The sequence below is a fragment of the Amborella trichopoda genome, chromosome 10, assembly GCF_054954075.1.
Source record: "Amborella trichopoda isolate Santa Cruz 75 chromosome 10, AtrichopodaSantaCruz75HAP2 v2.0, whole genome shotgun sequence".
In the NCBI taxonomy this organism is placed as follows: Eukaryota; Viridiplantae; Streptophyta; class Magnoliopsida; order Amborellales; family Amborellaceae; genus Amborella; species Amborella trichopoda.
Window position 1 is genome coordinate 44,251,985 of NC_142345.1, and position 60,948 is coordinate 44,312,932.

A 60,948-nucleotide genomic window follows, 5' to 3' on the forward strand; every position below is an offset into this window, starting at 1 on the left:
GAAGGAAAAAGTTTATATAGGGGTGAGGCTCTAAACAATCAATTTAGAGTGCACCTCAAGAATTCACTAAAAGAGGTTGTTTTGAAGCCAGAAAATCCTCAAATTAATCATCTCGACCTCAAGATGTATGGACACAAGAAAGAAAAAATGAATTTCAAGTCTTAGAAATAGTGCATCTTGTAATGCATTTTCGGACCGTCAATTTTCAAGATTTTCAAGTGTTCATAGATCTGCTTGATCTACACTACTTTTGAGGTTTTAAATTTTATAATTAGGTATGAAAACAAATTTTCAGGCCATCACAAGGATTTCCAATATTGAAACAGCATCTTTCGACACTATTTGAAGGTGCGCCCTACTTTGATTGTTTAGAACCTCGGCTCTATACAAACCACACCCACAAAAGAAAAGATACTGCGGTGAAAGAATGTGAGAGTGGGGAGTACAAAATCACCTAGTCCCCTTGATGGGATTAAAATGGGTTCCCTCCCTAGCCAAAGTATCTGCTGCAGAATTGGCTTCCCAATAGATGTGGTTTCATGAAACTCTTAAAATCCTACAAATATGCGATATCGTGTAGCATACTTGGTCGGGTCTCCATGGGCAGGAAGTGGGATTGGAGGCCCAAGCAATCACATTCCTAGAATCCCCTTCGACCACTAGCTCTGGACTCCAAGTAGGGTTAAACTTGCGACTGCCCTCGAAAAGAGTTGAGTCAGCTATGCCTATTGGTCAAGAGAAAGATAAAAACATGTTGTCGTCGCTGGTGCTGAAGAGACCCCTTATGCCAGAGGGAGGGTTGCCAAGAGAGCAACCATCAAAGTTCAGCTTGGTATAGTCCACATCCGGAAGTCTCCAAAGAGAGGATCATGGATTCCTTGAGGTTCTCAAGACCAACATAGTTTGCCAACTGTCGTGCAGGTCCGAATAGGAGAAATCCTTAAAGGATTTGGGTTTTTGGCCCAAAAGGAGACCAAAGTTCTAACCTTATCTATCATGGTGGCAACATTGTTCTCTCACCTCTAAAAGTTCTGTTCTTTCTTTCAGTCCAAATTACCCAAATTATGGTGGCCACTGAGGCTCTCCAAAGGAGTCAAGATGCCTTGGGCCAAGCAGCGGAGAGAAGGCCTCAAACAGGCGGGGACCCAATCGTGGGGTCACCCAAAACCACTGAAATAGTTGAAGCAGGTCACTCTGTAAGGATCTTGCCACTTTGCAATGGATAAACAGGTGTTTGTTGGTTTCTTGGGCCAATATGCACATGACACCCCTATTAGGACAAGGGAGGCCCCTTCTTTGGATGTGGTCAATAGTCAAGACTCTCTCATAGAGAGCAATCCAGCAGAAAACTTGTACACTCACTGGCATGAAAGCGAACCAGACATTGGATGCAAAGACAAGGGGGGAGACGCAGGGACAGGTGGGTAAGAGAAGGTTCGAAAAAAGCAGGACACAGAAAATTCTGGAGGCTGCAAGTGCCCAGATGATATTGTCTTCCCAATTAGGAGGGAGAAAACCAGAGTGCAGAAGTTCGACCAAAGCCATATACTCCTCTATTTCATGATTGGCTAAGATCCTTCTGAAGTCAGGCATCCAGGGTCTAACAGACCCTGAGGTACTGAAGTTCTCGGCCACTGAAGATTGAGCGTCACAAGCAAGGAGAAATAAGTTAGGGAACTAGTCCCGAAGGGGGGTGTGGCCAATCCAAGTGTCTGACCAGTCTATTTCCTTCCCTCAGAAGAAAGAGAATGTGTTGGAAGGGAGAGGCTGCGGCAGTGAAGCACTTCCTCCAATAACCCGAGATGTTGCTGCTGACTCTGCACTCAGGGGTCCAACTATCAACACCGAAACAATATTTGTGACGAATGACTTCCCTCCAAAGGTGTTGGGGTCAGGTGGCAAACCTCCATCACCATTTGCCAAGAAGGGCAATGTTGTGAGATCTGAGGTTGTGAATGCCTAATCCACCTTGAGTTTTCGGCAAGCAACGCTTAGGCCACGATATAAGGTGGTACATTCAGCCGTTGTCCCCTGACCAGAAAAACTCTTGCATCATCCTATCCAGCATGGCCACCACCAAGGAGTGGAGGTGAAACAAGGACATCTGGAATACAAGAGTAGTGGCAAGGGTGGCCTTGATTAGAGTGAACCTGCCCGCCTTGGATGGGAATCTGCCTTTCCAACCTGCCAATCTCCTATCGAATTTATCTATCATGTAACTCCAGTGAGAGAGGGGGGGCATGCCAAGGAACAGGGGAAGGCCTAGATAGGCGATGGTAGTTCATCAACTTAGCAGCCCCATCTATCAGCTAGGGACTGCACTAAAAGCGGGTCTGTTCAAACCCCAGTCATCTTGGAGGCCATTATGAAACACTAAAGGAAAAGTAGGAGAGTATCGACCTGTTGAACCGATGAATAGCAAAAGACAAGTGTGTTGTCTGCATATTGGAGGTGGGATATGTTGGGACCTTCGTTACTAGATTGGAAGCAACTCAGAAGTCCAGCTTGGTACAACAAGAGATAAAGGAGCTCAAGATTTCAGCCACAATAGCAAAGAGGATTGGCAGCAAAGGGTCGCCTTGGCGAAGGCCTCTGGTGGCGAGAAAGAATCCTTTGGAGGATCCATTTATCAACACAAAGAAGAAAGGATTTGAGAAGCACCCCCAGATACAGTTCCTCCGTTTGGACCCAAAAGCCATTCCGCTGAGAATGTCATCAAGAAGCAAACAGTCAATGTGGCCGTATGCTTTCTCCCAATCTAGTTTTATGACTATGCCAGGGATCTTGAAGGTGTGTCTAGTATGGATACACTCATGGCTATGAGTTCCCCATCTAAAATCTGTCAGTCTTTGACAAAGGTCACCTGAGTAAGGGAGAGCACCCAATTGAGGACAGCCCTAAGTCTGGTAGCCAAGACTTTGGAAAGCATTTTGTAGGAGCTAGTAACTAGGCTGATGGGCTAAAGTCCCTAAGTTCCTCGACCCCTTCAATCTTCGGAATAAAAGCAATGAAAGTGACATTCATGGCTTTGTTGGCAAGCCTTCTGGAGTGGAACTCGGAGAAAAAAATCAAGAATATCAAGATGGAGAGTGTCTCAAAAGGTCTTAAACAGAGCGATGGCTACCCCATCTGGACCTGGCGCTCGATTAGGGCTCGGTTCGTTTATGGCACTGAGGATTTCATCTTCAAGGAAGGGGCGTTCCAGCCAACTAGATTTTTCAAGGGGAAGGAAAAGAAAGAAAGGTCATCCATCATGGGTCTCACTCCTGTCAGGGAGGAGAAGAGGAGGGAAAAGAATTGGACAGCTGCTTGTTCGATAAGCAAAGGTTGGTCGAGAATGATGTTATCCACCATGAGATGGATAATCGGGGACTGTATTTGAGGACTATTGATGCTTCTGATTATAGCCATGATGCCCATTACAAATTCCAAGTGATAAATAAGGGAATCAAGGAGGTTGGGGAGCTGAATGTCATACAGGTTGTCACAAATAATGCTACTCCTAATGTTGTTACTAATTTGTTGCACATAGCTTACCCAAGAATCTTTTGAACACCATGCGCAGCACACTGTATAGACCTCAAGCTTGAGGTTCTTCACGGTTTGAGCGAAATTTCTGGTGCAGTGAAAGACAAAGTCAGTAGACTTTCATTTATGGCCAAACTCTCATCCTCAGCATGATTTGTAGATTTACAAAGAAGAAAGAGATTGTGAGGCCTGGGGTCATGAGATTTGCTACCTGGTACTTATGCCTAGATAGCATACATTCGAGGAGAGTCCAATTGAGGGAGATGTTTACTTCGGATGAGTAGAAAGCAAGGAATGGGAAGAAGGTGAGAGATATTATCCTTTCTAAGGCTTTTTGGTGAAGGGTGAAGGGCGCTCTTAAGGTATTTTTTTTCTCTTGTCAATGTCCTACGCATGGTTGATAATGACAAGCCCTCTATGGGCTACATATATGAGGCTATAGAGAGAGCCCAAAATTTAGATGATGATGTGAGCTGCTATGAGCCTGTTTGGAAGATTATTGATGAGAAGTGGCATAGGCAGCTACATCAGCCATTGCATGCAGCTGTCTATTTTTTTAATCTAGTTTTTTTATGTTGATAGAGGAATATACATACATAAATGACACAATTATGATTGGATTTAATAAGTGTGTAGATGTGCTAATCCCTAACCCAGATATCGAGGATATTATATGCGCTGATGAGTTGATAAGTTACAAGTGCATATTAAAGTCTTTTGGGAGTCCAATGGCGATGAGGCAAAGGACCAAAATTGATCCAAGTCATAATACTCTTAAGTTCCTCAAGTTCAAGTTATATTTCATGTTTGTTGTTTGTTTTCCATAATCTACAATTCTATTAATCGTTATCTTAATATTTCATATATAATTAAATTTGTAATTCAAAATCAATTTGCAGCCAATTGGTGGAGCCAACATAGGTGTAGTAGTGCCCCAAATTTACAAAAATTGGCCATTCAGATCTCAAACCTACCACTACCTCGTCTGACTATGAGTGGAATTGGAGAACTTTTGAGAGGGTAGTTTGTATTATTAGTAATTTAGTGCTTTAGTAGTTATTAGTTAGTTAGTTAGTCTTAAACTCCTAGTTAGTTTACTTATGTCAGTTGTAAATTTGTAGTTTTGTAGTATTACTATTATATATTAATTAGTATTTTTATTAATTAGTTTCACTTGATTTTGTCAGATTCATACAAAGAAAAGGAACATGCTTGAATCAAAGAGGCTCAGTGACCTAATCTATGTCAAGTATAGTCGATACTTGAAAGACATGTTTGCTAAGAGAGACTCCCTCGTATCAATAAATTTGGATAATGCTATGGAGCGGTTGGTTGATGATGATGAGGTCAAGGGGCATGAAGGATTGACATGAGATATAGTCATGGAAGCCTCATTGACATCAGCCGACCCTCCTAAGGCCACTAGATCTTCTTCCCAGAGGAAGAGGTGAAAGCAGAGGCAGATTCAAAAGAGACATAGGAGGACGACCGTTCTGTCGAGGAAAGAGATGATTCTGATGATGAAGGCTTCGACTCCAATGCATATGATGCAAATGCAGATGCAGCTGACCCTGCTTTTCTTATGATGAGTGATGACTGACTATTTTGAGTTGTGGAGTATGGAGGAGTGTATGTGCAATGTGGACTTGTGGACTATAGACATTTGATGTGCCCTAAGTCCCTAACTCTTAGGTGTTATACAGTTATTTCTTACTTTCTTTCATTTTCTTGATAATGAATTGATGTGTTATCTTAGATTATGGACTGAATATGCCTCAATATGTATTTTTAAATTATTTACACAAAATCTGACCCTTAAAACAGCTTTTCTTTCCATTGGGCCGCCCAGGATCTATGCGTCCACCTATGCGCCGCCCATCGTTTTTTGAAACACTGGTATTGGATACTTCAAAATTTCCAGGAAAGATGACCGCAAATCACCACTTGACATGCATTGCACGTCATACCCAAATAATTACATAGAGGTAGTTTTTATTTTAGTTTTTTGCTTTATTTCTTCTAGCTTCAAAAACTGGAATGACAACTTGTGCAATGTGATCACATTGAGGGATGTGCCTCAATAATTAGAGACTTAGCTGTGAATAAATCTTGTTGACATTAAGAAGTGCTCAGGCTCTTACTTAGCTAATCGCTAAACCACGATAGATCTCTTGGCAACAAAGTTAGCATTAGTTCAGTTTTGGTTGAGAAAATGTAGTAAATGGCCCACTAATTATGGAGAGCTAGAAAAACTTCATGAGAAAAGGACATTACCTCACAATTGCCTCAAAAAATCAAATGTAAAAAACGACCATATATGTCCATGTTTTTAACTGAATTTCTTTGGGGAGGGTTAGTAAAACATTACTAAGTAAAACAACAAAAATTTCTTTGCAGAGGGTTGAAATGGCAGACCAAATTCCATAATAGGGCTTTGGAAGATAAGGCGCAAGACAGAGTAAAGTGTTGAGAGAGAGAGAGAGAGAGAGAGAGAGAGAGAGAGAGAAAGAGAGAGACAGACAGACAGACAGAGAGAGTTAAATGGGAATTGGTCCAAGAGCCAAACGAGAGAAGTAATAGAGAATAATTTGGAGGTAATAGAGAGAGTTAAATGGGGATTGGTCCAAAAGCCAAAAGAGAGAAGTAACAGAAAATAAATTGGAGGTAATTTTCAGGAACTGTTCCCAATGAAAAATGTTTTAAGGAAGTTCTTTAAGAACATCACTTGAATAATGGTATAATACAGCTGTATTTCTTTTCTGTCAAGGAAGTAAGTTGCATTGAAAAAAATCATCTTTCAAACTACTTTTAAAAAATTGAGTCTTTTGGGGAGGAAAAAACAAGTTTGAAACAAAGTGTTGCTAACTATGCCAGGGCTTCAATCTCCGAATTCGACGAGTCAAAAATCTCAAGGGGCCAAAGCAGGTTATAGTAATGAGCCATCATGCACCCTAAGGAGTCCACTATTTCCAAGTAGGGTGCGGTACTGGTTGAGCTACCATAAAAAATAAGTCGGACTACTCCTGGCACTAGATACCTCCATCACACTGTATTTCTAGGTTAGCAAGCTCTCTAGGCAAACGTGCTCCAGTTCTCAACTGAGTTCCTTTCCAACCAGTATAAAACAATGTTAGAATATTCTCTAGGACATTGGCACAGGTAGCTAGATCTGAAGATTTTGCCTATCTTTTTTTTTAATAGATATGTTATTCTATAAGTCATGCAACATTGAGTTAGCAGCAAATACCAAATTGATTCATTCAGATTATTACTTGGAACAATCAAAATAGTTCTGATAAAAAAAATTGTATTTTTGACATCTACACTCAAGTTTAGATGCAAAGGATGGTGATATCAGCACCTGTAGATGATGCATAAATGCCCTTAGGATCATTCTGACAACTTACTCCAAATTATTCAGATTCTTTGTATATGACCAGTTCATGGCAGATCGATCTGCAAGTTGCATGCGAGGTTTTAGAACCCACATTTAATGTAACCTGAATTTTTTTATGCAATTTTTGTAAAACTTCAATTGGATAAAATCTGCATATCATGACAGGCACAATATAATGGGACCAGCTATACCACCCAAAATAGTATAGGCATATGATGAAAAATAAAAGAGAAGGGGGGGAAGATAGAGAGAGAGAGAGAGAGATTTGGTGTCACTGATTGAGAAATTGACATGTGTAAGAGAAAAGGACTTATCACTTCCCAACATTCACAAATATAATGTTCCCATGATGAGAGATGGATAACGGTACCCTTTACAAATCATTTCTATGATGAGATAATGATAACCTTTACAAACAATTCCTATAATGTGCCAGCTTCACCCCTTGATATTTAATGGAACATAGGGCGGGGGGGGGCAATGCTCTGTCACTAAGTAAACAACCAGTGCAAAACCTTTCCTACACAAAAGAAAGAACGAGACAAGAAAAATAGAGGAGGAATCTGATACCTGCAAGCCAAGCAATCATGTAGGGTGACTTTCACTGGTTCTGATGGCGATTGACTCAAATTAGGTGTTGCTTTATCTTGATTCTGGAAAATAGAAAACCCCAGCCAAATGAGTAAAATTATAGAGACTAAAAAAGAAAAGCATCTTTCATTAAGAAATGGCTTTCACAAACTTCCAAATAATATTTGATTGAAGCTAAGCACCAGAATCATGGATATGAGCAGGGTGGAGGATACCACAACGTGACATCTAGAGTTCCCTTCCCCCTAGATTGCAAGTTAACATTAAAAAAAAAAAAAAAACAAACAAACAAAAAGAACCATGGTCTGAGAAGAACCATTGAAATCACAATAATTTCATTATCTACAATACAACTCATAAAAAACAGATCCAACAAACCAACAGCATTTCTTTTTCCCTTTCTTTGGGTCGTCTCCTTTTTCACTCTCATTTTGAGATTTCACATGCACGCGCGTGCACACACACACACATATATACAGAGACAGCCAGGCATACATGTATACATCCATAATGTATATATACATTCATACATATACATACATGCATCATGCATGTGTGGGTGTCTTATGTGCGTGTGTGTTGGAACCAATACAAAACTAACTAAAATGCCCATGATCTGATTGGTCTAGTTCGTATAGATAGCACATTGAACCTGAAAACCAATGGCTGAAGGACACAAGCCCCCTCACTAAACGAGAGCATTACAACCATGATCACTTTTACGCCAAAAAACAAGAACTTTAGTAAATACCTTATTTGCTCTTTTATTTTATATACAGACCACCAGCCATCTCTTCTTCCTCTCTAGGAGACCACCGGAATAAGGAATCATCAAACTCAACATAGATGGGTGCTTGCTTAGGGCACACCAAGGACAAATCCTACTTTCATTCTTAGGCACCATTGGTTCCGCCAACTCCACTCTTGAAGAAATATAGCTCTCGTAAAAGGCATTAAGCGATTCGACCCAACTTGGGGCACCTCTCTCATGGTTGAGGGTGACTCCAAAGAATGTAATCTAGGCCACTAAATCCTCCCCATCATTGGTGACTCAAGCACCTGTTTGATCAGATTTTCAATCTATGCAGGCCTATTCATATCTCCTTTTAGCTAAACCTACAATTGATGTGCGTGGTAGATGATGGAGACAATAAATAGCCACAAGTATCTTCTTTGGGAGCGATAGATTCTTCCTAATTTTCGCTCATATTTGGAAGATGAAAATCCTATGAGGGCTTCCAAGAAGAACAAGAAGAGCAAGAAATAGTTTGGATGCTTTTTTTAGTTCTTTTAAGCTATTTCAGATTTTTATTTTTTATTTATTTCATTGCTGGACCAGTTAGGGACCTTTTAGATATTTTAATTAAAGTACCTTTTGGTCAAAAGTTGATTGTATAGACATATATTGTCCAAAACAATAATTTTCCAATATAAATATGGGCATGGATGGGCTGGAGAGGCATTCAAGCATTCCTCTTTAAGAAAAGATAAAACTTTTTCTTGAGAAAAGAAGCCTAAGATTTGAGCCCTAAGTGGGAGAAAGCCTTAGGGTTTCTCCAAAATTTCCTTTGGCTAGGTGCTTTCTTGCCGATTTTCAAAGTTTCTTCAAGTTCTCTACATCACTAAAGAAGGCACGGCGTCAAGGAACATAGATAGGACTGCCACGACACATTTTAGAAGTGGCGATCCCAGTTTTTCCTTTTCAGTTCATGAATGTATTTTTTGGATCAAGCTTCTCTATTAAAATGGGGTGTCTAGCTTCTCTGTTAATATGGGATGTTCCACCCCTCATTTTTTGATTCTCTCAGTTTCACTCTAATGTATAGAGCTCCCAACTTGTGAGATGCCATTTTTTGACAATTATGCATACAAGTAATAGAAATATTAAGATTCTCTTAGAAAAGAACTCCATGCCTCCAAATATTAGGACACTTGAACAATCCAACCACTCCATCGAAGATTATTATGACACAATATCCACAAAAATATACTCCGTCAAAAAACCTAGCCAATCATGCACAGACAAGCACTTACCAGATATTCTGATAAGAAGCAAAGGCCGTAGCAACTAACAAGGAGAAGCCACATTTTCAAGGAAATCCTTGTTTATACTTTTGAAGGAAAACCAAGATGCCAGGCTTGGAATGCAATATGTTAGAGACTCAACCATGGGACCTTAATGCAATAATGTAAAAAACCTGACCAAAGCATACCCACCAGATTCCTATTTTCATTATGATGAAACCATGCATCAAATTAGTTACGTGTACAACTTTGAAGAGGAAAATATTAGACTCCCAAAGGACAAGTTTCAAGTCCAAATTCTTTCTCGATACAATTTGAAGACCATATACTTATCAAATACTAAGTAATGACACCCTTTGAGCAAGGTGCAGATACAGAAGAACCATAAACGGATTAACGCCATTGGAGCAAGAAGCTGGTGAACTGGATATATCCTAAACCTGAGGGGAAAACTCTGGGCATGGATTGTGCAATAATAGAAATAATCAATACTTAACAATTTATCAAATTAGGAAACTTTTTCCTTCCAAATGGCAACAATAAAATAAACATCTAATCTCACAAAAGAGAGTTACGTCACAATTCAGTTCAGTGGTCGTATTCAAAGTTGGACTTAGCTGGAATCATCGACAACTACCGAATCAAGCCCAAGCCCAAAAACCCATTTGGTAAATTAAATACAAATAACAAACGTCAACAATAAGTTATAAATAAATAAAAATGAGAGTTTTTCTTTTTGTCTTTTTTTTCTTTTTTCCCAATTAGCTTTGAGTGGTTCAGAATAAAAAGGTATAAGAGGTTAACTGAGTTAATGGAGTTTCTACCTCTCTGATAGAAACTCGACGTACTTCTTTACCAAAATAAATCCTTGATTTTTCATTTATCAACCACAATACAATATTTTATCCCCTCATTAACTGTTCACTTGAATTACCCGTTGGGTTCATTCCACAGATGCCAGAGGAAACAAATAAAGAAAGAATATTTCAGGATTACTAAATCAGAGAAAAACCTGCAACTTACTTTTCAGATTCATAAGGGAAAAGCAAAATGAATTTGGTAATATATGATGCAAACTTGGATTCCGGATTCAAGATAGAAAACAAACCAGTACGAATCAGAAAATAGAAAAGTAAACTATCGAAGAGATCAAATGAATTGAACGAATTCGTATGAATTCGCTTACCCTATCAGAAACTCTCTCTGGTTTAGGGGCCGGTTTGTAGCCCTTCAAAGAGACTATGCAGGACTGGGAAGGGGCAATAAAATCGTTGAGATCGCCAACCCTCAACGTGGCCGAGAACTTTTTTGACATCTTCTCCGGCACCTTCCCCTCCTACACAACTCACAACGAGCAGAGAGAGAGAGAGAGAGAGAGAGAGGGCTCGCTGGAAGAGAGAAGAAATAATTCCAGGAACCGAGAGAGAAAGATGTCGGTCCAGGTTTAAGACCGAAAGAAAACGACGTCGTCCCTCTTTGTAATTTGTGGTCCACAAAAACAACTCGGCCGGTGGTGACAACGCCCGGACATGGGTTGGGTTCGGTCTAGGTTTCGGACCCGTACCCAACCCGGGTCGGGTCCAAAACTTGAACCTAAAACCGTATCCAACCGGTTCAAAGTCTGGTTTGGTCCATTGCTATACACAGCTATTTTATTTATTTATTTTTTTTTATTTTTTTTTTTGTCACAATTACTCACAATTAGATTTTAAATTATTTGATTTGTCGTTTAATAGCTAAATGACTACGAATTTTTATTATATACGATCTTTAATACACCCAAACGAATAGAGCTTGAAATCTAATAATGAATAATAATCATACCTGAATAGCATTTGGGTTTGGATTTTAGACCCAAACCCAACTCGCCGGATCTAAATATTGTACCTATATCATACTCGTGTCAAAGTTTGCTACCTTGACCCCATAGACGCCCTCACGTTTTGAAAACAGGGATCGGTTCCCCCCTCCCCACATTTTATAGTATAAAAGATACGAAAGTGCTCCATTTTCCTCTCTAAAATGCCATTATGTAATACGAACTCTCACCATCGCTCTCTCTCTCTCTCTCTCTCTCGTTGCATTCAAGGGCGAATTATTTTAGAAAGGCAAGGAGTGGGATACCTATGTAATAGTGGGATGACTAATTGAACCCTTCACCCAAATTTTTTTATTGGAAAAAGTTTATATGAGGTTGCAACTTTATAATGTACAGATGCACCTCAAAAATCCATTCAAAAAGATAGTTTTAATGTTGAAAAACCCTTGATTGATCATCTCGACATCGAGATGTATGACCATAAAAAATAAAAAGATTTTAAACCTTAGAAATAGTACATTCTACAACATATTATCTACACCGTCTATTTTCAAGATTTTTATATGTTTATAGATCTACTTGATTTTAACTATTTTTTAAATTACAAATTTTATAATTAGATATAAAAATAGATTTTGAGATAATCCTAAACATATTTTACATCAAAATTATATATCATAATAAAATTTGAAGCCGCACCTTACCTCTACAGCTACAGATGCATCCGTATGCCAACAACACCTTTTTTTATTTAATTTCGAAATACTCATAAAAGGGCACATGGTTCAATTCCTATACAACCTCGTCCAAAAAAAATTACAAATGGACAAAATGCTAAATACTTCATTTATTGTGGTATTTTAATAAATTTCTCAAAATAAATTAAATTACATGATTTCCTTATCTTGGGATAGGTGAGAGATTCAAGCCCATGATATTTTGAGTGGATCTACTTTATATTTCATACTATTTCAATGGTCCATTTCAATTATTTAAAATTATAAAAATGATACACTCAACCTATGGCTGGTTAAACTCATCGAACCCTAAAGAGAGAAAGTGAAGAGAGCACCTTCATTCGTTTCAAACTCATCGTTTACACTTCTGATATATTACAGTGGACAAAGTTGCTTTTGAGGGTAAATAATAAAATAATGACTAAGCCCCATACAATATTACAAAAAATAATATCTCTCTCTCTAACATGACTCAAATAGAGTGAGAAAATGAGAGACTTAACAAAATACACGGAATAGATCAATTATAATGGGATTGTCTACAAATAGATCATTTATTTTTTATACATGGAGGTCACCGTCATTATTGTCTCTTCAATTTCAAAATGTGTTGTCGTAAGAGCGTTATTAAATAGACGCAAAGTTTGAAAAACAAATTCTCAAACTTTGTAACTCACTCCAAGCCATCAAATTTGACATCTAATGATCGTGACCTCTATGTATAAAAGATAAATGGTCTCTTTATAAACAATTCTATATAATATTCTACCCATATCTTTTTATTTAAAAATTACCAAGATGCACATTACCATAAGTGGGAATGGAAATGGTTGAAAAATAGCAAAATATTAAATTGTTAAAAATTCAAGCACATTTTAATAAATTTCCCTGAAAAAATTGATACTCTCAACAAGTCAACATAAATACGTGTTAAGCCCTTTGCTTAAAAGCTAATGTGCTAGTTGAGCTGCTCCAAATTTCTAAAAGTGGCACTGAAGGATCAAGGTCAATGTTCACTACATATATATATATATATATAAATAATACACCTTATAAATCAATCATGAATAGAGAGGCCCTTGAATTTCTATTCATGAGCAAATTATATCCAATGTTATCTATAAAGGAACATGTGCTTGTACAAAAGTTCCTTTAACATATAAGCATGTCATTGTGTTCCTTAATCCCACTACTCCCACAAAGGTATGTTCTAAAAGAGAGTTCCACATCTCCATTACAAACAGATATTTACAAATATGATTAATTAACATTAATATGTTCGTGCATGGGCATATCATATGTATATTACATATGTTTGTCAAAGGCAGTATACAAGTTATGCATATGGGAATGTTTGCACTGAGACCATATATTTTTAGTACAAGAAGGCCAGAGTCATCTCTGGATTAGATTTGATTTTCGAATGCTAGGAAAAAAAGTGCACAAAGTTCAAGAAAAAATTATTGAGTATTTTGCATAATCAATGAAACACCATTAGCCATTTGATTCCACATTTGATGAGTAAAAATAAGAGTGACATCGTTGTATTAAAAATAAAAATATTGCATTTGGGTGTGCGTGGCCTTTAAAAGACTTAAGAGATACTGTATAAACATTTGAATAAATGAATTATAAACTCAGCGGGAGTGTGTGTCCTCTTGTAGACCATATTAGGCAAATGCAATTTGTCGATAATTAGGCGTGACGTGCTAGACCAGCTAAGTCGGAAAACCCAATATACATGGGCATAGAGATGAAACTGATGAGTGTTTTGTGGGTTAGTTCTTAATGATGTCAGAGGATGCATGGATGAATGTCGAGAGATTGTGTGACTCTTGTGTGTGATGAATAGTCTATAGAGAAATGACTAAAACCTCATCATTGCATCATCATATAGTATTCACATAGATATCCATACTAAGATAGTAATCTACCATTTAGGGTGAAACATATATATGTGCAAGAGATTACCCATATGCACCATAGAGTCATGGTTGTATCATGGTCTGTCGAATCATGGTTTGTCTTTAGGGGAGAACCTGAAATCCATATATTGGGATTACGTCCTCTAGCTCATTGATTGACTTTGGAGGTCCAAACATGAACATTTGCAGTGGATTGTGGGTTATGGAAACTGCTGGTTCACTTTGAGAAAGCTAGTATTGATTGTGATCCACAATTGAAGGTGGAGTGCTCCTATGCATTGATTAAATTCTATATCTATTCGAATATGATTCTCATCAAAATTAATTTAATTTAATTAATTTTATATTATTTGATTTTTATAATATTTATTTTAAATTTTTAAAAATCTTCTGATATTTTAATTTTGTCATTTGGATTTATAAATCAAGATAAATTCATTTCTAAAGTTTAAAATAAACTAAGAGCTTTAAAAAATCTAAAAATCAAATTTTATTGTTTTTAAAATATGTGGGACCCTTCATAATTGTTGAAGACCCATTTAAATCATGTAGGACAATTGGATGGGGCTCATGAGTGGTTGGGACAATTGGGTGGGGCCTGTGAGTGGGCACTAAAGAGTGGCACACCCCACCCATAGGGGATTGCATTTTCTTGCTAAATTTGGTGAGAGACATCTATACTAATTAACTTTCCATTTTGCGGAGAAACCCATTTGAATTAAGGAATTATAATATTGAGTTTTAGAATATCTTGTTAATCAAGAAGGTTTGATTTGAAAAATAAAGAATGAATATTTACTAATAAAGAAAGTAAAGAGATGATTTTTTTATTTAACTTATTTGATGGAAATATGATTAGGAAGGGGATGATAAGGTTCTAGTACAATCACTAGCATCTTGGATGGTGGATATAAAAAATGGATGGCTCGCATCTCTCATCCCACAGATTTCCTTAAATCGATGGTCAATATTTGGTCATATGATTTTACGGCAAACTCTAATGCATGAAAAATCTATAAAAAATATTATCCTCCTCTCTTGTCTCTACACCTCTTACTTATTTTCTCTTCTCTCTCTAAAATAGTATATCTCTCTCTAGGCTCTCTAAGGGGCACACCCTACATAAGTTGTCTCTCTCTCCAAAAAAACTAAGAGGCCATGCTCCACCCTACCCTACCTCTCTCTCACACATGCAAACTATCTTAAGGGCATGATGCAACCTAGCAAGTCTATCACTCTCGTAGGCTCTAAGGAGGTACGCCCAAGCTAGGCTAGGTTAGCTTGACTCGCACTCTCTCTCTCTCTCACACATGGGTTCTAACAAATGGATCACCCCTAGCTAGTAGTTTTCTCTCTCATTTTTTAGCTCTCATCTCTCATAAGCATCAAGTCAAGGGGTTTGAATTAGGCTAAACATTGAAGCTTTAGGTGGGTGGTTCTATATTGGGATCCATGTGCATGGTTTAGGTTTTGCCATAAGAATGAGAAATCAATAGATCGATCAATGATCCCGAGTTGAATACCATCGAAAGGAGGAGTCTCGGCATGCAGTGTACTAAGTTCGGTTGATGTAATATTTGGCATTTTCTTTTGTTTATTCCGTATTTATTTATTGTGTCTTTTATTCTCAACAAGCATAGGTTGTGTTTTTTATTTGTCATTGAAAGAAAGGTTATGATCTAGACCGTGAAAAAAAGAAAAAAAAATGAAAAAAAATATTATATACTCTGACTATATCACATGAGGCCTTATTTCAATTCCATCTTATACTATCTCTAAACATATTCAAGTTGTCTAATGTAAAACCATGTATTTATTATACAAAGAGGTCACTGTCAACTTTAACCATTAATTGTCAAATCCAATAGCTCAGAGTGTCAAGAACACAATAATTTCATCTAAACTCTGAGCATGGTCAATCTCACACCCCCAATCTCCCGATTTCAAATCTAAAAGCCAATAATGACTTGTAACCTCTTTGCACCAGTAATTAAAAAATTTACTGTAAAATTTTCTATATGCAATATGTCAAAAGCATCCATTAACCCTAAGATTAATCCGGCCACTCATTTTTTCTTAATAATCCATCTAAATATTGTGTAATACTAAATCCTACGGTCCCAAATCACAAACATAGGTAGATAAATAAAAGGTGAGTGGCTGAATCTATCACTTATATCTAACTGTTTATTTAAAAGCAGAATCGTTGTCGGTTGTCTCATTAGACTGGTCCTAATTGTTTTTATGCAACCATTGCCCTAAAAGTCGCTGTAACATGTGTTAATGCCTAATATTCATGAATTAATTCAAAGTTCTAGAACCAATGCAGATCTGATGATTTTTTATTCAGAAATAAAACATCGATTTTTTAAATTTTATTTTTCGAATAACCCCGACGGTCTTGAGTAATTGAGTTCCAAATTTTGAATAAAAAATCCATATCCTAAATGTTTTTAGGAGTTGCAAAAGCTGCACATCTAAACGCCACAGTTTTCCAATGGTTTAAAATGTACATAGGTGAACTCATGAGAAAGAAAAGCAGTACTATAAAACTAAGAGGAGGTATTATAAAAATCTTATTTATTATTTAATTTTTTGAATAACCACTATAAAACTTAGAAGCGTGACAAAAGCCACATGGGTGGCACTCTTTCTTCCTTCTATTAATCTATTATTCACTTTTAGATGTTTATTAAAATGTTGGTTATATAACCAATGAGTCTATGTATAAAGCCATCCACCTTAGTTTTTTTGAGGTAAATATTGGAGTAAGAAGCATGAAATATGCACAAAATGATGGCGCTTGAAGGCATTCATATCAAATGAGCAAGAAATCATTTCACACGATTGCATGAATAGCTTGATTTGGGCAATTTCGACTTTTTACACCAAGACTCCCATTATTGGCAGAGGGCCTCTTCCCAATAATAGCCTTGGCTCCAAGCTTTTCTCTGTAAAATGCCCAAAATACCCTTCTTGGAATGGGCCACATCGAGTTCCAATTTGAATTGTGAACCTCCCTCTTTGGTTTGAATTTGGTAGGCAAATGAAGGAGATTACATTCAAAGAGTGACATGGATACATTTGCTCTTGTTATTTGGTTTTCATGAGGATTGGGTTATCTTTGTCGTCTAAATCACATGGGTTATGTTAGGGTGCTCACACTATGGAGTAATTTATCAATGTATTCAACAATTTTTTGACACTTCTACACTCGTGTTTTGTATATGACGTATTTTTTTAATCAAGGTATTTTTGGTCATTAAAAGATATATTACGTCATTCACATAAGGTGTGACATCAGCACACTAGTAGCATTTAATGTTTCATGTGGGTGATATTACACCCCATGTGGATGCCATCACACACTTCCTAATGATAAAAAATACTTTTACTAAAAACAATATCCATTTACAAAACAATAATATATAAGTGTCCAAATTTGTTGAGTACCATGCTAAATTATTTCATAGTGTGAGCACTCTAACATAACCCAGTCACTAGAGTCACCATATATGAAATTTGGTGTTTAAGAGGACTGATTTTTCTACATAACCCCAAAAACCTTTTTTTTTTTATTATTTTGAGTGTGGTTAGTGAGAACCTGAATCACCCACTTTTGTTTCTTATGTGATCGCCACATACTGATGAAATTAAAGGAAAAGTTTTATAGGATGGTTGTAAGACTAGTGGTGTTGTATGAGGGATGTTAGACAATCAAGGAATAACAAGAATCTGAGATGATAATGTTGAGATGGATGAATAACAACGTAGGATAAAATTAAGAATGAATATAGTCGAGGGAACTTTGGGATAGCTCCAATAGGCGATTGGGTGAGGGAAAGTAACTTAGGTGGTTTGGCCATTTGCAGCGTTGACCTGGAACAACACTAATTAGGAAGGGTGATTTGGTTCAAGTGGAAGGCTTTAAAAGGGCAAAAGACAGATCCAAAAGGACATGGATAGATGTAGCAACGAGAAGAGACATTGTGATTTATAGTCTAAGTGAGGGTATGTTTTTTTATAGAGTAGAATGACAAAACATGAGTTATGTAGCCAACTCCAAATAGTTGAAATAATGCTTCAATGATGATGATACTTGTCCATTTCACTTTTAACCTATCAAAAACAAAAAAGAAAGAGAGCTAACAAAGCAAGTTGAGAAAAACAAACTATAAATACTAAGACTTGTAGTGGACAGATATGAATGTATAGTTGGAATCGTTTAAAATGGAGGTGTTTGCATCATTTATTTACATATATATAATGGTCACAAATGAGAGCAATTTTCCCAAAGTCATTTGAATTAATGTCAAGGTTGATGTATCGCGTCTCTTACCCAGTATCCGGACCCCTTGTAGGACTCCCTATAATTAGCCATTTCTTTATGCATTTGAGAGTAGGAAACTAAACTATTACATTTACATTGTTTATACAAAACACATGCACATTGTTGGGCTAAACTAAAAGCCTGGAGTCCCTAGTTAATGACTAAAATAGCCCAAATGTATATCTTGTTTTGTGGCTTATTAGCCTCTTATATTCACAACAAGGGCAGCCGCACCCTAGCTAGGATTTTCCTCATAAATCTAAGAAGATTCATTTGTTGATGCTCCTGAAAATTACATGTAAATAATGTGCAAACCAAAAGAAAATATGGGTTATGTCTCTTGATTCAATGGTTAGGGATAAAAAACTTGTAGCAGTGTAGAACTAAGATCTAAATTGCAAATCCTGATTTAGAAATAGAGAAACTTTTAAAAACAAATGTTTAATTGCTTTTTTTGAGCTATAAGAATACAATCATCATTAGAGCCTTATCTTAACAAGCATAAAAACTTGTAAGCTAAATTATCCTTAGTTATCAAGATAAATCTCCGGAACTAAATATATACTTGTGCGTTACTTGGGTTGCATTTTTTTGCAAAATTCAAGGTGCATTATATTATTTTTGTCCATAATTTTTGCAATTCAGATATTAAATTAAGTTCAAATTTAGAGTGTCACAAAGTTCACAACTGCTTGTTAGTTACTTGGGTTGCATACAATGAGACCATTCACCTATATAGTACAAGGAGGTCATAATTGCTTATAACCATCTCATATGAAATTTGGTAGTTTGATTGTATCACAAAGCTCAATAAAATTCCATTTGAACTTAGTGCTCGGTCAATAGAATAAATGGAACCACCCAAGTACACATCCAAAGGTAAATAATTAATTGTGACCACTTTGTACAAAAGATAAATAATCTCATTATATACTTTTCTTTTCATAAACCCAAACCACGTAAAAAGAGCACCAATTCTCATTGATGAGTTAGAAATAGTGAGTTGTTTTTTATGTTATGTTTTTACAGCAATTAATCTGAAATGAAGTAAATTATTTAAATAGAATATAATCATGAACTCATATTTATATTTCTAGGGATGCAAAAATACACACAACCCCTAAAAAGATAGAGCCTCGGCCACAAGGTGTGGCCAGATGTAGGGCTACCATGACTATCTTCATAACCCGAGATATTACGTGAGAGTGAAAGTCTAAACTTTAATTGGGGCATATGTGCTACCATCACGAACTCGAATCCAACCCCATTATCAGCCTAACCAGGTTTGGAATTGACATTTGCACAAAGCACCGACTTATTCGCACCAAACATAGTTATAAATGCATAAAATTATACAGTAGGATTTTTATTATAATTTTTACTATCTAAGATGATGTTTTTACACCCAAAACACAGTTAATTTTATTAAAAACAGGGTAGAATTTTCACCAAACACCTAGCAAAAAATACAAGAATAAAGAGCAAGAACCCCATGGTTTCCCTATTTGTCATTTTAAAGGGTCAAGTTGAGAAAATGGATTCTTCGAACTTTATAGTGAGTGCCAGTTAATGGCCTCGAGCCCGCTCTTTTTGACTTGAGGAATCCTTTTTCTCTCTCTTCCCAAAAGAAGAGAGAGGATATAAATATATGCGATACAGAGAAAATTGCAGAGAGAGAGAGAGAGAGATTAATTAATAAATTAGAGAGGGAGAGAGAGACAGATTAATTAATAAATTGGAGAGGCTGCGCCCAGGCCCAGCGACTGGAAGAGAGAGTCTTCAGTTTTGCTTGCTTTTCAAAGGGTAGGGAGTCTGTCTTCCCCACTGAATTACCAAAAAAAAAAAGAGAGTTTTTGTAGAGAGAGAGGGAGAGAGATGGCTGAAGAGAAGGTTATTGTTTCTGGTGAGAAGAATGGAAGCCATTCTTCTTGCAGGTTTGGGGACATGGAAGCTGATGGGAACAAAAAAACCCCTGAATGTATTTCCTCGGTCCTCCCTGGTTGGTTCTCTGAGTTCAGCTCCATGTGGCCTGGTTAGTTCATTGTCACTCTCTCCCCTCTCTCTCTCTCTCTTTATGTTTGGGTTTGGATATTTCCTTTTATTCTCTCTATTTCAACTGTTATTCCATGATTTGGGTTTTTCTTCATTTGTGGAAAGTCATGATTTTTTTTTGCTATTGTATCGTTCACTGTGGTATCTATTTGGATTTTGCTTGATGGGTTTCTGTAGTTTCTACATGTTGTTGATTTTGCTGTGGTCCCCAACTGGGCTTTGTAGATGGAAACCACGAGGTCTGTGCTTTCATGGCGACTCAGATTTGGGTTTTCTTTAAATTGGTCCAGTATATGTTCATTGTGAATTTTTTCAGCAAATATGTTGTATCTGATGGTGTTAGTGTGTTTTTTTTGGCTTCTTTGTTCTGCAGATTGTGTTTCTTGTGCTTCAATTTGATTTGTTTCTTTGCTCCGTCCAAGCTTCTGGACCTCCATTTTTTTGCTATCGTTTCGAATTCTGTAGATATCTAAATAGGTTGCATAAGATTGTGTTTAGCTTGAATCAATTTTGGCTTTTTAGAAACTTTCATACAAGAACGGTGTTTGAAAGGAAAGAAAAAAGTTATTTCCTTTCAAACACTATCCTTGTATGAAAGTTTCTAAATTAATATACTTGTGTGGTTTTATGGGTGTGAGTTTCATGGGATTCATGTTTATGTGGTTAACTTTCAATTTTTAAAAATAAAATTGATTCATGTTTCTATGGGTTTCGGGATGCCCTCAATGTAGATATAGGTTGTATTTATTTGGGTTTGCTTCCTAAATGATCCTTTATTTTAGTTTTAAGGGTAATAACTTGTGGGTTGATTAAAGCATTGTGATTTTCACCTTCTATTGGTTTTCCTTTTTGCTATGATAAACAATGGCGACTCCTCATGGTGGCCAGGTTTGTATATAGTGTTTGGGGTTTTATGCTTTTATACTGTTATACTTGTCTTTGATGGTACTATTCATCCTGTTTCAAATTTTCATTTTCATCCCTTAAACATCTCTCTCTCTCTCTCTCTCTCTCTCTCTCTCTCTCTCTCTCTCTCTATTTTGGACATATTAACTGGTAGGAATGGAACCCTTGATGTCTACCTCGCTTATGTCCTTAATGGTCCTTATGTTGGTTTTTCATACTTCCAGTTTTTTTTGTAGATTATCTTTTTCTTGAAATGCTTTTCCTCTAAATTGTTGTTTTCTTCTCATGATTAATCGTTGCTCTACTTATAATAATGAACAAAAAACTGTCCATCTTTTTGCTTGTTTTCCCATAGGTCATGTTTAGACAGTTAGGATGTGTACACTTGGATTTTGACTAATATCCAATTTTACTATTTGTAGGAGAGGCACACTCATTGAAGGTAGAGAAGATCTTATTTCAGGACAAGTCCCAATACCAAGATGTCATGGTGTTTCAGGTATGCGATGCCTCAATAATAACTCATGGTGAAACCATCTTTATTGTTCATGCATGACACTGTTTTTCCTTTTCACTAACAATGATAATATCGGTATTTCCGTATTTAACAAATTTTTGGTATTATTTTTTGTCCCTTTCAGTCATCGACATATGGAAAGGTGCTTGTGTTAGATGGGGTGATTCAGTGTACTGAAAGGGATGAGTGTGCCTATCAAGAAATGATCACTCATCTTCCACTTTGCTCAATCCCTAACCCGAAGAAGGTCTTCTTTCTCTATTAACAATGCATATATTTTTCTACAACTGAATGGTTCATATGCCGCTTCCACCGAACTCCGAAATCTGTGAGGAAGTCTTAGTCATTTGTAATGTTTATTTTCTAAGTGGGAATAATTCGTCCACTTCTTTAGATGTTACCCATCGAAAAGAACATGATATGCAACATAAAAGCAAACATTAACTGACCTATGATCTGAATTCATGTACTTTTCTGGAACTCTGTAAATTTCATGCTAGGCATCATTTCCAAGTGGTAATTATATTGTGATTTGTTATCTTTCTAAGCAATGTGCACAATTAATAGAATTAGACATGTTCTAGCCTTTTCCCTGAGCATATGGACTCACCAAGTGCGGAGAGTCAACTCAGTGAATCTAAGAAAAGAAAAAAAAGGGAAAAACCTTAAAACTTTAGTAAGTTCTTAGACTTATATTTTATTGAAAAATTTAGAGGATGGTTAAGCCAATTTGATAAATTGATGTAGGAGAAATTTGAAAAACAACAGAAGAACACAATTCAAGCCAAACACAAGCAATAACTTGGAGAAACCTAGGATTTCCTCCTCACCCCAAGCTAGGGTCCCAAAAACCGAAGCTTTTCGTTCTCTTTCAATTTTTTAAAATCATGTGGCATGACCATTTCAAGGCCTCACACACCTCTTATATATAATAATTCAATGTTCATGGACATTAAATGTCCATAGAATAATTAAATGAAAAGAAAAAAAAAAAACAAACTTAAGCACAAAAATTATTAGGACAAACTTATCCCACTGAGCAGTAACCTGTGAATAGTATCTATGACCAGTACATGTGAGTAGTAACTAGTGAATGGTAAATAAAGAATATAAAATAACCCTATAATCCCTAAAGAAACTTAAAAACACTAAAAATAAACCCTAAAACTAAAATTAAGATATATATCCTTTGAAATTGAACAAAAATTGAAAATAAGAATAAATTTTTCCTGCATCAGGGGTTCCATGTTCTTGCCAGAACATGTAAACCATGGATTTGCGTTTCGCCAAATTGCATTGAGAAAATAAGGTGGGTCACTGGTTCTTGAGAGGAACTTGTGGCTGTTTATTGGCTTTGCTATGAGATTGTTGTATTTGGAGAGCTTGGACATCAGTGAACATGTTAGATTCTCTATTTTTCCCTTATATTCATAACCTTTACAATTTATTGTCGATTGTCTTGCTCAAAATATATTTATAGTACATTGTGAACGTTATAAAAATATATGTTATATACATAGTTCATTACTTCTTTTCATGAGCATGTTAAATTGGTGTCATGTATTTTTGGAACAGAAGTTTCAATGCTGAAAGTGACATCTTTTTCCTACATTACAAAGGGTATGGATATTTGCTAGCCATGCATAGGATTATGCAAATCTTGCAAAAATAAAGTAAATGTAAAGGATGTCCAAAATATTTGGCATGTATAAGATGATAGGACTGCTTACCATTTTAGTTAGTGGACAGCTAATGAATCGAACCCCACAGTCAATCTTTGCAAGTGGTGGGATCCCAACTGCTTTTTTATTTTGCATACATAATACAGCCCTAATCATCCTTCTCAAGTTTGTCCACGCCATTTAGGATAGCCCAACACAGTTCATATTTTGCAATGTGCATATTTTGTTTTGTAAATTTCCTATCAATTATTTTATGTTCTGTTATTTTTCTTCTTGTTTTCTTATGACATTTCTATTCAGGTGCTGGTCATCGGAGGAGGTGATGGTGGTGTTCTACGAGAAGTGGCTCGACACTCTTCCATTGAGCAGATTGACATATGTGAAATTGATGCCATGGTTGTTGACGTAAGTGTAATAACTTGACATCGGCATATTTGCTTCCTATGATAAATAAAAAAAAAAACTTGTTTGCTTCCTACATGGGAGGGATCTTACAGTTTGTATTTATCCAGGTTTCTAAGCAATTTTTCCCTGATATGGCGGTAGGCTATGAGGATCCCCGTGTTAAGCTCCACATTGGTGATGGTAATACTTGATATTCGTGCCCATGAAACAACTTTTTCTTGCGATAGTCATTGTTAATGGTCAAAAGATATAGGTATTATTTCATCTGTTCTTTATAATGAGCATCTGCCAGTTCTTATCTCATAGCCAATCAAGATCTAGGTGCTACTTCCTTCTTATACCATCCAAATTCTTAACTAGTAGACCAATTGCAGAAGGTTATGAAGAGAAATATAGAACATGCTTATGACATTCTGAGGCAATTTTAATGGAGGATAAAAGACATGGTGCCCATGGAACAAGAAGCTTATAAGTAGGAAATAAAGCATTAGAAAAGTGCAGATGAAGAAGATTGTGCACATATGTCAAAAGTTGGCTAATGGTTTTTGAGTTTATTACTTCTCTATTGCTACAGGAGTTGCCTTTTTAAAAGCTGTTCCTGAAGGCACTTATGATGCAGTTATAGTGGATTCTTCTGATCCTATAGGTATACTTCTCTTGGTAGTTCTTTCTATTTTACTTATCACATATGTTGCTTTGGTTTCTCATTGCATTTGTACTTTATGATCAGGCCCAGCCCAGGAGCTTTTTGAGAAGCCATTTTTTGAGGCAGTTGCCAAAGCCCTACGCCCTGGTGGAGTGGTCTGCACCCAGGCTGAAAGTATATGGCTGCATATGCATATTATTGAAGATATTGTTGATGTGTGCCGCCAAGTATTCAAAGGCTCTGTAAATTATGCATGGACATCTGTACCCACTTACCCAAGGCATGTTTTTTTAGATTTCCTGATATTATGTTCAAGTTTTATTTTCTGCCCTTCAGATTTCCCAATAGTATATTCAAGTTTTATTTTCTGCCCTCTCTCTCTCTCTCTCTCTCTCTCCTCTCTCTCTCTCTCTCTCTCACACACACACACACACACACACACACAATATGTTACTGATATTTCCATTGATATCTTCAGTGGGGTGATTGGCTTCATGCTCTGCTCCACTGAGGGCCCTGCAGTTGATTTCAGGCATCCAGTGAATATCCTTGATGATTGTGATGGCAAAGCAAAACAATCTTTGAAATTTTATAACTCTGATGTAAGTAAATTTAGTGGCAAATGCATCAGAATATTGTCATTCTTTTTGTTTCTTATTCCCAAACGAATTGAAGATAAAGATAAGTTTAATGTCTCAGAATAGGAACTCTTCATGTAATTGGGATTTTCTTTATGGGACATTTAGTAATCTTCTAAAACTCTCTTTTGAAGGAAAAGTGAAAAACAAGTCATTATCCAGTTGAGACATACATGTTTCAAACTGACAAGCAGACTCTGAATATGCATTGCATGATATTCTTTTTTGGTTAATCAAGAATACACTGATTAATTCCTTAGGCGGTTACTATACAGAGCCAGTTTCTTGAAGAAAAAGGACTCTCTCTCTGTCTCTCATGATCTTGTTTTTTACCTTACAGATTCATTCCGCGGCATTCTGCTTGCCAACTTTTGCAAAAAGAGCAATCTCAGCAAAAATCAAGCACATCAATTAGGCTGTGGAGCCAGGAGATATCAGAGTTGAGGGAAAGATTCTTTGTTATGATCCTTATGCTTTGTTACCCACCCCCCTAAGTAGGAAAAGTACAGTAGTTGATAAATACTGGTTTTACCATTTCCAGTTTGCAGTCACAAACTCAGATAAGATGTAACTCTAGCATCTCCTTGAGTGGGAGACTGCACGTCATAATAATTATAGTAATTGTTTTTATCTTTGCTAAAAGATGACTTTATCATGCATGCTAGAATATCTTTTGCACTTTTTTTTTTTTTTTCCTGTCATTTTTCTCGTGGTGGTTATGGGTTGCTGATGTGGTCTTTAAGAAAGAGAGTGCGTTGCTCGTGCATGACCTCTGAAAGATTGCTCCTAGAGACTATACACACTTTAAAAATATCTGTATTTTGGCCTGCACAGGTATTTTTCCTTGGTTGTGCTACGTATTATTTGCTTTGATTGATCAGCCAAACATGACTTTCAGTTCTCTCTTTCTCTCTCTTGTTACTTGATTAACCATTGATGGTCTCTCTCTCTCTCTCTCTGGTTTTCTCTGGTTCCTTTAGCCACTGATGTCCTCTTTATTCTCATATTTTTACCTTTCTGTTCATGGCATCCCCGTCCCATTCAAAAGCAGAATATAGGGGGAGATGAGGGGTTCAGAGGGAGAAGGTGATGAGTGGCTTTGAGTTTAATAAGAGAAGGGATGGAATGGGATGGGTTCTAGAGAGGGGAAGACGTGGGTTGGAGGTCTAGAGAGAGAGAGAAATGGGATGGTTGGAATGCAGAGAGAGAGAAGGAAATATTATAGTAATGCAGGGAGACCAAGGGAAAAAAATAAATAAATTAGAAAAATTAAAAATAAAAATAACGGTAAAAGAATAAATCATTTCTCAAGATCTACAAAGGAGGTCACTCCAAAAGATCTTTTCACTACCCGAAGTCAATTATTGTTCTCTTCTCTATTTTTGTTCAATGGTTACATATTTATAGAACAAAAATCCTAAAATTTAACTGCGATCTGTAAGAAACTTTAATCAATATTAAATTTTAGCTCTTCATCTTCTAAGAATTAAACTTCAGCTTTAAATTTTCTACAACTAAAAAAAAACACAAATACCCCTAAAAAGAAAATCAGAAACTTAAAATAATTCCAAATTTAAAATCTAAAAAATAATAAAATTACAAATCTAGTACATTTTCTCTCAGTGTTGGGAGAAACCCGATCTCGAGCTTATAGAATTTGAAAAATTGCCTTTCTTATTTGATCTATACATCCTCTGTGATTGGATCGATATATGTTTATAAAACCATCAATGGTATGTGGATATCAACGCATAGATCTCAAAGCTTTGATAACAATTGATGTATGGAGGAGGGGTAAAAAAAATTAAGAAACCAGAAAAATCAAAAGACAAAAATGAATGATGAGAAAATGTATACTCTTTTAAGGTCTACAAAAGTGTCTACTTCAAAAGATCTTTTCACTAGACTCAAAATTGTTTCTTATTTTCTTTCCTATTTTTGTCCAAGAGTTATATATTTATAGAACAAAAAACCCTAAAACATAACTTGCTTCCCAAAGAAACCCAGATCAATACTAAATCTTAGTCCTTCATCTTTAAGAATTAAGCTTTCAATTCTATCCCCCAATTTTCAATAACTACAAAAAGCCACAAATACCTCTAAAGAAAACTAGAAACCCAAAATAACTCCAAATCTAAAAATCAGAAAATAGTAAAATTAAAAAAAAAAGAATCTATCAAATCATGAAGGCTTGAAAATTATATTGTTGTGAAGTCGTATTGTCTAATGCATACAAAGAATGATGAGAGACTTGAAAATTATACTGCTTTGAAGGCATATTGTATGATGCATATAAAGAATGGGGACTGATGTCAGATAACAGTAAATGCTGAATCATCTGAATTGAACTTTTTTTACAAACTCAGCAAAAGATGAAAAAAGCACTACTGTCACACAATCACATGAAAATCTCTGTTACATGCGTATTCAAATACATACTACTGTGAACAGTAAAGCAAAGCCTACCTACTTGCATGTCAAAATTGGTGATGCATTCCCAAATACCTGTTACCCCACATATAAAACTACCAATATTGGGCCTTTGCAACCCCAGATAGATAACCGTTCTTCTTTCGTTCTCTGTTTTTCTAAGAGTATACTCTATGAGAAGAAAGAATCTCTCTCTCTTTCACACACATATAAGAAATCAGAAGTCTCATATTTGATTAAATCTCAATAGTGCAAAGACTCAGAGTCTCATATTTGATTAAATCTCAATAGTGCAAAGACTCGGAGTGGTGGTTGTTCTGTTGTTTCCTTTTTGTTCACTGAGATGCACGGGCCACGGAGTTGAAAGATCTGCCTCTTCTCCAACTGCTGGCTGAGGAGGATCTCTCCAGCAAATTTGATCAGCACACCAGAAGCCGTAAGAACAAAAACATATTACCACTGCAATAAGTTTTATAGATCCACTCACTCCTGATCTAACAGATTTCCAGTATATACAAGAACAATTATGTTGAGGAAAAACAAAAAAAAGAACAAAATTGAACAGAGTTTGATGGACTATATTATACTATGAGAGAGAGAGAGAGAGACCTACCCTCATAATCACTTGTAAATGTAAGGGCAGGGTGTTGGTGTATCCTTGGATGCCCTAATCAGACCACCTTCAAATCTGTTATAACTTTTGGAACTCAAAATTCATGGATCTGAGGCAGAAATGAATTTGCAGTGATTTAAGATGTATTTCGCGGAATGAGTTGACAGACTCGCCAAATCTTTTTCCAATGTACCTTAAGTTCTTTTCAACAAGTTCTTTAGAAGTCGAGAGGCAAATGAAGATGCCGATGGTCTTGGCAAAGGAGGTGTCCATACTCCTTCTATATTGGTTGTTTCATTTATGTAATCTTTTGTTTTTGATTGAACATCTTGTACTTTACATTTGAATCAATGACAAGTCATACCTTACCCTTCAAAAAAACGGAAAAAAAAAACAAGTTCATTAGTAAGTCAACCACAAAATGGCACCATGAATGATGGGAACTTGGTCCGTCCACCAACTTCTTGTCAATATCCACATGTATGTCTCAATGGCCATTTACCGTGCAATTTCAGAACATAAACTTTTAGATAAAGAACTTGTACCAACAAACAATTTATATATCCTCATCGTCTGTATCCCCAGATGAAAAAATATGCCAGTGGTGTTTGTTTAACCCCAGTTTTTGCACACACATTTGTCAAACTCTCGCCAATGTTCATAGAAAGAAATTTGAAAGCGAAATTTGTGAGGAGAGAGATATTTTATGCAGTGATACATGGCAAATAATCTCAAAATGATTTTCTCAATTAACCACCCTCAAAGTTTGGGATCAAATATATCTCTGTCATTTTGAGGGTAACAAGGACATATTAGATTTGAGGAATATGCAAGAAGAGTGAGCATATCGGATTTATCGATCCCAAATAGTTGGGAAAAGGTTCGGATGATGATAATGAGACTTATGAGGTTTGGCTACATTGCACCACAATGTTGATAGAGGACTTCATTTCTCAAAAAAAAATGTGGATACAGGACTTAGATTTTCAAATATTGGAGAGCTTGGAATACCAATTGCCGAATAGTGTGTAGGGGAACCCTGCCTTCTCTGATCCATTCGACATGGGCAATCCCATTTCCGTTTAGACGCACCCAGCAGAGCGGCAGAAGATTCCAGCCAAGCTTATAACTCATTAAAAAAGCGAAGTTTAGGCAGAAAATCGAGATGCGGTCGTTAGACCCTCAGACTTGGGGTCCATTGGATAAAGTGCAGAAAATAGCAACATCATGTCCAAGTTTGAATCCTACCGCTGAACTTCTGAGAGAGAGAGAGTGAAAAAGAGAGCTCTTTCCTTTTTCTCAAGGGTCAGAGAGAGAGACAAAAAGAGTCGAGAAGGAAACAAAAAAGATGGAGATTGTCTTCCTAACTTTTCTTGGGTTGTGAAAGCCAATGTCTATGTCATGTGAGTGAGAGAGAGTCTCCACTTTTTCATTCTTGACAAACAGAAGCATCTCACATCAAGCACAAAAATAAATGGTCACAGTAGAAAATACAACACAAAGGCACTTTATGGTAAGGAAAATTTTTATATAAGGTCGAGACTCTAAACAATCAAAGGGCATCTCAAAAAATTCACTAGAAGAAGTCGTTGCGATGCCAAAAACCCTTAAATCCCATCATATCGACCTTGAGTTATATGAATGTTAAAAAAAATAGACGAAGTCTTAAAAATAATGCATCTTGTAACGCATTGTCAATTTTCAAGATTTTTCAAGTGTTCATAGATCTACTTGATCTACATTATTTTTGAAGCTTTAAATTTTATAACTAGAGATGAAAATAAATTTTCAAGCCATCATAAACATTTTTTGTACTCAACTGCTATCTTTGAACATTATTTAAAGACGTACCTTACTTTGAATTATTTAGAGCCTCAGCCTTGTATAAACCGATGAGTATTATTACTCTTGTTCCAAAAGGAATGGAATAGGGAGATTAGATTTTCTCAGCTACAACAATTTTCTCTAATTATAGTGAGTGCCCTTTTAGGTACAGACGGCAAACAAAATGCGGCCGCATGAGGAAAGGTGCACCTCAAAGAACTCACAGGAGAAGTTTGTTCGAATACTAGAAAACTATCTGGGTGCTCAACTCGGCCTCAATATCGATGCATATGAAAAATAGTGATTTCAAGTATTAAAAATAGTGCATATTGTGAAATGTTATTTAGACCATCAATGTTTAAAATTTCTATGCATCTATAGATTTACTCAATAGATAAATTTTTAGATATTTGGATTGCATTATTAGGGTTAGAAACTTGGAAATAGAGCTTCATGCTAAGTTTCCAACACCAAAACTACATCTTCTGGTAGGGTTTCGAGGTAAACATCATTTTGATTATTTAAGATTGACGTTTAATATACCATTTTGTTTAATCCTAATGTTTGTAAACACATCCTCTAGACCCTTAAGAAATGCCCTCAGGAGAGAGGTGATTACATTTATAAAGAGAGAGAATGTTTGTGTGTGGAGAGAGAGAGATGAAAGGACATAAATGCCTAGTGAGCTCAGTACTCGATAATATATACATGTACTGTACACAAAAAGAGAATGGGTGATCAGATCCACTGTAAAATAATTTTAGTTTATATTGTCAAATTTTAACACATTGTGTTTTCAATTATATAGAATTCTGAGTTATATTTATTATTTCTTTATTGGCAAAATATGGAGCCTGTTGCAAATTTTAGAGTATCAAAATACTAAGAAGAACAACGTTTATGAGGAAAGGAAATGGAAATAAAACTCATCATTACCGTATGGGGAAATTTGTATAGTCTATAATGGCTTAGGCAAAGAATATGACATCCACTTCAGCCACACCATCTTATCAACTTAATCACATAATGGACGTTTCAAAAGAGAAAAAATTTAAGACTTTCCCTCAACTTGCTAAACAATGAATAGTATTTTTTAGTTTCAATCCTTCAAACAAAAAAAATTAGGGGCAAAATAGTTGTATATAAAAATAAGGGATTGTATACAATGAGACCATTTACCTTTGGTACATGGAGGTCATAATTACTTATAACCATTCGATGTGAAATCTGATAGCTTGGGTGAGTCATAAAGTTCGAAAAAATTTCTTTTGAACTTGAGCTTGGTCAATAAAATAAATGCAGCCACCCAATTTCACATCTAATGGTCAAGATTGTTTGTGATCACCTTGTACCAAAGACAAATGGTCTCGTTACATACTTTTCCATAAAATAATTGTTGTTTTAACTTTTTTAAAGGAATTTAAGAAAGTAGCAATAAATGATTTACAAATTTTTTTACACAACTCATAATATTCATGAACATATGTTTTCCTCGAGTTCATTAAGAAATGATTAATATGATAATTGTTGAGAAGGTTTGAGTTAATTTAGCTAGACATCATTAGTGCAAGTTATGCTGAAGTTCTTCTTGGGGCCTTATGCTGCAACACATTGTTCTTGGGTTTCATTCCTACATAGGAAAAATAACTCTTAAGGTAAGTTTTGAAAAAGGCCTTAAATCATAACATAAGGGAAAGTATTGATATGACCATTCAACTTTTTATAAGAAGATTGCAAGGACCCTTAGCTATCAAATGTAAAAATGTGTGGTTTGGTGTAGCGTTGGTTGCACTCAAAGTCTAAAAAAAAAAATTTTAAGCCTCATACACAAAAATAATACATCTTTAGCCACCCAATTTTATATTTGATGCGTAAGGGTGGTGTCCTTCTAATACCAAAGCTAAACGGTCTTGATAGTATATAATTTCTATTTTAAAAAAATAGGAACTTGAATGCAATTAGAGATTGTTATTATTTTTTTGACAATAATGCAATTTGAGATTGTTCAAAAAAGAAGAAGAGATAAGTAAGAAATTAGAGATTGGCAATTTTGACAAATAATTACTCCAATTTCCTCAAATTTAAGACATTTTTATGAGTATTTGCTTTCAATAAAAGCTTTACTCAAAAGGCTTTTGATTAAGGCTTAAGGGGGAAGTTACCTTCTTAATTAGAGAATTATCTTTCAGTTCCTTGTAATAATCCTTTATGAGGTGTACTAGGTAGATTTTATAGGATAGGGTTACACAATGTAATTTGTATACTGTCATTCTTATTGGCATTGACTAATGGGAGAAATGATGTGTCCTAGGTCTTCCCTGAACTGCTAAATGGCTTTAGTTCAATTGCACCAATGATCTGAAAAATAACATAGTCGACTAAAAATCGTCCGAATTGTCAAGGTATAGAACCTCAGTGACTTTAAATGGAGGAGTCACCCAAAAACCCAGCAAATCTCCTTAGTCTAGTCCCTATTGCAATTTCCCTTGGAGAAACCTTTCAGTTAGACCTTGGAGCCAGTCTCTCGCTTTGTTGATTCTCTCCCATACTCAAGCTCCAATGCCTGATGAGTCTCGAATCAAATCAAATCCTCATTTTAAATTTAAAGGCGAAAAGGTATACAACGTAAATCTCCATTTACAATGGATCGTCTCAATGTAGTTTTTTATGTGTCATAGGTATTTTTCCAAATTGATCAACCATTCACTTCATCGACTTACTCCCATTGACTTGCTGCTCCACTTTGAGCGACTTTTCACGCGGACTCCAATTGCCTCCTCAAACTTTCAAAATCAAGGACTTCAATATTTTGCATTTAATCGTCCCTTTTACCATTTATTTTTATTTTTAGTTTGTCAAGGTTGCAGCCTAGTGACTACGAATACCAACTCAATCATGATTATGGAGGTCAAGAGGATACCTTTGCACAACAAAGGATCTTCTCTGATCGATCTCCAATATTTTTTTTTTTAAATGTACTAAAAAAGTTACCAAAACATTTTAAATATGATATAATCTACAATTCACAATCATTTAAATTATAAAGGTTAATGTTAGTGTGCCTTGTGATGGGTGGATTTACTGAGAGTAATGATCCTATGAGACCCTCCCACACCCATTTGTGTAAGACCTCAAAGGATCACCATTAAATTTGGTACAGATCTTTAAAAAAGTTATCACATGGGTGTAGGACTTGACTTTTCTAGAGATCTGTGCTAAATTTAATGGTGATCATTTTGGATCCTATACACATAGGTGTATGAGGGTTTTACAAGGTCATTTCCCATCTACTAAATATGAAATTTATTTTTTTAAAAAAAACTACTTTTTATGATTTCTTATTTATCTAAATAAGAGTATTTCTCTAAATATCACTAAAATACAATAATTACCTTTGTCATTTTCATAAAAGATAAAGTTGGAATTCTTGCTAAAGGACAAAAATATTATACAAATAAAATTTCAAGACACTAACTTCTAAAATACTATTGTACTTTTGTAAAAATTTATAATTTGTTATTTCTTAATAATTAAGTTATTTATTAAAATAATTTATTTTAAACAAAATGACTTTAAACCCATCACAACTTATTCGAATATTAACCTTTATATTTTGAGGGATTGTTAACTCTAGACAAATCCTTTAAATATTTATTTCCTTGTATTATCTTGTATGTCTCACTGGGGGCTTCCTCTTCCTCTTGAGTGTCATGTAAATTAGAGGCAATAACTCCAATTTTCTTTTCGGGTACCTTGAATGAGAATATAATTTGATCAATCGATTGCTTTCCTTGACTGTGATGATTGTTTTAAATAAATATTTAGGCTCCTTAGAGTGCGCTGTGGTTTTTCTTGTGAAACTAGTCTTAAGAGTTAAGATTGATTATTCATGTTGACTTATAATATGTTTAAGCCCTTGACTAGATGTCAAATTCTCATTTGCCTACAAATGAACAAATATGCTTTGCAAATATTAGGTCCTTAGATTGAAAACTGTGACATATTTGCCCTTAATATACCCATCAAACTAAATTTTTAGGAGCCTTTGTGTCCTTGTGGAGGCATAGTATATTTTACTCCCTTGAGGAGACGATATAATTGGAAGGATTTTTTTATCTGAAAATTTGAGATCTACTTGGAAGCTTCTTGATGAATATTCTAGAAAATAAAATATGATTTGAGGTCCTAAACTACTAAAATTGATCATCTGGGGTTGTATCTACTCAATCTTAAGATGCTATTCTCCTAAGAGCACATTTATTGCATCCAAAACACCCACACACATACATGAGACTGGTCCAAGGTTTAAGAGGTTACATCCTAAAATTTGGGTCCTAATAATTCTCTTGGGGTAATAAGGTTCTGATAGAGGCAGTAAATGTAAGATGTACTCCCATGGGGGCATCTAATCTATTTGGCTGCTCTAGCTTTGGAAATCAATCATAGGTTAAAAAACTAAAAAGAGTAGAACATATTGAAGAATGCAACCTACTTGGGTCAAGGAAATAGATCTTTAAATGGTTTAATCACATAATTTGTTTATAATCTGGAAGAACTAATAACCAATCATAAAATAAAGGCCTAACCACCCTTAAGGCTCTCATTGTTGCTATTGCTAAGGATAATGATGATGACAAATACAAAAACTCTATTAAAATATTTAAACCATATAAACAAATCAATGAGGTGGTTATATCAATAATTTTAACCAAAAGCAGTTACTTTATAAAAAGTATTGTTTATACTCGAAACTTTTGGCAGAATGATATCATTTTCGCCTGTTTTTTGGCCTAAACTAGTCAAGATCAGAGTGATAGAGAATGGATCCTGACGAATTGCTCTCAGGGCGAAAGCTAGGTCAAACGGCCCTCTTTTGTCCGGACGGCCAGCCCTGAATTGCCAAGTCTGAAACCAGTTCAGAAATTTTCGAAAATCAAGATAAAAGGGGGAAAGATTTTATCTTAAAAAGGTTCAAAACATAGCAATACCGAAAACGAAATTAAAATGAACAAAATGAAAGAACCCGAGGTTGATCCCCAGGGCCCAACACCTGGAGACGACGCCAATTCAGGACCAATTCAAACATTACTTCTCCTGAGCTGTCAGAGATTTGCCAGTTGAAAGGGTGATAGATCTATCAGGTCGGGCAATTGACGAGCATGAAGAGAGCCAGGGGTCTGGCTTTAGTGGGTTCTGTATATAAGATAAGTGTAGGTAAGATTCTGGGTGTAGGGAGGTCTGGAGGGATTTTGGGATGACAATCTTAGTACTGAATTAGCTTAAAAATCAGGCAACCAACTAACCAACCCCTTGTAATGAGAGGTTCTAGCTCCAATTTTTAGGCGAGTGTTATATTCAATCATCGTCCAAAGTTTATGGCTGGAATTTGGGCCGTTCATGCAGCCAACGTGACGTTTACGCTCGTTAACGCAAGTATTGGACCCGTTCGTTGTAATGATTATGGGTCATGTCGCTGATATTTTGATGTTACGGCCCACATGATTTTGGGCGGTTCCATGCTATGTTCACAACAGAAATGTCAACGGCATTGCGGTGTACTTGATATTTCGTTTTGGCCGTTTTGATCTCCAAATGAGGCTGTCAGTACTCATGGTGGAGATCCCACCGGTCATGATGGAGCCAACTTGTTATCTCATAACTTGTTCTTGGGCAGTTGCTTCAACCAATTGAAGGTCGCTAGATTATCTAACGGACTTGCTAGCTTCGTTAATACTAATGACGAATAATCATTAGTTGTCAGTTTCCGCATTTCCATGCTTGGCGAATGACAGTTACTTCAGCCAATCAGAGGGTGGCGAAATTGCCACCTTCGTTCATGTTGCTTGCGGTCACTTTTCAGGTAATGATTACTTTTTTTTTATTTTGATGTCAGGCGGTTAAACCACCTTTCTTGGTCAATCAAATCTCGATGCGATTTAACAACATTAACATTGGCGTTAACAATATTGGAACGATCATTGCGCTTGGAATCGCCTTAGGACGAAATTGGAAACCACGTTAGTTCTCTCTCTCGCAGCTACTTATCTTAGGCCCGGATTTACCCCTTTTTGGCCCCTTTTTCTTTCTTGGAGGTTTGTTGAGCCTGCTTTACTGAATTATGCACTCTGCTTATGGTTTTTATTGGGTATTTGATGTAGATTTCCGTGATGGTTGTCTTGGGGGTTACGGGTCCACATACAGTTTTTTCAATCGGGATTGGGGTGTCTACAAGTATTTCACATGAATGTTTTCACATGAGCCTAATAATCTAAATACTTCTTCTTTGTTCTGAGTTCTAAATCTAAAACAAGTTTTTGGTTAGTGGGGGTGTTGGGGTTATTTAACCCATTAAAGTCACCATGCTAAAATGAATAAACATGCCCACCTTTTTCTAGTTCCCAACCAAGAAAATTAACTTTTTTATAGAAAAAGCGTGTTTTGTGTTTGAAACTTGCGACACTGGTAATTTGTCTGAAATAACTTAACTTGTTTAGGGTTTCAAATCAGAACAAGGGCTACTAGGCATTCTCTAATAAAATGTTAACAAGGTGCCCAATTGAAAATAATATAAATAGTAACAACTTTATTAGTAAATACTGTGACCATTTTATTTGATAGTTTCATTGACTATTTTATTTATAAACAATACTATTAAGGAAAAATATATGATGCATCATGACATACAATTCAACTCTCCAAAACATCAAACATCCATCTCTAAGATGTATTTAAAAAAAGGGAAATTTAAGAAATACTAGAAAATATTTGTGGAATTATGAGATGCCCCATATTTTCCCAAACCTTACATAGAAGTCATATTGTCTCTTTTTTATTTATTTATTCCAAATTTTATCTTCTAATGCTGTAAATATCAGACCAATTTTTATTTTTTATTTTCTAAACTATATGGTTATCTGATAGCTTAGGGGTAAGTCCGATATTTAAAATATCATATTACTATAAAGGTGGGTTGTTCGATCTCCATTATATTTGGGGATTGTCTACAAAGAGACCATTTATCTTTATTACAAGGACGTCAGAACTATTCCCACTCATTAGACTCACATTGGATGGCTTAAGGTGAGTCACAAAATCCGATTTTTTTTTTTTGAACTTTGTGTCTATTCAATGATACTCTTTCAAATACTCATTTTAAAATTTAAAGGACAAAAATGATTGCGACCTCCTTGTACAATAGGTAAATAATATTTTTATATACTTTTTCTTATATTTAATCTAGAAAAACAATTCCATTGTAGGTGTCTTCCTCTATTTTGGGACAGCCGAATGTTTCAAATATTAGACCAAAACAATATTCTTATTATTTGGTTTAATAGCGGTCCAATGTTTGAATTATCGGACTGATTTTGCTTTTTAATCTATATAGTTGGTCCAACGTTTGAAACATCATACTATTTTTTTCTATTTTTTTTGAGAAAGAGTTCGTCTCATGGTTTTTTCCTATTTTTTTAGAGAGAGTTTGTCTTATGGCTTAGAGAGATTTTGAGATTTAGAGAGAAAGATTTAAGTATTAGAGTGAGAGAGTGGGAGGAGCCAGTAAAAGAGCAAGGGGAAGTAGCGGCTGTCATCATCGTGTGGACATGGGTATGCATGCTGCCTGCAATTCTCATCGATCCATCCATGGCCATGCAAGTAAACTTCTTTTTGAAATGAAAAAGAAAAACTCAAGGAATAAGCTAGTCAAATGTCTGAAACATCGGACAAGCTACTTTAACAAAAGAATAAGGCTTGGAACTTTCATATATCAGAGAAAGCGATAATTAAAAACTTGCATATCTCTTGACAACAACAAAAATCAAAGCTTCCATCCCAGTTGTTTGGTCGTTTCCTCATCCTCAACATCTCAAGCTTAATGTTGAAGGGGCTTCTTTCCAAAACCGGGACAAGCCAGGTAAGGGTGGGGTTATCAGGAATGGCGATGGTATTTTTATTGTTGCTTTTGCCATCCCCTAGGCATTGAAACAAACAACTATATGGAATTTTAGGCTTTAGAATATGCATTAATCTAGCCCTTGAACTTCAATATTTTCCTTTTCAAAGTGAAAGTAATTCGTCATTGCTTCTAAATGCTATTCATGGCACCGTAGGGCTTCATGAGTACTTCCCACATTAGTAGCCAACTGTTGTCACAAACTTTTAAATTGTTGGTGTAGCATTTTTCATATCTACCGTGAAGCTGACATGATAGCAGATACACTTGTTAAGAAGGGATAACTCTCTCTACTGTTACAGTTTGACGTGCTAAATTTCATTTCTTTGCCTTCAGCTCATCATTTGGCTGAATTGCCCTATGATACACTTGTTAAGACGGGATAACTCTCTATGTTTGAACAACCCAATTTTAAGGTGATCTCGATGTGTAAAATATCAGATTGGCTCTAAATTTACCAACCACACAATTCTAAAGAATAAAAAAAATAAAAAAATACGTTTAATATGGAAAAAGAGGCAACAAAATTCGTGTAAAATTTTGGAAAAATATGGAGCATCCCAATACCAAAAAATATTTTATGATAGTTTTGTCCATAAAATAATATCCCTACCAAAAACTACAATGAACAGTGTCAAAAAGAAAAAATTTCAAAAGTACAATGGAAAATTCTTTAAATTATTTTATTTCTTCATATCATGTTGTCAAAACTCCTAAAATTGTGATCTAAAAGCCAACCCTAAAATAAAATTTAAGGGGGGTCATATTTAATTAAAGAGTAATGATCATATGAGACCCTCCCACACCCATGTGTGTAGGATCCTAAATGATCACTATTAAATTTGGTTTAGATCTCTAAAAAAATCAGTCCTAGATTTGTGTCAAATTTAATGGTGATCATTTGAATTCCTACACATATAGATGTGGGAGGGTTTCATAAAATTATTACTCTTAATTAAACCGCACATTTAAATAGAGGATTACTCTTAATTAAACCTCACATTTAAATAGAGGATGCACATGACTCATCAAAACCCTATCCTACCAAAAAAAAAAAAACAAGAAAAATTTTGCATATTGGAAAGCTTTTATGATTAGCCCAGTTCCCCTTATTCAAGGGAACACTAAGGGCACTTCAGATATTTTTAATCGAAAAAAAAATGAAATGAGAGGGGTTTTATTGTGGGGCAAGCTTTGCATAATGCCACTACTCTCTCTCTCTCTCTCTCTCTTCCCATTTCTCTCTCAGATTGATCCACTTCCCCAAACTGGGGTTTAGCAGCGTAGTTTCTAATCACTGATGCGAATCCTGATTCATGTGGAAAACCCTAATCCTTCAAATCACAGATAAGTGGCTGTCTACGTTCTCTAAATCTCTAATTTTTTTTATTTCTCTGTTACTCTTTCCACTGTTTCCTCATCTTTCTCTCTCTGAACATCTGAAACCAATACTCGGTTTCCCATTTTCTCTCGCTCTCTCTCTCTAAACTTTCGAAACCAATCAAGGTTTTTTCACTCTCTCTCTCTCTCTCTCGCAGAACATCTGGAACAATCAAGGGTTTTTCATCCTCTCTCTCTCTCTCTCTAAATTTCTGAAACAATCAAGGTTGTTTCGGTTTTTCTCTCCGTTTTTCTTCTACTGAACATCTGGACCTAGACAAGGGTCTTTCCTTTTTCTCTCTTTTCTGCCCCTTTCCATGGCTTCGGCTGGAAACCCAAATCAAACAGGAGGCTTTGATGTTCAAAAACTTTTCAAACCAGGAAACCCGTCAAATATGAACCCTAATCAACCCTCTGGTTATAACCCACCGCCTTCAGCTCCATTTCCACCTCCTTTTAGCTCTCCCCAGGTCCCAAACCTCCCAAATTTACAGTCTGGTCCTTTCTCTTACCCACCCCAAAGCACCCCATTCCACCCTTACTTGCATTATCCCCAAGATCAGATTCCAAGCTCTCAACCAATTAGAACTCCAAATTTTCAGAATACTCCACCTTTTACAAGCTCCCCTTTGCCCCCAATTCACCCAAACTTCACTCAACCCCAGTCTGGCCCTAACCCAGGTGCTAGATTAATGGCACTTTTGAGTACCCACTCATCAGGTGAGCCTCTTGGTCCCACAAATTTGGAGTTACCCCATGGCCCAATATCCTCTGGTGATAGCAATTTCAATCAAACTACTGCTTCTCCTCAAATAGGTTCGAACATTTCAAGTCCTCCACCTGCTCAATTTCCCGCAATTCCCACTGCTCCTCCTGTTAGTTTAGCCCCTCCTCCAAATGCCCAACCTAGTAGAATGTCTAGTAGTAAGCTTCCTAAAGGCAGACATATAAGAGGGGATCATGTTGTGTATGATGTCGATGATAGAAGGCCTGGAGAGGTTCAACCTCAACTTGAGGTGAATCCGATAACAAAGTATGCTTCGGATCCGGGGCTTGTTGTTGGTCGACAAATCGCAGTCAATAAGACTTACATATGCTATGGTTTGAAGTTGGGGGCGATTCGGGTTTTGAATATCAACACTGCAATAAGATCGTTGCTTCGTGGGCATTCTCAGGTTGATGCTTCTTTTATTTGGTGTTTTCAGAATTGGGTTCTCATTTTTTTGTTATTTATTTATCCATTTATTTATGCATTTTGATTATGGGGTTCTCACTAATTGTTGTGCTCTATAATTTTTTTTTGTCGCGATTTACTGTTATTATTTGGAATGCAAAGAAAAGGGTGTAAAAAGTAATGCTTTGTAGAAGTTTCATAGTGTTGCATTGGTTGATATTGGTTGGAGTCTGACCTTGATTGTGCTATTCCCTTAAATTAAAACTGAATAGGAAGATGTATTTTTCATTCGGATTGGTATCTTGAAATGTGAAAATTAACATATTGCATTTCGTGGAATTGAGTTAGAAATATAAGCATATTTGAAGGAACTCTTCTTGGATATTATTATCATAGTCATTTACCTATTTGTGTTCTCTTTCTTTATTTATTTATATTGTTTGCTCTCAATTGATAGAATTCTAGGACTTCTCCTGTTGTGATAATCTCAAATAGCCTCATTGCAATTCATCGAGATATATGTCTTCTGAATCATATTCCTATCCTTGGTATTGCCACGAGTCGGAGAGATTGCATTGTCAGAGCATTTTCCTTGTGTCTCAGTTTTGTTATTGTTAAATGTGATCATGTCATCCACTGGGGAATTGCTTAATTAATATTTTGTTGCTGAGAGACATTAAATTTAAGAGGAGAGGCTTATATCCTTTGGAGATTAGATGTAGATTTAGTAAAGAGTTATGCTCATTTTGGCATGTCTTAATCTAGGAAACATTCTTGATTGTTTTTGTGATGGTTTTGGAAATGTGATTGGTGATTTATCAGGATTTCACGTCAACTCTTACACCTCTGTACGATCCTTCTTTAAGTCTTATATGTGTAGTCTCAAGGTTCACATTTAAAGCCACATCCTTCATAATGCCTCATTTGCTACACGCGGTTGGAACATTGGGTTAATGATGCAAATATAATTGACCTTTGCAGTTTGATGGTAGGAGCAGAAAAAATCTAGAAGAAAAAGATACTGGTTTCCTACACATTAACATACTAATATAGGTCAAATAAAAGAAAAGAAAAGAAAAGGAAGCTGTTGTATTCACACTTCACATTAGGTAATACACTAGAATGATGAAATTTGAAGAATCAATGGACTATTCTTTCCACTATACTTGATATAAGAAGATCTTCTGCATGTAAAGATAGAGCTAAAACTGGCAGATATCTTGTAGGAGATTCATGAGCTGCAGAATGGATTATGCATCACACAAATAGAAATACAAATGGTGAATCCTATGTCTTTGTCTCTAGTGAAGTGGTATCAATCTGTTTTGATGAAGAAGTGTCTTTGTATCTTGATTTCTGATTTTTTGGGTTTTTCTTTGAATGTTTCTTGGTGCACATTTTTTGATCATCTTAGTCATACTACTTGATATATGCTCGTTCTTCTTCAACGGAATCTGTGTACTATAAAAAAAAATGCTATGAATTGGTTCGATTCCCTAAGAAAGATAGCAAGGTGAAACCTATGCATGTTATGGAATACAATAGTGGATTTAGTAGCAGAGTTGCTTTGGAGATAGGTGGAGAAAAGGATTTGATTGATAATAATTTAAAATATTTATTAAAATTTATTAAAAATTCAAGTACACCTTTGAGACTCGTGGTTTTATTGATTAATGAATTGCTTATGTACTTCATAAAAGAATTTGTGTTAATTACTTTTAGAAGAAGGTTATTTATATGGCTAAAAGATGTTCGATGTGCTAAGTGGTGTGTGAGAGTCATAATTATTTTGTTGATTTATCTTTTGCAAGTCAATACGGCAGTCCATATTGGATAGGCTATGTTTTAAAATATCTATTAAGAACTCATTACTTGAATTGATGAAAGCATGGTATAAAGCTTAAGAAAGAGTGTTAATTACATGATCTATGACTTATAAAGGAAAAAGTTAATTATAAGACGTATGACTGTTGAGAAAGAGACCCTTCGTAGGTATATTTGACTCAGAAGGCCCATATAACAATAAAGAATTATCATTCTCAAAAAAGAGAAAAGAATTAGTCTGCAAAAATGGGCAGATTGGAATAAATGGCCATTTAGAGAGGAACGAGTCTTTTGGATACCAAATGGTAGGTTGTAATTAGAAGCCAGAGATTGAGGGTTCTATTTATCAGCTAGGATATATTGAGAAATCAGAAGAAGCTGGGATAGGTGGTCAACCTCAGCATTGTTTCTTATAGCGTCTAGGTGGGCTTTTAAACTTAAAGTAATTTTTTTTCTTTTTGAGGATCACTCTTAAACTAAATTGTTGATTGCTCTTCTTGTTTGCAGAGGGTCACTGATATGGCTTTCTTCGCAGAGGATGTGCATTTGTTGGCAAGGTTGTTATTGTTTATTTTCTCTTTATATGTTTTTGCATGTTTTATTATTGGCAAGCACTAAATTTATTATATGAGCAGTGCAAGTGTGGACGGCAGAGTATTCATTTGGAAGATAATTGAAGGCCCAGACGAGGAGAATAAGCCACAGATTACAGCTGACATTATCCTAGCCATGCAGATAGTGGTAGATGGCGAATCATCTCATCCACGCATATGTTGGCACTCACACAAGCAAGTAATGCATCCAAATTTAGTCGTAGTTGCTTAAAGTACACTGTTAGTTGTTTGAATATTTTCTTTAGGTACTTTTGTCTTTCTTCCAAGATTTAAAGCTGTTTTTAAACTCATACATGAACATAAACACAAGATACATGCACCATATACATGCATAAATATACACAATATCGACATGCACACATATATATAATTTTATACATGTGTTTTGTTTAAGTATGTAGCTTTTATAAATGCTTGGACTTCTAGAATTTACATTTACGAAACCTAGTCTTTGATGGAACCTTTGTGAACAGGAAGTTCTGGTGGTTGGCATTGGGAAACATGTTTTTAAGATCGATACGACCAAGGTGGCAAAAGGAGATGGTTTTGTTGCTGAGGACCCTATCAAGTGCCATGTTACCAAGCCTATAGATGGAGTTCAATGTATTGGTACACATGATGGGGAAGTCACGGATCTCTCAATGTGCCAATGGATGGCAACTCGTTTAGTTTCAGCATCTACTGATGGCACGGTCTGTACATAATTCTAGTATGCTCTGCTGCACTTAGTTATTTAAATAGACCTCCCTAATTTTATATTGGTTTGGAACTTGGAATATATGTGCTACATTCTTAGGCTTACTAACCAACGTTTTCATCGTTCATTTTTCCTTTGGTAAGTACAGTTTTGTCGGCACATTCTTTTGAAAACCTGTAAAAAATTATGGAACTATGTCCTATTGTTGTTACTTTTATGCTATAGAGTTAAGCAGTCAAAGCTTTTATATGCATGTTCAGAGATATCTGATAAATATGGAGAGGTGCACAAAGGTCAGCACGGCACAATGATGTACTAAGAAACTAAAAAAAAAAATCCAAAAATCTTAATTCCTTCTACGTTTATGATTCTTACTTTGTATTTGTATTTTATTTGTTATAATTATTCAATAGCTGGAGTTAAAAAATTATTTAATTATGTCATTTGGTAGCTGGAACTGCAGGACAACTTTATGACTTGTAAATGTTGTAACAAACAATCCTAACTAAACTCCAAACAAGCCCCAGACCTTTAAGAATTGATTGAATGGTCCTTCTATGAATCATAACTGACCTAAACAATGTCTTTGATGCTACTTTTCTCGTGCTTGAAAATTTAGCTAATGAGACAGCACATGCCTCGCATGTATGGCATTGTGTGTTATCCGTTAGCAATGTGCAATATGCACTTCTACTAATTTTCACTCCCATTTCTCTAATGGCTGCAAATATGTACTTGTTTATTGAAAGTGTCATGCTAAAAAACTATCACAGTTCAAGTATTTAAAATAGTACACATATTTGTCATAACGTGGCACCACTTGGGTTGTAGATGTGAGTAATGGACAAATGCACAACAGTTCTTATCAATCATGTATCGAGGAATATAAGTTGTAAGTGCCCATTCTTATACAGATAAAAAAGGTAAGGTACTTATTCTTATCAAAATCTAGGAGTTTTCTGATGGAAATCTGGTGAAGGGATAGGAGGTGTTCATCAAATTGCATCTGATTTGCAAAAAACAAGAATGTGTATAAGTAACACTTCGAAGGAACGGGAAAACCATTCATCCAACAAGAATGCTTTGACTACTACACTACCAATCAAGGTTTCGGAAGTCGGCTCGGCTGCATAATTTAGCCCCTAACCTGGCCAAGTTACTAGATTTAGTCCGACTCCCATAGTGCTCCGAGCCAGGAAATAGCAAAATGATAACTGAAAAAAAAAAGAACTTATGAATGCTTTGACTACTACACTACTGATCAAGGTTTTGGAACTCGGCTCGGCTGCAGAACTTAGCCACCGACCTGGCCAAGTTACTCGATGGAGTCTAACTCCTTAAGTGCTCTCTGAGCCAGGAAAGAGCAAAATGATAATTTTAAAAAAAGAAGAACTTATGACATTCCTGAAAAAATTGCTAGAACTAGGAAAAATTGTGTTTGGACACTATCTGGCCTAGGTAATCATCCCTTGGCTGAGCTGAGTGACTTGGGCTAGTCCACTTCGAGTCATATATAGCGCAAAAGAGCCTAAAACATTTAAAAAAAATAGAAAAAATGTGAAAAAATAAATAAAAGGAAAATAAAACCAAAACAACCTTAGACAATCCAAATAAGCTTAAAAAAGTATAGAAAAAATAGGTAAAAAAAACTGATTTATGGATGGGGAGATTGTAAAAAAAATCCAAATAAAAAGAAAATATAAAAATAGGGATTATGGCAAAAAAGAGTTGCCAATCATTTACAAAACTTCCAAATCATATAAAAAAAATATACACTATTCTCATATCTTTTACAATTTTTGTAGATTTTTTTTTAATTTTTTCTATGTACCCCAAGTTGTACATATAACTTGGGGCAACTCAGACTTGCCCGTAGGGTGAGTCCAAGTAACTCGGCCGAGTCACAAAACACTGAGGGAAAAATACGTAAAAGGATAAACAATGGAAAAAAAGTATATCAAAAGATGAGGAAAATTCTTTCGAAAAGTAAAAAAATCAATAAACTGGTATAAGTCATTTCTCAAAATAAATGGAAAGAATAGTAAACAATATTAAAAATCACTAAACAATCATTAATATATAAAAAACTACTAATAAGTCAATTATAAGTGATTTTATAAAATATTAGACTAATTATAAATGTGTTGTAATCATTTTTAGTCAAATGCTATATACCCCCAAGTTTGGAGGGTCTAGGGCCCTGCCGAGCCCGAGTTACTTGGTGAGTCCGAACCCTCTGGTCGACTTGCCTGAGTGGTCAAACATTGCTACCAACATAACATCATGTAACATTCCCTTTAGTTACTGAGATCCAGAATCTCACCCATCTGGTTCATGATCCTGCACAGGTGGTCTATCTTCCATTGTACTGGCCTGTCTTCCATTGTGCTTGCCTAATGACATTAAGTAAAACTTGGTGGACCTCTTACAGGCTGCTCAGTAGATCCTTCCATCCCACTATTCTGGAGTTCCAGAAACTTGTTAGACAAGATAAGACATGTAGAACTGTACCCTGGTAATAGCTTTAAAAAAAAAAAACCAAAGCAAAACTAAGGATGGTGCACATCCTAGAAGGGCATGGATTCTTGACAATGATGCCATCAACGGTGAGTTTATGTCCTTTAAGTTGAGCATGCTTCAGCAAATGTGATGCCTTTGTCTCAGCTTCATTGGATGCCAATGGCTGCCACTCATAAACCCTTCATCTGCCCTATCGGGACTAATTAATAATGAGTGCCGAGAGAACACAGAGTGTTGTATCTGCTCTCTAGCAACGTGAGTCTTTTGACTATGCTATTGAAAATTTTGTTGTTCTGTTCTTTCCTAATACCTCAGAAGATGGTTTATGTCCCACATTTTCCAGAGTAGTGACCTTGCTAAAGGAATGGATGGGAGTATGGGACGATAAATAGCAAATGAAGATACTATGTATGGCATCACACGCTTGCTCTATCATGATGTACGAAGAAACTAAAATGACTAATTTGTTTTTGCCAATAATAATAATAAAAAAAAGATAAAGCAAGCAGCACAAGGGCAAGGTGTCAACAGATTATCCGGTCTTTTCAACTTCTCTGCATGTAACAATTTTGTGATTTAGAAGCCCCAGTTTTGAAGATGATACCATTATGAAAATATATTTGTATATGTGTGTGTGTGTGCGTATGTGTGTGTGGTATTGTATTACATCAAAATTTGGTTGTACAAGTTTGCACCATTTAGCTCTTTACAAAATGGGCATTTATACACCAAATTGTTGAAATCGTAAGAGGTGATTTATACATGCCATCTTTGGCCAGTCAATCTGGCACGTCATGGAATTATGTCCATGAACAGTGGAAAGAGACCTGAGGTTATTCATAACAGTAAATATTTCGTTGAATACATTGCTTAAGTGCCATGAATAACTTGTGACAATCTTATTACCAGCGATAATTCAACAAAGCATTCTCCTGCATGGAGAGGCCAAGTTGTTCCACACTAGTTGGCTAGGAGATATTTACCCCGAAAAAAGTTGTCTAGGAGATAACCTAGCCACTCTTTTGTCCTTGTAAAGCATGTAAGAAGAACCTGATGGAGAACGATGCTCTTGCTGGCTAGGAGATATTTGCCCAAAAAAAAAAAAAGAGTTGGCTAGGAGATAACCTAGCCACTCTTTTGTTCTTGCAAAGCATGTAAGAAGAACCTGATGGAGAACCATGCTCTTGCTGGACACTCTTGGAAAGCCTCTGTGTCATTATAGAGGTCAATCTAGAACAAAAGGCTGAGCCAATTTCCACTTTAAAGCAAATCCCAAGGGTGAACTGAACCCCTCCAAAACCTAGGCATGATGGCATAACCGCCTGGAACCTGAACAACTGCACTTCATCCTTACAATGTACCTTACTATTCTTTGACATCAGTGAGTCATATGTTTTGCCCCTTGTCAATCCCTATCTCCTTAAAAACCTGTTATTCCTGGAGATATTACATTCTATGGTTTGTCCATTTTCCTTTCATTAATCCAAAGTTGGTTGACCTTCATGCTTTGTATTGAACCAACCAAGCTGCAATTATATCCTGAAAACCTTGATCCGTAGACCATATTTTCGAGTTGGAAGGGCCAAAAACATCAAATGCAACAATTAAAAGAACATCATAATTCAAATGACTCTTTTATATGTTAAGAGTCTGTTCACTTATCACGATATAATGAAAAGAAACTGCTTTAAGAAGGCCTTGCATACAAGAATTCAAGGGAAACTATACTTTGTGACTTTTTGTGATACTATTAAGAATCTGTTCTACTATCGTTATATTTTAAGAAGAAACCAGAACTAATGTTTGGTGTGAGTCTTGTGACGGTTTTGGGGAAAAATCTCCCTTTATTATACCATCTGCAATTTTCTAATTGATTGGAATCCATGAGATAGTCTTTTTGTGGGTGATTGGGACTCGCAATTCTTTCTTTTTCTTTTATCTTGTTTGCTTATATGTATTCTCTATGCAGGTAAAGATCTGGGCAGACAAGAAGTCATTGCCTCTTGCAACTCTAAGGCCCCATGATGGTCAACCTGTTGGTTCTGTTGCATTCTTAACCTCCCCTCACCGCCCTGATCACATAGTTCTTCTAACTGCTGTAATTTGCTCATTTCCTTTATGCCCAGCATTTTGTTTATTGATATGGTGAAATATTCTTGTCCTCTAGGGCTCCCTAGTTTGTGGGTGTGAATATTGTATATGTGATGATAGGTTAGCTACAATCTGGATAAGATGAGCGAAAGTAGACTTAGGTGGGCTGGCCACATACATCGTAGGGCCAATACAACACCTGTTAAGAGGTGCAAGTCAGTTCAAGTGAAAGGCTCAAAAAGGGCAGGGGGTAGAGCCTAAAAGGAAATGGTTGGAAGTAGTGAGAAAATATATGGTGATTTATGGCCTCACTGAGGGTATGGCTCTTAATAGAGCAAAATGTTAGATCAGGATTCGTGTAGCCGACCCCTGTTAGTTGGGAAAAGGCTTCGATGATGATGATCATTTCAGGAACCTTCTTCAGATTCTGTTTTATGTCAATGATAATATGATGGAATACAATGGACTATGGAAAACCATTGTCCATTGTGTTCATGACCTGTTGATCAAATGATTTATGCTGATGGAAGGGGAGTTTGGGTACCCTCTTCATAAGGGTCGTGTCCTTCTAGTGGATCCCCTTCCATCTCCAATCATCATTTCATCAGGTGGTCATGCACCCAATGTAGTATGATTTTACCATACTCCAACGGGCTACTATTACTTGCCCTTATGTCAATTATGCTGATGCATTTTTCAATGTTCAAATTTTTTTACAGGGTGCTCTCAACCGAGAACTGAAGTTGTGGGCCTCTGCTGGCCCTGAGGGATGGCTTTTGCCAAGTGATGCTGAACAATGGCAGTGCATGCAGACACTGGATCTGTGGAGTTCATCTCAACCTCAGCCTGAAGAAGCATTTTTCAACCAAGTTGTGGCCTTACCTCGTGTTGGCCTCATCTTACTAGCAAACGCAAAGAAGAATGCTATATATGCAGTGCACATAGAATTTGGATCTTCTCCTTCTGGTACTCGCATGGACTATGTAGCTGAATTTACAGTTACAATGCCAATTTTGAGTTTTACTGGCACAACCAATGGCTTACAAATTGGGGACCTAGGTATAATTCAGGTATATTGCGTTCAAACGCAAGCCATTCAACAATATGCCCTAGATTTATCTCAGTGTTTGCCACCACCATTGGAGCACTTGGGGTCAGATGCGGTGTCTGGTCTTTGTAGTGCTTTTGAGGCAGCAAATACTTCTTCCACCTATTCTGCCCCTGATCCATCTCCTGAAATGGGGGGAATGCCAAGACCGAGATCACCTCTACCTGTGAGCAGCTCCGAGAGTGCACCTATGGCTAAAGGTCCTGTATATCCCAGTCCCATAGAGGTCCTTAAGAGTCATGAATTGGGTACTTCGAGTTCAGAAGTGAAGCTCTCGGGCTTGGCTAGTGTAAGTTCTGGCTCTGAACTGGGTAACATTCCGGTCCCACCTCCTCCACTGAGTCCAAGATTATCAGGAAGGTTAAGTGGTTTTAGAAGTCCTAGAACTAAGAGCTTCGAGGAAGGGGCTGGTGGAGACCAGTTGGTTCATGAATACTCAGTTGAGAGGAGGGTCGAGGCCCTTCCTAATGCCCCCTCAGATGATGGCTCAGTAAAGGAAGAGAGAAAATCTACCCATACTGAAAACTCTGTCGTTCCAAGTGCTCCCATGTTGTTCGAGAAATCAGAAAACATGATAACCTCATCTGAGAGTTTAACAATGAAGATATCTTCTTCTGATAGTTCTCTAGTTACCCAAGATTTGAGAGGAGGAGAACTACAGGTCCAAGATGTGACTGTCAATGCTGAAGCCAACAATGAAGAGGTTGAAGTCAAAGTAGTGGGAGAGAGTGGGCAAGATCAAGTAGAGGAGAGGGGAACTCTTGCTCCATTTTCTGAGAAGACTGAGAAATGCTTTCTCTCTCAAGCGTCTGATATCAGCTGTGAAACTGCTAGAGAATGCTTTTCTTCTACTGAAATATTTTCCCTTGAGGAGCCTCGCCAAGTGGAGGAAGTGGGAGTTGTAGAGGAAAGAGAGCAGTCTTCAAGTGCTCAGGTAGAAGAACGTCAGGGAACCCCAAAGGATATAGCTATTAAAATGAACGAAACTTCACCAAATGTTAATGCAACACAATCTCCTTTATCAGCTGGAAAAGGGAAGAAACAAAAAGCAAAGCCATCTCAATCAACAGCACCAAGTCCTTTTAATTCAACAGATTCTTTAAGTGGGGACCCTGGTTGCAGCTCAGCTGTTCCTTCAACAGAAGCTGTCTCCTCTCAGATTCTTGCCATGCAGGAGACCCTAAATCAGGTGAGAATCACTTTAGGGGTTTAGCCTTTAAATAGTATCATGTGATGGTGGTAAGGAGGCGCTTAGTTACTTCTATGCATTCATCTATAATTGATAACTTCTAGAAAGAAATATGCAAAATGAATATTAGTTATGTAGTTGTATGGTGAAATGATCTGTAACAAGTTTAAAACAAAAAAATCTATTCTCAAGAAACAGGGAAGATAAAGCGGTTGTTTCGAGGATGCGAAGGATTTTCTGTTCCTGTTCCTAATTATTTTCTACTCTTTTCTTTGTCATCTCTTGTGTAATACCCCTCTTATGCATTCTTTCTTTTATGCTAGTCTCTGAAGTTTGCTATAATGTATTGAATATTTTTATTGGTAATGTGACTACTCAAACAGACCCACTGCAATTGGTATATTTTTTAAGATGATAATTTTAGTTTAAATGAAGTGTTCATGCCAACTCAATTTATATTTCCTTTTCTGTTTCGATAGATAATCTTCATTGTATTGGTATTCTTATTCAATTTATTTTTCAGCTTGTTACCATGCAAAAGGAAATGCAGAAGCAAATGACTGCAATGATCTCTGTCCCAGTTGCGAAAGAAGGCAAGAAAATAGAAGCAGCAATTGGTCGAAGCATGGAGAAACTTGTGAAGGCCAATATGGATGCCTTGTGGGCCCGTTTCCAAGAGGAAAATGCGAAGCATGAGAAGGCTGAAAGGGAACGAGCCCAACAGATTACAAGCTTGATCACAAATTTTACAAACAAGGAAGTGCCTGCCATGTTAGAGAGGACTAAGAAAGAGTTGGCTACAATGGGACCAACAGTAGGCCAGGCCATTACCCCAGTTATTGGAAAGATGGTTTCTTCTGCCATTGCTGAATCTTTCCAGGTTTAAATTCTTTCTACTTTTTGTTATCTCCCTAGTTTCTGTGTGCTTGTCTATGTTTTTCCTTGTTTTGACTGGGATTATGTGTTGTTAAAGCAAATGTTTGTGATTCTTGAGAAATCCACCTCTGTAATTTGGAGCTTATCCTGTACTATAATGAAAGACAAGCACCTACAACATGTAAGAGCTTCCCAGAAACATAGGTGAATCTTTTTTATCGTAAAATTTTCAGATCATCCTTGGACAACCCCAACATCATTTCTATAAGAGGGAGTGGAGGGGTGGAGGTGGGGGGGCGCTGGGAGACTTACTGCGAAAAAATTGGTCCAAACGAATTGCCTCTCAAAGATTGATTATGAATGTCCATTTGAGGGATGATAGTGCATGGATCTAAAGATTTTAAGAAACTGGAGCATTTCTTCTATTGGAATTGTTGACAAGGTGAATCAGTGGTGAAAACTTTCAGATACAAACCCTTATTTTTTTTAGGGGCAACCGACCACCTAATACCTTATAGCAAAAAAATTAGCACTTTGACAGTACGTTATGATTTCCAATAAAACCTGATAAAAAGATTTACTTTGTTATGTGCTACTTATTACCTTGATGATACTATGCCAATAATACTAATAATAGTTCGAGTATTCTTTCCACCAAAGAAAATTATGTTGGAGTCCAATGGTCACCATTGTATAATGGCATCCTAGAAGAATTTCTTTTAAAAAATATTTATTTTTAATGAACTGCTTCCCATTAAATCGATAAATAAAGTACTTAAGTTGCCTGAAGCTTTCGTTGCCTGATGTGTCCAAATAATATAGTGTTCATTCCATCAAAAGAAATTCTAGGGCTCATCCTTATTAGATTTTTTTAGTTTTGTAGCATACCACCCATTAGGATAAAAAAAAACAAATCATAGCTCCCCTCCCCCTGCCCCAAAAAGAAAAGAAAAAAGAAGAAAAAGAAGAAAAGATAGCTTGATTGAAAAAAAAAAAAAAACTCATCCATATGTCTCTAATTGCTACTGTTTGGGTTCTGCCTGTTTTGCAGAAGGCACTTGGTGACAAAGCTATGAATCAACTGGAAAAGACTATTGGATCAAGGCTGGAATCTTCAGTGTCTCGACAAATCCAGTCACAACTTCAAACCTCTGTGAAGCAAGCTATCCAGGTCTGTGAGATTATTTCGTTAATCATGTATCTCAGGGAAATGTCCTAAATCAATATTACCCCTGGAGTAGTGGAAATATGTCTATGATCTGTAATACTTTGAGGATAATGGTAACTAGGTGCTGAGAATTTTTGTGCAAAAAGTATGCACAGCAAACTACAGCGAACATGGAGAGAGAGAGAGAGAGAGAGAGAGAGAGAGAGAGAGAGAGAGAGAGTACCTGCAAGAGTAATCAGTTAATCGGTTTACTTTTTCACAGAGAGAGAGAGAGCGAGGGAGAGAGTACCTGCAAGGGTAATCAGTTTAGTTTTTCACAGAGAGAGAGGGAGGGAGGGAGGGAGGGAGAGCGAGAGTACCTGCAAGGGTAATAAGTTTGTTTCTTTGTAAAGATGATGGCATGGTTTGATGTTAGCACAAGTTTCTTCAAAGCTCTGTAATGGTTATTGAAATTTTGGCATTATTTTTGGAGATAGGTTACATTCCATGGGTGTTCCTTTATTTATTTGTACTAAAGGAATATGTCGCCTCTGCTCCTTTACAGTTGAACTAATTGTTTTAGTTCCTGAGCCTTTTGATACCTGAACCTTTATATTTTCAGGATGCATTGAGGTCGAGCATGGAGTCTTCAATGATACCTGCATTTGAGGCATCGTGCAGGGCCATGTTTGAGCAAATTGATACTGCATTCCTGAAGGGAATGACAGAGCACACTACTGCTGCTCTGCAGCAATTTGAATCAACACATTCTTCTTTGGCCATGACATTGCGGGTATGTATTTTTGTAAAGTTATATGCATGCATGCATGGATGAATGAACTTTCTGCAAACAGTGCATATATTTATGTGTGCGTGTGTGTAGTGAGTGGTTCACTTTTTCATTTTTGGGTAGAAATTTTTTTTTAGGTGATACTTTGTTTGTCCTAATTCCTAATATGGAGAGAAGTTTAATTCTTTGCAAGTGTTTTGATTGACATAGTATAAAATGTAAAAACGTATGTTAGTTTATTTAGGGGACAAACTTTAAGGTTGAATCCTTCTCCCACATGTATCATTTATGTTTTTCACAGTGACTATAGATAAACACTGATTCATGCTTGAACTCGCATGGGCAGCATGTGTCCACATGCCTGTAGAGAGAGAGAGAGGGCCCCTCCATTCTGACATGATGACAATATAACGTGCTTTTTCCTGGGCTTTGTGCTTGTGCAGGATTCTGTTGCTTCTGCCTCGTCAATCACTCAGACATTGTCTGCCGAATTAGCAGATGGTCAACGCAAAATTTTGGCTCTTGCAGCAAACCAAAATTTGGGGAACCCATTGGCTAAGCAGCAAAGCAATGGTTCTCTTGCTGCTTTCCATGAGATGGTAATGTTTCTCATCCATTCCAAATCAGCATAACTAGGCATACTTGCTTTCTTTGTGTTTTCTTAAGCTTGTTTTTCATTTTGCCATTGTACTTGTCTTTTCCTTTTGGGTTCTTAACCTCGTTCATGATTTTGAAAAGTAAAATAATCATGAAATATATTGAATTTTGACAATCCTCACATTGACCTGTTTATTTGAGTGTATAGTAATGAATTTGCTGACTTGGAGGAGATGCTTTTTTTTTAACAGGAGGCTCCAGTAGACCCAACAAAGGAGCTATCAAGACTTATAGCAGAACACAAATTCGACGAAGCATTCACCAAGGCTCTTCAAAGAAATGACATTGCTCTGATTTCCTGGTTGTGCTCACAGGTAATTATACTTCAACCTCTGTTTTTGTGTCTCGCTGTGTTTCACATCAAGTAGTAGGTCCCACCATCTCTCCCATCACCATCCATTTATTGACGGGGTGGCGATCGACATTTGCGATCCCCTGGACATTCTATGGCTCTGCACATCATAGCATATTTTTCCAACCTCAATTCACAAAATAGAAATAAAAGTTAAATAAAATAAAATAAGTTTGGAAACTGAAGTTGTGGTTTTTTTCCCCTCCTTTTGCAGGTCGATTTGCCAGCCTTACTCTCAACTGTGCCATTACCCTTAAGCCAAGGGATTATCTTGGCTCTCGTTCAGCGGTTAACATATGATCTTGGACCTGATTCACCGCGAAAATTGACATGGATTAGAGAGGCTGCTTTGGTTCTAAACCCTACGGACCCCATCATCAACGCTCATGTGCGTGGTATCCTCGAGCAAGTTTACCAAATGCTTATGCACCACATGTCTCTCGCTACGAGCTCGTCCGACAGTAGCAACTTGCGTGTTGTCATGCACATCATCAATTCCCTTTTGTCAACCTGCAAATGATGGTGGTGGTGTTTCTCACTCGTCTCGTACATACATGGATGGATAATTACATACATGGAGGAATGCATATACATGGATGGATTGATATATAAATGGATGGGATTGATTGTCATGTAAATTGTTGGTAGGGAGAGTTATTAGTGAGTATGTACATTAGGGGATCCGAAAAAGTGTTTTTGTAGTTGTTTTCTCTTTTTGGTTTCTCTCACTCTCTCTCGCTCTCTCAATCTTTTGTTAGTGCTGAAAAGACTGGATATGCATTGCAAGGGGTATTGTAAAAGACACGAAGAACAAGTGTGTATGCCATCCAGAAATTCTTCAGTTCTGCAAATCCATATTTTTCCCTTTCCTTTTTTCCTTTTATAATTGTGCGTGATGTTTTGTTAGCATTTGTCTTCTTTATTCATTTAGACCTGTATGTCTGTAATTTGGAGGGGGGAGACTTCAACGGTGATTTGGAGGTTGTGTCGATGTTTTTACCCCGCCAAATTTTCGGGGGTGCAGTTGGCATGCGGATGCATCTCTAGCTGTAGAGGTCAGGTGCACTTTCAAATTTTATGATAAATTTTGATGTAAAATGTTATTAGGATTATTTCAAAATCTATTTTTATTTATAAAATTTTAAATTTCCAAAATGGTTAACATCAAGTAAATATGTAAACATATGAAAATCTTGAAAATGGATGGTGTAGATAATATTTTGTAAAGACTTGATAACTTTTTATTTTTTACGGTCATACATCTCTATGTCGAGATGATCAATCAAAGGGTTTTTCAACATTAAAATGACCTTTTTCGATGGATTCTTGAGTTTTACATTATAAGATTGTATCCTTATATGAACTTTTTTCAATTTTGAGAGAGAGAGAGAGAGTAAGAGAATTGCACCAAGTTTTAGAGGTTTTTTTTTTCCTCTGCTTTTTCTTATGAATGTTATTTTAAAACATAACAGTTTCGTGTGAAAATAATTGAAAAATATATTCACGTGAAAAAGTTCCTTCATGTGAAATATTTTCACATTAATTGGTCTTTGATTTCTAGGTCATCTTTTCACACCAATTGGTCTTTGATTTCTAGTGCATCTTTTCACGTAAAACTATTATTCCAAAATATTTTCATGAGAAACAAACGTGCCCTAAAGTTTCTTCCGGTTGCTCGACATAAGAACTTTATTTCTTGAAGTGGAAGCCTGGTAAGGGAGGGTTTATGGCAAATAGAGAGAGAGAGAGAGAGAGAGAGAGAGAGAGAGAGAAATAGAGGTTCTTATGATCAAGGTTGTGGTTTTTATGAGTCCCGTGACTCATGTATACATGCGCCCTCCCTTTACGATTCAATTTTTAGTCCTATTATTGTTTTAGACAAATAATCTCCGACATGAGGGTCATTAATATGTAAATTATAATAATTTATTAAAATTAAAAATAATATTCCTTGAAAAATAGTTATAGATGGTTGGTTTTGTTTTTTGGTGGGACCACCGCTTTCTTTCTTACACCCATCCTTGAGAAGATGCTATAGTAGACAAAACACCTTCCCATAAATAAATTCATTTATTGATGTGAAACACAGTGAGACCAAAAAGTGAATCATGAGAAAGAGAGGGGAGAGATTTTTCTCGTAATTTGGTGGTTCTTTCAATCTATCCAAACAAATAAATTCATTTATATAGAGATCATTTCTTGAATCGAAGTATTGTGAGCGAGAGTTCAAAGCGAATTCGAGAATCGAGAGTGTGAGAGTGAATTTAAAGCAAACTAATAGAGAGAGAGAGATCTCCTAGAAAGGTGCTTTGGATCCTAGGGGTCGGATACACTGGATCTAAAATTTTGGACCTGGACCCGACCTTTGGAGTCCAAAATTTAGATACATATCTGGACCAGTCGGGTATTGGGTATACCTGTTGGGTCCCGGTTCATTGATACCTTATGACTATGAGCTAACTTTTTTTGGGTGTGGTTTCTGTAAGGTTGCAACTTTAAACAATCCAATTAAGGCTCACCTCCAAATTTTATCATAACATGTAATTTTAGTGTAAAAAATTATTAGGATCATCTGAAAATCTATTTTTATATCTAATTATAAAATTTTAAATTTAAAAAATAGTTAAAATTAAGTAAATCTATAAACATATGAAAATCTTGAAAATGAACGATCTAGATAATGTGTTGCATGATGCACTTTTTCTTAAACTCAAAACCTTTTTTTATTTTTTTTTCATATGCATACATCTCAATATCGAGATGATTGGGTTTTTCAATATTAAAACAACCTTTTTCGATGGATTTTTGAGGTGCATCTTTATTTCCACATTTTAAGGTTGCAACCTTATATATACTTTTTCTATTTTTTTTAGGGAAAAGTTTATATAAGGTGGCAACATTAAAAAGTAGAATCAGGCACCTCAAAAATCTACCAGAAATGTTGTTTTAATGTTGAAAAAACCCTCAAATCAATCATCTCGGAATCGAGTTGTATGAATATGAAAAAAAAAGTTTTTGAGTCTCATAAATAGTATATCTTGCAACACTATTTTCAAGATGTTTATATACTTATAGATCTATTTGATTTTAACCATTTTTTAAATTTAAAATTTCTAATTAGTTAAGATAATACTGAGATTCTTTTACAACAAAATTACTTGATAAAATTTTAAGGTGCTCCTTAATTGGATGGTTTGAGGTTGCAACCTTATAAAAACCGGCACCTTTTTTTTTTAACCATCATATGCATATTAGGAAAAGCTTTCTATGTTCCCCCCACAACATAGAAGTTCTATGTTCGCCTACCATACAGCTGTCCAATTTTTATCAAGAGAGTTACTCACTGTTTGATCTTAGATCTGACGTCTCAAAGTATTTTTTTTTTAGTTTTTTTTAATATAATTTTTTTGAATATGAAATTTAATACGTGTCATCTACTCATTGGGCACACCTATATAAAATATGACAATAACTTTTCGATACAAAACAATGACCAAAACCCCTTGAAATTTTTAAGGGTATTTTGGTCATTTTATTCTATAGAAAATATTTTTTTTTTAATATTTTTCGTTAGTGTAAGTTTAATAGAGGAATAGATATACAAAATTTAGTGTCAAAACAGTTTATAAGAAAAAAATTAAAAATAAAAAAGTGTAAAAAAATAACATTATGATTGAGACAATCTTAGCCCTCCATTAAAAAATAAACGATTGGATAAAGGTAACATCGAACTTCTATATTGTAAAGGGACATAGAAAGCTTTCCCTATACATTATGACCCACATTCTTTACTTGAAATTCCTACTACCATAATCGTTGGCAACATTTATGCCTACCGCACAACATATATCCATATCATTTGGATCGGGTATAGGTCAAGTCCGGCTGAACATAGACCCGATCTTGAATATCCAGGTTTTGGACCCAAAACCGACCTTCTAGATCCAAGATTTATACCCATACCCGAACCCAAAGTCGAGACTACTCGTCGGATCCTGGGTCTGGTCTGCTCCGTTGCTAAGAGTTCTTCACTCTATTCTTAGCGAGGGGGAGAGAGAGAGAGAGATTTGTTTCTATTCGTAGCTCAGGTGGCTGAGTTAAATAAGCTTGGAAACTCCTCCGAAACTTCCAGTGCTACATTCCTCTCTGTTTCTCACTCTAGAATTTGCTTCTATCTCTACAGCCCATTGCAAACATAACAGACTGTTTTTCCTTTCAATTTGGTCCCTCTTTCCAGACAGAAATTGGAGGGGTAAATATTGAGAAAAGTAATACCCGATTTTTCGAGTGTTATAACTTTTTCATTGAAAAAAAAATCAGTTTATTTCTCTCTAAAATGAAGGAAGGAAAGTAATGCAACAAAAACACTCATAAAAGTAAAAGAATGTCTTAAAAACCATTTATCGATGTCGTATTCCGTTCAAAAAAAAAATATCATAACAGTAAAGAGAAAAAACAAAAGGAAGCTGTATCCTGTCAATGCCAGTAAAGACTGGGATTCTTTTCGTCATTTTCCCTCTAGAGTGAGGAGAATAAATAATTACATTTTTCTTATTTACAATAAAAGTCCGCCCTATGAGAAGCCGCCTCTGCCAGGTCAGTAAAAAGCTCAACAGAAACGTCACAGGTGGACGGAGGATTCCATCCTCGTTACGTCAACAACCAAATGCCGGCCGTCCATCACCAGCACTGATCCGTCTCCCACTTCGTCGTCCGAAACCCCCTTAGACTGCCATAGCCGTTTTTCATAGGCGGTTTACCGACACCAATCGAAAGGTCATAAACCGCTCTCTCCTTAGGATCGGACAGCGTAGAATAGGCATCACGAATCTTGATAAAATCTCTGCCGTTGGATCCTGCTGAAACCGCGTCAGGGTGAAACCGCTTTGCCAGTGTGCGGTAAGCGGTTTTGATCTCGGACAGAGAGGCGGTCTCCTTGACACACAGGATTTCGTAGAAGCTTCGCTGTTTTTCGGCTTGGAGATCGGCGGTTTCGTTCCTACAAGTGGTTTCGGCGAAGGCTTTGATCGACACCGAGAAAGCACTTTTGCGGCGCAAATTCGTGGCAGACAAGCGGTTTTCCGACGGGAATCCAGAGCTAAATCCATTGGATAAGCTAAGTCTGGTGATCGGAAATCGATTTCCCGTCAAGGAAAGCCGTTCACCGACGAAAATTGTTGGCGATGAAGCATACATTGATAGAGAGGGTCTTGAGTTTTGAAAGGTGAAGAGCCAAGGCCTTGTGAGGAGCTTTTAAAGGGGTCGAGTGTGGAAAATGACAAAAGGACCCTTCTCTTTTACTGGAAATGACAGAAGTAACCTTAAATTTTTGTTTATGACGAAAATGCCCCTAAAAGCAACGTAAGCGTCATTGCCGTCACGATCGTCCTTTTGGAGCACAGTGACTTCTTATGCCACTGACTATCGTAAATGCAGGAGGAGTAGTATTAAGCCTTACGACCATAGGGAATTGGTGGTTATCTGTGGTCATTCCCGTCCAATCAATGGATTGGACGGTGATGAGTAGTGAATGAGGTCCCACCATTAAAATATTTCACTCTATTGTATATCCCTCGCTCTCCACCACGATAAGTTCCATGTATTAGATAGCAGTGGTCCTGATCACCATTGGAAATTATTGAAATAAAGCTATCTTATTAACTATTCAATACCATACTCATGTTAAACCATTCTAACTCATGATCATGTGTACTCTAAATTAAAATTGGGTACATTATTGAAAGTAAAGCTCTTATGTAGTGTGTTAACCTTATATTATAAAACCAAGGCTCACTTAAAAAACTACTAGAAAAGGTTTTTTTGATACTAAAAAACCCTACATTCGATAATCTCATCCATAAGATTGTAGATAAGATAAACAAAGATTTTAAGTCTTAAAAACAATACATCTTGTAAATCATTATCTTATATGAATTGTCGATATTCAAGATCTTCAATGGTTTATAGATCTGCTCTTTATGCACTATTTTTTAGGCTTTAAAATTCATAATTAGGATGGAAATATATTTTTATGCTATAATAAGAGTTCCTGACACTGGAATTTCATCTTTTGGTGAGGTTTGAAAGTGTGTCTTGCTTTTATTGTTTCATGTTAACACCTTAAACTAGCCACCCACAATGTTAAATAGTTCAAATGTTTTTTAAAATATTAGCATGTAACCTTTCTAGAATAAAATCCTACATGTACATGTTGGGTAGTTCACTTTCTTAGATGCATTTTGTCCAAATTTCTCATGATTATATGATAAAAAGTTTTTCTAGAGCAAATTGATTCATATAAATTACTTAACGGTAAATGCTCTGAATAAATCCAACGAGTGACTAATAATCCTGTTATACGCAAAAAAACAGCTATCATGCTTTTGTCCGGCAAATCAAATAGTCATGTGATTTCAAAAGCGAAAGTCATCAAATGAATCGTAATAACAATTAAAATTATTGAAAAAAAAATGTTCAGGGGGGGAGGTCATCAAATGAGTCGTAAAAGCCCCG

The 60,948-nt window shown here is 36.3% G+C and overlaps 4 protein-coding genes and 1 long non-coding RNA gene across 33 annotated transcripts in view; 2 read left to right on the plus strand and 3 right to left on the minus strand.

Moving 5' to 3' along the window:
• LOC18447477 (protein NAR1) overlaps window positions 1-10,874 on the minus strand; it is a 19,763-nt gene extending 8,889 nt beyond the window's left edge. For 10 of the 27 annotated variants that reach the window (XM_088849269.1, XM_088849256.1, XM_088849248.1 and 7 more), the window contains exons 1-2: window positions 10,728-10,874; window positions 7,496-7,578 (exon numbers count right to left, since the gene is read on the minus strand). Coding sequence is in view for 2 of the 27 variants with exons in the window: in XM_020675524.2 (XP_020531183.1) it covers window positions 6,890-6,922 (33 nt within the window). In the remaining 25 variants the exon portion in view is untranslated. Of the gene's footprint in view, window positions 1-6,889; window positions 6,985-7,495; window positions 7,579-10,727 lie in introns of all 27 variants that reach the window. The other 17 variants (XR_016042291.1, XM_088849267.1, XM_088849257.1 and 14 more) reach the window with 2 other exon arrangements.
• Window positions 10,875-20,022: 9,148 nt separating this feature from the next.
• LOC18447476 (spermidine synthase 1) lies at window positions 20,023-25,840 on the plus strand. Of its 3 annotated transcripts, none has more exons than XR_016042294.1 (9): window positions 20,023-20,384; window positions 21,733-21,809; window positions 21,952-22,074; window positions 23,810-23,914; window positions 24,022-24,167; window positions 24,289-24,560; window positions 24,645-24,840; window positions 25,039-25,162; window positions 25,539-25,840. XR_016042294.1 is itself a non-coding variant. In XM_088849272.1 (9 exons), exons 4-9 carry the CDS (start codon window positions 23,903-23,905, stop codon window positions 25,611-25,613), a joined length of 552 nt encoding a protein of 183 aa, XP_088705398.1. In that variant the 5' UTR covers window positions 20,023-20,384; window positions 21,733-21,809; window positions 21,952-22,155; window positions 23,810-23,902; the 3' UTR covers window positions 25,614-25,840. The 3 variants fall into 3 exon arrangements, 2 of the variants coding, with proteins under 2 accessions (XP_088705398.1, XP_006857635.1); XM_088849272.1 differs by having other exon boundaries at window positions 21,952-22,155; window positions 24,022-24,094; window positions 24,489-24,560; XM_006857573.4 differs by having other exon boundaries at window positions 24,022-24,094; window positions 24,489-24,560.
• A 1,998-nt stretch (window positions 25,841-27,838) lies between these two features.
• LOC148780265 (uncharacterized) lies at window positions 27,839-28,341 on the minus strand. The gene is made up of 2 exons (XR_016042295.1): window positions 28,242-28,341; window positions 27,839-28,019 (listed from the first exon to the last, which is right to left on the minus strand). It is a non-coding gene; the product is annotated as an uncharacterized LOC148780265 (long non-coding RNA).
• A 10,792-nt stretch (window positions 28,342-39,133) lies between these two features.
• LOC18447475 (enhancer of mRNA-decapping protein 4) lies at window positions 39,134-55,286 on the plus strand. The gene is made up of 12 exons (XM_006857572.4): window positions 39,134-40,571; window positions 42,902-42,951; window positions 43,030-43,186; window positions 43,482-43,700; window positions 48,195-48,323; window positions 49,036-50,613; window positions 51,137-51,493; window positions 52,541-52,660; window positions 53,259-53,429; window positions 53,870-54,025; window positions 54,275-54,397; window positions 54,650-55,286. The coding sequence occupies exons 1-12, from the start codon at window positions 39,714-39,716 to the stop codon at window positions 54,953-54,955; spliced, it is 4,224 nt and encodes a 1,407-aa protein (XP_006857634.1). The 5' UTR covers window positions 39,134-39,713; the 3' UTR covers window positions 54,956-55,286.
• Window positions 55,287-59,115: 3,829 nt separating this feature from the next.
• LOC18447474 (Chaperone DnaJ-domain superfamily protein) lies at window positions 59,116-59,631 on the minus strand. The gene has a single exon (XM_006857571.4). The coding sequence runs from the start codon at window positions 59,629-59,631 to the stop codon at window positions 59,116-59,118; it is 516 nt and encodes a 171-aa protein (XP_006857633.2).
• Between the last annotated feature and the right edge of the window lie 1,317 nt (window positions 59,632-60,948).

Excerpts from the sequence above, each read along its gene's own strand:
- LOC18447474 (XM_006857571.4), bottom strand. The coding sequence starts at position 59,631 with ATGTATGCTTCATCGCCAACAATTTTCGTCGGTGAACGGCTTTCCTTG.
- LOC18447476 (XM_006857573.4), top strand. The coding sequence starts at position 20,228 with ATGGCTGAAGAGAAGGTTATTGTTTCTGGTGAGAAGAATGGAAGCCAT. Across the intron at positions 21,810-21,951 it reads AAGATGTCATGGTGTTTCAG|TCATCGACATATGGAAAGGT; the intron begins GTATGCGATGCC and ends TGTCCCTTTCAG. Across the intron at positions 23,915-24,021 it reads TTGATGCCATGGTTGTTGAC|GTTTCTAAGCAATTTTTCCC; the intron begins GTAAGTGTAATA and ends GTATTTATCCAG.
- LOC18447475 (XM_006857572.4), top strand. The coding sequence starts at position 39,714 with ATGGCTTCGGCTGGAAACCCAAATCAAACAGGAGGCTTTGATGTTCAA. Across the intron at positions 48,324-49,035 it reads ACATAGTTCTTCTAACTGCT|GGTGCTCTCAACCGAGAACT; the intron begins GTAATTTGCTCA and ends ATTTTTTTACAG. Across the intron at positions 50,614-51,136 it reads TGCAGGAGACCCTAAATCAG|CTTGTTACCATGCAAAAGGA; the intron begins GTGAGAATCACT and ends TTTATTTTTCAG.